This window comes from Abramis brama, assembly GCF_963993115.1.
Source record: "Abramis brama genome assembly, chromosome: 9".
In the NCBI taxonomy this organism is placed as follows: domain Eukaryota; kingdom Metazoa; phylum Chordata; class Actinopteri; order Cypriniformes; family Leuciscidae; genus Abramis; species Abramis brama.
The window spans coordinates 9,994,267-10,066,355 of record NC_139971.1 but is presented as its reverse complement, the minus strand read 5'-3'; positions in this window follow the sequence as shown (position 1 = coordinate 10,066,355).

The following is a 72,089-nucleotide window of genomic DNA, read 5'->3' as shown; positions in this document are numbered from 1 at the left end:
TGTAGCTGGTTAGTGAATAAGATGCTGGTTTGTGAATAAGATGCTGGTTTCTGCGCTTAAATGCTGAGCAAAAAAGTGGCACAAATGTTTAAGAAATTTGGCACCAAAGTACAAAAATATAAATCAATCGGATTTGTTTAAATAGTTGTATGATGTCACATTAAACCTCCTATTGCACGTTCCTCTACCCAAATAGAAAGGAAAATGAAGTGTTGCTATTAATATATTCTTTTAAGGAAACTCTGCTCAGCAGAGCATGAATCCTCTCCTTTCAGGCTATGCTATCCTCCTATTCCAGTTAAATGAGCTGAACACAATGCGCATGAGTGAAAAACACTTGGAAATGTTGGGAAATGCTCCTCCTGAGTCTGAGCGAGGTTTGCTGAGGTGACCCTAACAAATCTGCTTTTGAGAGGAGTCAAGAGCCAATTCAATGCAGATGCAAACAGAAAACTGCCTTTCAGAAGTGGCACTTCTTTTTATACAATTATCCTCCTATGTGTTTGTGCCTGGGAAGTGCAGTGTCAAATCCAGGAGGGCGGTTTCAACCCTCCAGCTGGAGGAGACTGAATTGCAGACAATCCCTGATCAGCACAGAAGAAATCTGTGCCAGAATTTATTTAATCATCCTGACAGCAAACCTATTGCAGTCTGACATAAAACTCACACGTGTGTGAGAGTATACAACAACATCATACTTATAATTTACCATTTATATATTATTTTTGCACTTTGTGTATACTACTATGTTCCTATTTAGGTATCTTTTTTTATAATTGAAATATAACTTTAACTGTTTAGAGGAAACTTGCTGTAGAAACAAGGTTGTGTTGTTGCAAAGTGCCGGACTAGCAGAAAATGAGAAAATGGCAATGTTTTGAAACCAGTGGAGATGACAGCACAGAATGAAGCCACTCATACCCAGCCTCCATATGTTTCTGCTGCTGCCTCAGAAAACGCAGTAGACCAGAGCAGTGGTTACACATTGTCATTGTAAATAAGACAACATCGGTATTGAAAATCCCTCCATGTTGCAGTTGTAGTTGTTTTTTTGCGTATACCTACCAACGCAATGCCATTGCCATAGAAACCAATGCAGATATTCTGGAAAACAAAAGAAAGGCATGGACACACAAATCGGATCTGAACAGTTGCAATACAGTGTGAACAAGTCAATTTTATATCAGATTCCAATCAGATACACAAATAACCAGATTTGGATTGACTGTGTGAACATAGCCTACATCTGTCAGTTGACCCTCTGTGTGGTGGCTCCCATGTGCTCCACACACACATCAGCAGACACAAGTAGAGGAGACCACCGAGAGGAAACGATCACAGGATGACCAACTGAATGACGAGCCCAAGTCCAGGAAGTGAGAACAGTTTTGCTACAAACTCCTCGTCTTTGGTTCCTGAGCACAATCACAAGCAGGTAAGTAACAGAAGCAAACACACATGAATGAGAGCACAGAACATGAACCATTCACACGACATGAATAGTGACCAACTGACAACAAGGTTAGTGTAGCTGGGAATATATAGGGTAAAGGGAACAAGTGACAGGTGTGGGAGATCAACACTGATTGCCCAAATCACGGGCTACAGAAAATGACAGGACCATAACAAACAACAGAGAAGAACCAGTGACACACCCTGACCCGTGACTCAGGGTACGTTTACACGACAATGATATGCTTAAAACGGAGAAGTTTTTCCTTTGAGATTTCCGCGTACAGAGGACACCACTGTCAAAAAGATCTCCATTCAGACGGATCCACAAAAACGACTAAAAACTGTGTATTCTGCTGCCAGGCCATTAGATGGCGATGAAACACTAGATTGAACACATAATACGCATGTGCATGACGTCATCGGTTTCACAGATTTGCGTTTTTGTTGTTTACACTTACGTTTTCAGAAACTTGCACTTTGAAACCCCTTTTCAAAAGTTTGCATTTTTAGGCAGCCAAAACGCTGTTGTTGTGTAAATGAATAGCCAAAACGCATAAAAAGTCTTCCGTTTTTAGTTGAAAACTGTCGTGTAAACAGCCCCAAATTCTCATTACTTTTAATGAAGATGATTGTGTGTTGACCTTCTGCGACTTACTTTTTAGTTTCATTTGCGACAGTTTTTTGTAACATTTTAGGAGGAGTAAAATTTACATATGTGGTTTGAACGACCAGATGCATTTACACTTGTCCAGTTTCATCTGGAATGAGTCTTAAACCACCTCCTGAAGTGGTTTGTGTGATCGTATTTAAATCCATCTCGAAAGCATTTCAGAGGGCATTTACACGTTGTCTTGCACCAGCTATCCGATCAGAGAAAACGCATGAAGTGACCAGGTTTAAACAGGCCCTTTGACTGATAATGTATTGTACGGGTTGAGAACTGGGTTGAATTGCATCAAAGTTTGATATATTGTTTCATTTACAGTCATTATTCAGATGGACTGAAGTGGTACATTAACTTTATTATAATACAGATTTCCGTTTTTTCCCTCTCTTGTTTTGAGCTGTTGTTTTTGTGGCCTTTGAATAAAACCTCCCCTGGCGAACACGCTGTCATGCTTGAATGAATTGACTTTAATTATGTTCACCTGAGGGCCTGGTGTTAGATTTAATTACTGTGTGGGCTACATTTCTTAATGTTGATGTTAAAAAGCATCACAAACATAAACATTCAGATCTGTCTGGAGGCAAAATGGCATAACTGATGCCTGCAGGTATACAGCCAACACCGAGAATCAATTTCAGAACAAAATTATATATAGGCTATATATATTTATATATTGACTTTATTATAATATATATTATATATCATTTTGCTTACATCAGAATATCAGCCGATTTACATTACGTTCCCATTCATCACTATTGTATTTTGAGTTAGGTAGAATAAAAAAATATAAAATTAATAAAAATACATTCTCTTAACCAAGTTTATTGTTCATTGACTACTATTAGAATGCCATTTATGGATAAATCTCCCCCAGAAGTGTAAAGGTTGAGCCTTCCAGGTACCATCAAAACATTGAGAACTTTCCGCTCAGATCCATCAAATTCTTTCTAGTTTAACCTATAGCGGGCATGACTACTGTATCAGGCAGAGCCAGCGGGTGTTTAGCCGGTGTGGAACCATGGCTGACTCGTTACATAAGAAAAAACATTCATCTTCAGGTACAGGAGTGCAAGCCAAAATTCAAAGATTAAACAGGTCATGAAGTGAACAGGGCATTGCGATGCATCATCATGCATCATGCGTCATGCACCAGTTTATAATGTTTACTTTGATGTGTGCAGTATAAACAGCTTTAAACATTTGTTTCAGTTCAAGAGACAATTTGAGTCATTCACCTGAACTATCATGTAATGTAACTACTGTAATCACCATATAGAGTATATACTTATTAAATTACCTAATTAAATTAAATACGTATTAAATTCTCACCTAATGTCGAAGCTCAGATCAGTCGTTAGTGAAGGTTTGAGACTGTGTGCATTTTCGTGATGCATCAGTCAATCAGTGATGTTATATGACAGAATTTTCCAGAGAGTAATTAGCCACATGGCATTTATTGCACAGAACAATCTGGCAGCAGACCTGAGTACCCAGTAACATGCAAGATGTGTACTTCCTCTGGGTTCTGAACCAGCCGAGCAATTGCTTTTGAAATTAATGGGAACACTAATGGATAGATTTCTATGGGCATTATAGACCTCTTTGGTTTGAACCCATGGACTGGAACTGAGATACCAAGAAACCATATCATCACTGTGTCCTTGAGTTGGACACTTAACCCCAGGCTTCTCCAGAGGGACCGTCTCTGTAATTTTTGCAAACAGGGTCTGCTAATTGACAAATTACCAAAATACTATTGGATCATTTTCCCAAATCCAATCCATTATGCCAAAAGAGGAGCAGCTGGAGGCACATTAGCACCTAGAGCTGATTGGGTTGCTGGCATTAATGTGTAGCTTTCACATGAAAGACTGCAGTGATAGTCACTCATTTTTGAGGCAGTAGGCAAGATCCAGGCTGCCAGTATGGTGGTGCCAGTTGGGATGTCAGCAACTTACAGCTTATAATGGTCTTAAAATGACTTTGTAACCAAAGGAACTAAAGTGTATCCCATAGGACTGGCATGCTACATGAATTTCAGTTGTTGCCATTTCCCTTGTGAATGCGGTGCAGAGCTAAATATAGCTCTGTTCCAACGTGAGTTGCCTTGCTGTGTAATAAATGAAAACTTCATAAGTGACTGATTTGAAGCTCTCTACTTGCAGAAACTGGGTGCAATACAAACAGCATTGCTCCTTATGTGAAGCATGTTGGAGATGTGACACTATTGTCTCTAATAAGTTTGATGTTAGCATGTTGCTAAGCTAACAACATGATACAAAAATACACAGCACGTGTATTTCCATTCATGTTTTTTTTTTACAATGAATAATCTGTATATTTATAATTAACATCCTACTTGAAGTCACATTCTCCTTTTGTTTCTTTTAGACCAAAGACCAGTGACTGAGTAGCTAGTCAGATTATTGTAATTATTTTAAATTCATTTTTTTTCTTCAGGTAGTTATCACCTGTAGTGCTCTGGAAATAGACTTTGGCCTTGTCTGAGACCATATGCTGAGACCATGACTTATGTTTGGAGATATATGCTGCATTCATGTGCAATCAGATGATTTTCTAGTAGGAAACTGGACATTAGTCGTATTTTATGACTGGGGAACTCTGAATTAATTTTGCTAAAAAAAATGTATCAAAATTTACTAAAATTTTGTTAGTTTTTTAGTTGGCCAGACCATAAACTTTAAACATCTACATTGTTTTCTCTTGTCATTACAGTATATTTAGATGTATATTTACATGTATATTTAAGTATACAAATAACCTTTTGATACATGTTGGATGAATTTTAGACAGCGAAAACAACATTAATTTGACAGAATCTAGCAAGCTGACTATGTGAAACGTAGGGTGAACTCAAAAACAAAGGAGAGCTGGATCCAAATGCAGTGAGTGCAAATGCGACAAACTCATAATTACATTTTCAAATGTGGGACAGAAATCAGACAATAATGCATAATAAAACCCAGAACAAACCAAAGCACATTTGGTCCTGAGAAGTCTGAAGACTAATCATCAAAATCAAAAAAGATGGTAGATTAACTAGCAACCTTTGAGACAGAACTTCACGAAAATCTTCACAAACAAAGAAAAAAGTATATAAATATGAAACCATTAAATAAAATCATATGAATGATTCAACAAGACTTCAAATTCTATATTATTCCATACTTAACTATGGTATTTTGGAAGAAAGCTATGTTTGAAACTGCATGGTAAGAAGCAGATGTTGAGAACAAAAGGTAGGTAATGAGAATGTGGTTAATAATTAATAATAGTAGTCAATTGCCATCATCGAAGCAGTCTATGGTATATCTAACTCAGTGGTGTGCACGGGGGGCTCAAGCCCCTGCCCCTTTTGTCTCAAAATGTATTGTGCCCCTCTCTGATAATTGAAAATAATAATAATAATTATTATTATAAATATTATAATAGATAACAATACACTTATACACTATTGCCACTAACAATAATAATACAAAAAAAATTATATATATATATATATATATTTTTTTTTTTTTTTTTTTTTTTTTTTGCGGAAGCATTTGAAGGAGGTGAAGTGGTAGGCGGAGTTTCCTTTGCAGCGCCTCGTACGCAGCAGTTCGCCGCGAGTCTTCAAACTACACAAGCAGCCAACATGTAACATTAAGCTAATATGGAAAAGTTAAATTTATCCTACCATGCTACTGTAAAAGTTGCAACAGCATGCAAGTTATGCTTAACTAAAATAAAAGTATAACTCGATTTCAGCCGCATTCTGAGTCTGACTATGTCTATCGTTCTTATCCAAGACAAGTGTTATTAGCTTGGGGAAATACATTGAAATGAAATCTTAAGTCCATGTCTAACTCCAAATTGTAAGGAATTTATATATTTGATTTCATAGTAACACTTTACAATAAGGTTCATTTGTTTATTATTCATGTATTAACTAACATGAACTAACCATGAGCAACACATTTGTTACTATATTTGTTAATAATAATACAACTGTTAATTGTTTATTTGTTTATTTAATTGTTAAAGGTCCCATTGCATGGATTATTTTATTCTTTTAGAATGTTTCCTGGGGTGCCCTTATAATGTTAGTATGTTTTTTAGATCAAAAGTTGTTATAATTTAGAAATAAAAGGCATATTTCCTAGCCTGATTTTAGCCTCTGATTTGAACGCTCTGTTTGAAGGGGCATGTCTGCTGTGAGACTTCAGTGTAAGCTGTGATTGGCTGACATGCTTGCATATGAAATATCTAGCATTACATGTGGAACTCTCTCGAATACTTTTACTATTACAGCTATTATACGTTTTTACTATTACAGCTATCGAGATTAACGAATCGTGAGAAGTTTTTTAAGTATTTAGATCTATTCCCATCACATAAAAGATTGCAGTGATGAGCATTGAGCAGATGACAGCCTGTTGATCGCGTGAATGAAGATCTTATCATTGAAACGCAGTTTCTGCACTCTCACTAATGATTTCACCAATGTAAACATGAGGTAAGTACAGTAAGAGCTTCGTTGTGCAGCGTAACAGCGTCATTGATTTCATAACGAGTTTTGGCAAGTGTCCAGATAAACTCACGCTGTGTGATTGACAGCTTGGGCGATTGGAAAGTGATTGTTCTTTGATCACTTTCTGTATATATATATTAATCACAGTTTAAGTAAGATTATTTTATTATTATTATCCTACTAAGAGAAACGACGTGAAGTTGATAGTTTAGTCACTGTCTTGATTTACTGATGCATAAGCAGTATTGAATGACTTTGAAGAAAGATTATCTGTCTGAACTTGAACAATTACACATAAGAAATTCACATAACACATTGGTTCTTCAGAGGCTCGGATGAAGGAACTAAAAAAAATACTTTTGTGGTGTTCATTTGTACATCCAAACACTGAGCAACTGCCATGCTTCGCTCGTTTGCAAGCCATCATGTCTCTCGAGGAAAAAACAATATCGCGCTCACGCAGCTCATTTTCTCATGGGCGGGCCAAATTCTTTTTGCGGGCAAAGCAGAGAAAGGGGAGGTGACCTTTCCCCTTATGACGACATAAGGGGAAGATTTCTAGATTTGCCCGTCTGAGCTTTCATTTTCTCAAAAATACCCATGGCTTGGTTTACACCCATCAAAACGTCAAGTCACTGGGGGACCATAGGCAGGCTAGGGAAACTCATATTAAGGTTAAAAAAGTGAAATTTTCATGCAGTGGGACATTTAATTGTTATGTCACAGTCAGTGCATTAACTAATGTTAACAAATTCAACTTTTAATTTAAATAATGTTTTAGTAAATGCTGAAATTAATTTAAGATTAATAAATGCTGTAGAAGTGCAGTTCATAGTTCATGTTAACAAATTTAGCTAAGTAATGAAACCTTATTGTAAAGTGTTACTGATTTCATGATAGCTGACACTTTAAAAGCATAATACATACATAAAATTAACAACATCAACAAAACTAAATATGAATTCCTCATAATTACCTTCTTGATTCTCTCTGTTTTGTTTGGTAAAGTAAATAATATTTAGTAATATTATCATAATTTCCATATTTTCGTTTGATGTGTTATGCATTCTAATTGTATCAATGTCTTTTCATAGAATGCCAAGGAAATAAAGGATAAAACCCCCCCAAAAAACAAGGAACTCTTTTTCTTTCTTTTTTTTTTTTTTGCCCTTTTTGGTCCTTCCGCCCCTGCCCCTGAGGAGGTCTGTGCACGCCACTGATCTAACTCATTGTGCTAATCAATTTCACCATGGGCCCGGTGAATTCATGTAAAGGCACTGGTTCATAATACTAGTTTAGTTCATTACAATAGTAAATTAGTCAAATAGACTATAAGGTTCAGAGCTAAAAGAAGCAAATCATTCTTGTCCGCATTTCAGCAATTCTTAAAAAGTGTGTGAGTGTGAGAGCTCATCAGACAGTGCCCTCATGTAGTGAGAAATAACACCTCTTGAAGTGAAGAAACTCTTGTAAGTGGAAGAGAGAAATTGACAGACAGAAGTACAGGATCGATTAACTCTTCACTAACAGCTTCATATATTTTAACTATATGTTTATTTAGTAGTAATGGTTACTTTTACAGAGTCAGTTTAAAATGCTGTCATTAAATTTAAAGAAGCACCAGACTTCATTTACTTTGCATTTGCATGTTAATGTGCAGATAGCCAGACTTTTGACTATCAGCATAAAGTCTGCTACACATTGCAGCTAATTAGCAGCAAAAGCTGCATTCACACAATCAGCGACTTTGTCGCTACATATCGCCAGCTGCTGGCAGTCAGGTCGCAAGTGGGTGTTCCCACTACTGGTTGCCTAGTAATGTTTGTGAATGACATTTATGGATGTTACTTAATGTTGTAGATAACCAAAAAAAAAAAAAAAAAAACTTTTTTGAAGGAAAAGACTAAATATGAATAGAATCAGTAGCTACATAAAATGCTTAATATTAATGATGAACGAGAAACAGCGAGTGCTTTTCACCATCACGGCTATTTATCTGCGGCGAAAGCGCAAGCACCAGTCTTTCCAGTTTCACAAAACCATTAAGGCTCGGAGTCAGCACGGTGAGTTCCACCATATATACACAGAGACATCATAAGTTATAGGAAAGTTGCTGACCGCTAAAATGAACTTCTCCATCTTGACTCGACACTCCACTACAAGAACATGCCTACACTCTGTCACTAACGGTCACTGTTGCTCGTGTAGCCGGGAATTCTCCAGCTATCCACTGAAATGAATGGAATTGTGTCTTTGTCACTGTGTGTTGCTGGTAGTGTGAATAGCATTATTCTTATAGCTAAGAACCACCCACTTATTGAGGAGACAATCAGACTGACGTGTAAAGGAGTTGAACATACAGCAAAAAAATTAATAAAATTAAAAAAAAAGTAGAAAGTAGACAGCAACAAATGTAATTCATTTATATTCCAAAGTAAAATATACCAAACATAATTGAGAAAATAAATATACAGTTAAGTAATATACAGTTCTGCTCATACACTTGCTACTAAGTGGCACAAACAAAACTCTTTAATTGTATCTGAATATTTTATTTGGTCAAAACTATTAACATACTTTGATTTTGGTAACCTGTAAATTTAAATAACTAAAAATAACAACAAAAACAAAAAAAACTCTTATTGTTGTCTGCATAACAGCATCTGCCATAAGCCCTCAATGTAATGTAAATGTAAATGCATCTATTCCTCTATCCATTTATCCTCTTTCTCCAAAGTTCATGTCATGGATTTATTTATTTTTTGCACTTAACTACTTATAAATTGCTTTAAAAGAATAGACCAAAGGTTCAGTGACTTTTGTCAACATGGTATGATGATAGCCTGGCTGCGCCCTCCTACGCACTTCCGCTCAATTTCATTTTCCTTCAGTACTACGTCTGGGACTGCTGTATATAGGCCTTTTTCACGGAAGTTAGAACGCACATCCGGTTCAGCGTTTGTTGTGTAAAGCGACTTCCGGTCGAAACAACAATGGCTGAAGCAACAACTCCTCTTCCAGGTATGTTTATGCATTTCTGAAAACAAATTATGAAGCTACTTTCCCGTCATATTTTATTAAATCTATTATTGAAGCCTTTACATTTATGTCCTTTCACTTTCAAGTCATAATATAATTTTAGTTAATGTTGACACAAATTAAACTACTGTTCCAGGAAGATATCACCATACTTTATTTCTCCAAATAATGCTCACTAACTATTCCACCACACAAAGGACTGTTTATAAGGTGACAATCCGTTATACATTTGAAGATTGTAGGCTATCTTGAAGATTTTTGTATTGTATCTTCTGTTATAAAGACGAAAATTGACATTGGTTAATTAAAAAAAATAAGAACACAATGTAAAAAATAAACATTGTTCTGTTAGATGTGTTTTGACTAGGCTAACTGTTACTTGTTTAATTTAACTTGTTTAATACTTTAATTATATCTCTAGGTAATGAAGATAGCCTATTAACAAAAAATAAATCTTATAGTATATTATATATTAAAAAAAACTTAGTAGGCTACTGCCAGTAGCGGCAGTGTAATTAGCATCGGCTACAAACAAACAAACGTGCTACTTCTAGCGATCTTAAACGTCAGGACCTCTACGTGTCAAATAGCATGCATCCACTTCTTTGTCAGACAGTCATCGCTTGGAAAAACATTAAAACTCAAATATGGTTGTCACTGATTATTATTTGTGCAATGAGGGATGCTACAGTGACACCTCGATGTTGCTTCAGCCATTGTTGTTTCGACCGGAAGTCGCTTTACACAACAAACGCTGAACCGGATGTGCGTTCTAACTTCCGTGAAAAAGGCATAGACTGTAAAAAATATGGACAAAGCGTCTGTGACGTCACCCATAGACTTTCTGAAGAACGGGTTGAAGCCGTTTATGGGGGGTATGGGCGGCGCCATCTTGGAAAATCTTGGGAAATCCTAACCCCGCCCACCTTCTAACGCAGCGCGCGTCACTCAGCTCGCTTTGCTATTTACTCCGGTTCTCTGTGTATATTTTAATCTCTGTGTATATTTTAGGCAACGAAATATGTTATAAAACACCACACTATTTCGTTTTCATTTAAAGAAATCTTAAACATTTTATAGCCACACAAATGTTATTCACTGCACATAACGTTTGCCTATTTATAACAAAACGAAATATAAAACACAAACCTGCCTCGTTTTAAATATAATATAAAAATATTAAACATTTTAATATGGTCCTCGGAATATATGCATTTGTACTAAACAACATTACAAATCATATTCGTTGTATTAAAATTTAAAATGACAAAACTCAACCCAGTCTCTTTTTGTTAAATTTCAGTTTTATCAATATAAGTAAAAGGTAAAGTTACAAGAAGCTATACAAATAAAGCAAACAATTCAGTCAAACATAAAAAGTCAGCGCTCGATCTAGTCTAACCATACAACGGTACAGTTAAATAGCTTATAAAGTTATGAAACTTCCCCTCAGCCAAAACGATTAACGTTACCCAGGGAACAAATTATAGATTTACGTTACGAGACCAAAGATCGCCCGTTAGATATACACAAGACGAATCATGTTTAACCACTACAGAGACGCCAGAGACCGCGGCACCTCAGAACGTCTAGCCGAGGAAAGGCTGCTCCAGGCGGGGTACATGAACACCGAGCGCCCGGTCATCGCTGGATCTCACAACTGGATACAATTTTCATAAATCTTTATAAATAAACCACAGATTTTAGCTTTAAACAACTACATTCTCGCCTGAAAAACTCTTAAAACTACATTTCATGATGCAGAAACAGTAGTATTATATGTCAACTGTATTAAAAAATGGCGGTTCTTATGTTGTCATTCTCCGTGGCGCTGCCTTGTCAGCTGTCAATCAAAGTTAACCACGCCCTTATTGTCATACATTTTATATCTAAATACGATCTAAACTAACGAGTTAGAAAAAAATTCACAGCCCTCATGGTTGTCAGGCACTCAGAAGCTATCGAAAAATACAATAAAAGTCCATGGGACCAACCTGTAAAAACATGAATTTATGCTGTGAAAACGGACATTTTAACATTGGGGCTATGGACATTTGCTCCCTTTTGGGACCTTCCCCTAGCGGATTTAAGATGTATTGCAGTTTTTCGCACTTCCGGGTAGGCTTCATTTTTCAGATCAGAATGTTGCCGCTTGGAAAAAGGCCTATTCTTAGGTTTCCAGAAATCAATTTTTTGTAGGACCAATCAGCGAACAGAGGGAGTGGCTGAGAACGATGACGTTGATGTAGTGCGTCAGTTGGAGTTGGAGTAATGGCAGCGGAGAAAGACGTGAGAAAAGCTATTCGGTCCGTTGTTGCAAAACTGCCGAATATACAGAAGTTAAAGCCGGAGCAAGAACAATGTTTGCTAAGTTTTGTTGGTGTCCATGATGTTGTGGCCCTCCTCCTGCACGGGGTTCGGGAAAAGTTTGATTTTCCAGCTCACTCTGCTAGCACTAGAAGTGCCAGAATTCCATAACTAGAACTGCCGCAAGCGGTCATTTTGATCGCTAGATTCAAAACTCTATATCTTTAATGATAAATACCCAATTGAGAGATTAATGCATTTATTGTATTAGGATGCCTTTTAAAAACAAAACGACACCAAACTGTACATTTAAACAAGTTTAATTATACATTTATAAATAAATAATATCCGTAGATGCCCTGAACAAAATGACGGAGTAGCCTATGTTTTCATGTTTCCACTGTTTGATCTCGCCCGCGCCCGCCGACACACACACACACACACACACACGCGCAATCTTGACATTGCAGCCTGTTCATTATAGCCATAATAAAATATTATAATAATAGTCAACCTAACATATAAAAATTCCACTGCTCTGTTTCTCAGTACTAGTAGGCTACAATTCGTACCATTTTATGCGTGTGAAGAGGATGATTTTTTCCGTCGATATTGGAACGTGAGTGAAGTACAAAGCCTATGATAAAGAATAGTTTACCATCCAAATACATCGCAAATGTTGAAACATTTTGATTGTAATTAGAGTTACGTGAGCCTAACGCCGCTTACTTTCACTTTCGCTTATAAAGCATTTCATTTTGGTTTTAGTTATTTTTTTCATTCTTGTTCTGTTCTGAATATCATTACATTTAAATGATTTGTTGTTGAATATGTTTAGTGTATTTTTTTACCACATTTTATTGTTGCGTATATTGGTATAATAATACCGCGAAATTCAGTGCGGTCAATATGACCGTTTATGGTCGAAATAGGTAAATACGTTCATTTGTTTTTTTGTCTTATGTGTAATTTATATGAAAAACATTTTAAATGAAAATACAGACACTTTTAGGAAAAGTCAGGTACCAGCAGGATTTATTTTTTCAACAGTTATTGCAGATATAAAATTCAAAACGGTCAAAATGACCGCCATGGCAGTTCTAGTGGTGAATGAGTTAGCTAAGGCGAACGATAGGGATGCAAAGCCGATAGTTGTTGTCGTCTCCCCTCATGTTGCACTAATTGAGGAACAAGTGGAGGCAGAAAAGTTGTTTCCGTATCGCGCAGTAGCCTGGTGATCACTGTACAGCATTTGCAGCAGATCCGAAACGACCGCAGCGGCATATTGTTAATGATTAGACCCAGCTTCGACAGTTGACTGAATACATCACTGTCCTGAGTGTCAAATATACATTTAGAATTTACAATTCGGTGCATGACATACGTCACGACCACACGTTAGCGATTGGCTATGGCAGACCCTGAGTGACTCTGGGCAGATCCAATAGTTTTGAACTTTAACAGAGAACCCGCCTACAAGGAAGTAAACGTTTCTCAATGGAGAGAGGCCAGACTCTCTGTACAAATGAAATGTACGAGAGTCTGGTAGAACCAGGCTAATGATGAGACTGGTATTGCTTAAAATAAAGGCCACAAATGTACTTTACGCAAGTACACAACTACAATTGCTTGGCCAGCACATTGCAAGTTTGGGGTTGTGCATGCTTAAAGGGATAGTTCACCCCAAAATGAATATTATTTCATTAATTACTTACCCTTATGTCATTCCAAACCCGTAAGACATTCGTTCATCTTCGGAACAGCAATTAATATCTTTTTGATGAAATCTGAGAGCTTTCTGTCCCTCCATAGACAGTCTTAAAAACAGGCTTAAAAAAGACAGGCTTAAAAAGCTACAAATGTCTATGTTAAGAGATATATTACGTATACGTGTGCAAAGGATGTTCCAGGCCTTATCATAACAGCTTAAACTATGATTGAATCTTTTGCACATCTGTGCAATCTGTTGTTTTGTCCACTAATTGTTTGCTCTAGTTCTCCTGCAGCAGGTCAAGATGATGCCAGCAAATTAGCATTTCAATCACTCATAAATGAAGATGTGCGCTGCCTTTAAACTTACTTAATCTCTTATGCGTGGCAGGTTATCCTTCGTTAGGTGAAGACAGACGCTTCTAATTAGTGAGACTCAACACATAATTACCCATCACACCACACTAAGCTTGAGATGACTGCTTAAATATTCATATGCTGATACCAAGAAAAAGAGGAAAACTTGCATATATAAACACAACCTCAAGGTGTATGAACATAATCAACACAAATCTAAATAAACAGATACAGAACCACATAAACAAACCTATAAACTAAAAATCATTTGTCATGCTTTTGTCATGCTATAAAGTACAGTTATTTGGAGGGGTTGACTAACATACTAAAGCACATATAAAATACACTCCATATTGAAAACAGTGAAAAATATATTGCGGAGCAAAGAGGACACTGACAATGCACCAACAGACAAGACAGTGCAGGCTACTTTTAGTATGAAATAAAGTCTCAGCTTTCAAATTTTGTAATTTTTATGAAATTCTAACAATAAATACTGTTTCGTGGTGCTTTAATGTGTAGGCCTCAGTTCATTTTTCAAGTTCAAGTCTACTAACTGGTTTGGTTTGTTTGTCGACAAAAATGGCAGGTATCTGCATTATGATTGGTCAGATCGCCTGTCAATCAAATTCCGGCGAAAGGTCTTAACACTGAGCTCTTAAATTAATATTTTAAACCTTACAAAATGATTGCAATGTATAGTTACAGTCATACATTTACCTATTGTACATCTTTCAGAATCTGCAAGGTAATGCTCAAGAATGCAACACGATGCATTAAGAGCCAGGGGTAAACTTTTGAGCAAGATTATGTTGATGCAGGACTAAATTAATTAACGAAATTTGTAAACAAAATAAGAACAATTTACACCAGGGGTGCCCAATCCTGCTTCTGGCGATCGACTGTCCTGCACAGTTCATCTCCAACCCTAATCAAACACACCTGCCTTTAATTTTCAAGTGATCCTGCCGTGCTCTGAAGACCTTAATTGGTTGCTTCAGGTGTGTTTGATTAGGGTTGGAGATGAACTGTGCAGGACAGTCGATCGCCAGGAGCACGATTGGGCACCCCTGATTTACACCAATGATACAGTTCAAAAGTTTACACCCCTTGGCTCCTAACGGATGCTTCCTTCTTGAGCATCACTAAATGTTTGCAGGGTTTGTAATAGTTGTGTATGAGTCCCTCACTTGTCACCAGTGTGAAAAGATGGATCTCACAATCATAGTCACTGCAAGTAAGGGCGTGTGTCCACCAAAGCGTTTTTTTTTCACACGGCTGGCGTGTTTTTTCAATTGTTTTCAATGGGACCGCCGCGTTTTTAAAACGCCATGAGCGTAACGAGGCGCTGAGCGCTCTGCATTTTTTATAGGTCGGCGAGAGTTGAAGAATGTTCAACTTTTGGTAAAACGCAGCGCTCATCACTGTCACTTTTACACAGCCGTCCAATCACAGTGGAGGAGGGGCAGGACAAATACCACAGCAACCAACTGTCACAACATTCATTCTGTACAACGACATCAACCAGCAGAGCTAACCGAACAAAATGGATGAAAAATTTATTTTTAGTATGAAACAAATTATCTGCGTACAAGTAAACTGTGCTGTGGATATTCTGTATCATAGCAACTGTATCAGTCTCAACTAAAAAAAAAAAAAAAAAAAACACTCTCAAGTGCCCACAGCTAACTTAGGCATTTTCAGCAGAGCGTTTTCAGCAGAGCTGGCTAAAAACGCTTTGGTGGACACACGGTCTAAGGAGTCAAATATGCAGAAGATGAATTTGCAGGAGCTGGAGGATTTTTCCTCATGAACAACCATTACAAAAAAAAAAAAAAAAACCCGTTGTGGATCATTCTGGTAATTACACACAATATTAAAATCAAGCCTATGTAATTGACCCTTCGCTAAGCCCCGCCCTCCTTAGTTACTGTTGCTACGCCTTACAAGCTTTCATGCCTGGCACGTCTATTACAGTATGAATGTACCGGTGTCAGACATTCCCAAGGAGATATTTAGTCATTTTTGGCCTCGTTACGCTCAGGTGAAATATCTAAGAGAGCAAGACAAAAGGGACTGCAGTATGCATTCGAGGGATATATCCACGACATAATATGCAACCGATTAGAGAATAATTTCATCAAAATTGAAGCTAAAGCCTATAGGTCCCAGCGCAAGCAGCAGCAGCAATACGCTGACCATTCAAATGGGAAACACACAAATTGAAGAACAGCTATGTTCATGCACAGCAGGGTAAGTGAAATTTGAAAATAATCTAATAATTATATATCAAACAGCTTATCCATAAGTCGTGTGGAATAAACACAAGACATTAGCCAGACCACTTTGCAATGATAACATTCTCCCGCTTATATTTTTAGCACGCCAAGCTACTGCTCACACGTCGTGGGTCTAATCTACGCCTTGGACCTGGCAAGAGCCAGAGATGTTGAGCTGAGCCATACATCATCAACAACACAAACAAAGTCCTCCTGCACAAAGTCTACCACAGCAGTGGCACAAGCCAAGGGGTAACAAAATAAGGGCAGTACCAATATCATCGGTAGTTGTTGCTAAAGCCAATGAAAACCGTATGCGGCGACCAATCGACTGACGGTATACGGAAGCAGGTAAGTTGAAAATTATGGTTATGGTTATAGTTATGGGATTTGGCAGACGCATTTGTCCAAAGTGACATACAAAAAAAACAACAACAGTTTTAAAATGTTGGTAAGACTACATTAAGGAGAATAGAAATAATAAACAATAATCTCAATTCAATCAATAGCCTAATGAATATAAAACAATACTATAATATAAAAAACATAACATTAGAGAGGCAGGTTTCCAAGTACAGCAAAGTTTTGTCATATAAAACCCCTAGCTTTGTATTGATAGGGTATTCTCTTTCAGGACCTTCTCAATTACTGAGGATAAAATTGCTTTATTAAAAAGGCAGACAGGAGCACCCATTAGCAACTTGGTAAACAGACCCCCTGTTGACATTACTGTAGGAGGAGAGAGATACTCACTAGGTAGGAAGTGGTTTGAGCCATCAGGTAAATGAATGAGATGTAGTCTAGATGGCTATAGGGGTCCACGTGCCCCACCACCTCATTTTTTTTTAAATCCTTAAAGTGTCTATTTTCAGAATCTGCCAGGTACCAAGCTGAAATAATGTCCCAAAGGCTTCATTTTTAACCCTTTGCTGCACCTGACCGGAACCCGAAAAATCTAAAAATGATGTAGAAAGTGGCATAACATTTGAAGTAAACAACATACAGAGACAAATGAACACATTTTCCCATACAATTCTGACCCCAGGAATTTAATGGAATGGTTATTGTTGACATTTGACAACGTATTGACCCTATTTCTGGACAAAAATAGCAAAAAATGGCCAAAGATGTGTAGAGGATCAACTATATTTTCGTTTTCTCAAGAGCATCGAGTGATTTTTTTTTCACAACCTGTTATTTCTTTATCATTCAAGTGTCTATTTTAAGATTAAATTGGGTACCAAGCTAAAATAATGTCCAAAATGCTTTACTTTTAACCCTTTGCACCAAACCTCGAAAAATCTAAATATGATATAAAGTGGCATAACTTTTGATGTAAACAACTCACAGAGACAAATGGACACATTTTTCTATACAATTCTGACCCAGGGAAATTGTTATTTGTTATATTTTACAACATCTTGACCATCTATGGTCAAAAACAGCAAAAAAAAGCTCATTTGACAATGTTTTTTTTATACTAATAGCAGCCTGAAATTTTAAACTTTTACTGCACCTATCCTGAACTTGAAGAAATTGAAAATAGTTTTACTTCTGAAGTAAACAAAACAAAGCAAATTAACTTAAAAAAAAAAAAAAAAAAAAATTTGGAAAGCGAGAAGCTATCATATCTACACAGTATCCAAGATATGAGACTCTGTGAAGCAGCCAGTTTACCATACCGCATGATGGATATTTGTGAACAGATTCCATTAACATTAGAGGACTTGCCTTTGGATACAATTGGCTATCACCAATACTGCTATAAAAGCTTTACAGGGAAAATAGATTGTTTACAAGTGTCAAAGGCTTCTACATCTGGTGAATCATCATCATTGAAAAAGGACTCTCTGCACCATGTCAAATCTCTGTCAATTCAATTTGAAGGAGCTCCAAGAAGGTGTTCCCTTCTTGTTTCCCAATCAGTACATTTTCTATGACAAAGCAAAATCCAAGTTCAAGGGCAAGACTGAAGAGCTTACAAAGATTCAGAGTTGGAAACACAAGGAACCAGCCTGGAAAGTTATTGAACCTAGGGCACAGGAATTAAAGAAAGAGGCTCTTTATCGCAAGGTGCAGGACAAGGACCTTTTTGCAGTGGAAGCTAAGTATCACCCATCATGCAGAAACAACTTCAACACAGAGTACCAAACCCATAAGCATGGAAGGGAGAGGGCAGAAAAGGCAACAGACAACATTGACAGCCTGCAGGCCCAGAAGATAGCAGCACATAACAAGTCGTATTGTGTGGTAAAGGATTATATTCTTAGGAATGTGATTGAATGCAAAGAGGTTGTCCAGCTAAGACCCATGTGCAACTTGTACATGAAGACATTGGAAAATCAAGGTTCCCTTTCGAGAACGGTCACTTCGTATTGCGTAGCTAATACGCAGTGGGAAACTCCTTTCCTCGAGAATATTGAAGCTAATAATTTAAAACGCAGTGCAGCTGCACAGCGAACACAGCAGAGTGTCTAGCTCGCCCATTGGCTGTGCTGCACAACCAATGGCCAAGTGCCTCTGATGCGCAACCCAATCAGATGACTTGGTGCCCAAAACATCAGAGCGCGCCTAAATGGGCATGGCCTTAGTCTATAAAGGAAGCCCATTCTGGCAAAATAGCAGATTTTCTCTCCTTCAGCGACTCTTCACGTCTCTGACCTCCTCTGAAGCTTTCGCCGTTGAAACAAGCCAGAACAGCTAGAGCAAGCCTTGCATACAGCAGACAGCTCCTTCAACTCACCTCGAAGCCACTTCTCTTCTGTCGCTGCTCTCAAATCTCAAAGTCAAATTTAGCGAATGTTGTTTCAAATGCCACGCCCCTCGTGCCCCTCGTGCGGAGCACACATACAAGAGGAAGATGGGCACTCGGAGTGCGCCACGTGCCTGGGACCCACCCACGCTGAAGCTGCACTCTCTGCTGCGGGCTGCTCTCACTGCGAGAGCCTGCCCATCTCAACGCTGTGGACGCAGATAGCTCTCTTTCGAGACGGCGACACTGCTCCTACTGCACTTCCCTTTCCGGCACTACTTCAGCCGTGGAAGAAGAAGTGCCGCAGCCAACGACAGCCCGAGCACATGGAATTAAATGAGCCCACGCCGGCTACGTCCCCGCGTGCCTCACTTTCTCCATCTCAGTCTACTTCGCTGGTCCTGATCACTCAGGCAGACCAACGCCCCTCTCCCTTCAAGTGTCAGGTCTCGTCTCCTTCGACGACGACAGCCTCTCCATTGCTGCGTCTGAGCAAGAGTGGACGGGCTCGGTTGACCCCGCCCTCTCACAGTCTGGTGCTAGCGCTGCTGCTACCGGAACTAATTCGGACGCTGAGATGCTGCATATCCTCACTGCGGCCGTTTCAGACCTCGGTCTCGAATGGGCCTCGCCTGAGGAGCCACCATAGAAGCCGGCTGGATGGATGGTTTCTGCCTGGGCGCCAGCAGGCCCCCGTCACAAGCCAGTCTTTATGACCTTATTTGTGATTGATGAACGTTCTCATAATGTTTATAGAAAACATTCTTAGAACAACGTTCTTGGAACGTCTTTATGACGTTATTTGTGCTTGATAAACATTCTCATAATGTTGATAGAAAACTTGGAACGTTCTTGGAACGTCTTTATGTTGTTATTTGTGATTGATGAATGTTCTCATAATGTTGATAGAAAACTTTCTTAGAACAACATTCTTGGAACGTCTTTATGACGTTATTTGTGCTTGATTAACGTTCTCATAATGTTGATAGAAAACTTTCTTAGAACAACATTCTCAGAACGTCCTTATAATGTTATTAGTACTTTCTGAATGTTATATTTAGGCTATCATAAAACGTTCTGGGAACATATGTTACTTGCTGAACATTCTCATAATGTTAAGTATACTTGTTAACAAATGTACACTTCTGAACATTTGTTAACAATCACTACATTTATATATTATGCATATACATCCATAAAAACATTTTAAACATCACAGTAGTTTATAACACCATAGACCCCAATAAACCAGCACTTATACAGCCTATTAATAAATTAATATTAATATAGGCTATCCACATTTGTGAAGCACTGTTAAATATATTGAAATACATTTTGAAAATATATTATTTCAAAAATACATTGAACATAAATCTTATAAATTGTTCCTCATGTTACATCTGTTAATATGTGTACATATTCAGTAGTATAAAAAATATTCATGCCTTATATCATGTATAGTTTTTAATAAATGTTTTTGCAATTTTATTTCTACACCACGTTAACCATTTCTATAAAGCTATATTATATTTAATTATATTATATTATATTATATTATATTATATAAATGACTTTGTAAACATTGTTTTACATTCTCAATGCTTCATATTCTCATTACGTTTACAGTTTGGTGTTGGCCACAAACCTACTATGCACTTAATAATGTATCAAATTTCAGGATATTTTATCTGATTATCAAATAATTCCCTCCATCAATTCTACTATTATGTAAATGCTGCGTGACATTTTAATGGGCGCGTTATGGCGTTTATTTAGTCTCAAAACTCGCGCACATAAAATCTAGGCGCGTGCACAGGATACGAGGGCAAAGAACGGCATCCGCGCGCAAAATGCCATCCTCGCGCGGGCGCGTGTCTGCACCGCGAGCGCTCAGAAAGCAACCGCGCGCGTTTCTAACCCCTAATTTACACCGCACACGTCTGCGGCGCATTACGGCTGCGACACGGCTACCGGAGCTGATCGCGCCCATTCTAGTCAATGCTTGTGTTTACACCGGCCGCGACGCGGCACGTTTCAGAAGCTTCCCAGAAGCGGCTCTCCGCGCCGCTTCGCTAAATATAGGCGCCTAGTCTATTTTTGACGGACGCGCGTCCAAGTCGCACCGGGAATACAAAATAAAAGTCAAAAAAATCCTGTCAATTTCAAAATAAACACCCTGTGCAACAACCCAAACGTATTACACACCAATATCCTTGGTAGAAACCATAGACTGTATGGTAGAAACCCAAAAATCAAGAAAAAACACGTTGGACAGGCAAATCACGTGGTCTCGCGCATCCAGTCGCTCCGCTTCTGAAATGCTCCTGGTGTGAGTTGGCACTGCGTGGAGGACGGAATAAAACCTTGTCGCAGACGTAATGCACCGCACATGTGTGCAGTGTAAATGAGGGGTGAGCCCTCGCGCGGGCGCATGTCTGCACCGCGAGCGCAGAAAGCAACCGCGCGCGGGCATGGGGCTGTGACGCACTCTCGCTCGACCATCTACGCGCTCCTTTGGAGGCGGGAACAGTGGCTGATGTCTCCGCTCTCCGCTCATTTGATTGGTCACTTTCAACACTTTCAGGTGCAGTCAAGAGACGATGAGAGGTTGAGAGAAAAAACATGTCGGAACAAGTAAGTAACAAATTTAACATCTTTCAGAGATCTATTGTAATATTATTTGATGATATTGATTTTCGTTTCCTGTATGCGCTGTAATTTTGCAAGTTAGCTACATTTTTGTCGTTAGTAAAAATAGCAGAAGTTTTCTGCTCTCCAGAAAATTGCTAAAGCTAGCTACCCTTTAGCTAAAACTGTTATGTTAAAATAACTGGATGATTAACCAATTTCTGCATTTTCTTCCAGTTATTTACATTTAGCGGTTTTACCTAAGGTGTAGCTAGCTTTAGAAATGCAGTCATTTGTTAATTGGTAAAATTATTAGCGTACAAACCTGCGAATGCTAATTTGGAAAAATACATACATTATTTTCGTGATTAAATTTTTTTTGGACAAGTTTTAAATGGTGGTTTGTGTGTGTGAGACCATGAGACATTATTAACTATACTTTGTTATGTCTTGCAACAGCTAAGAAATCACATTTATCAAAGGATTTTGCATAAAATTGAACAGGGATTCAACACAACCCCACTGAATTTGGATTACTTCGAATTCATTTGTCGTCAGGAGCTGTATCTTCTACAGGCCCTATCCAATCATGTAGAGGTACATCCTGCTATCATCCAGGCTTTGCAAGATCTCTTCGACCTTGTGAAGGCACAACTGGAACGTCCAGACCCATGTTTCACGGTGGAAGTTGCTGCTGGTACCACAGGGCGACCCAAAATTTTGATTGGAGAACAGCGTCTGAAAGAAATGCTCCATACTCAACTTCCTGTGTCTTGCAAAGAAATGCTCCATACTCAACTTCCTGTGTCTTGCATAGCTAGACTGATGGGTGTTTCAAGAAGCACAGTCTTCAAACGAATGGAAGAGAACGAGCTCTCTGTCAGGAACATGTATAGTTCCATCAGTGATGATGAACTTGACGGTTTGGTTGCTTCAATCAAGAATCCTTTACCAAATGCTGGCTACAGGATGGTCAGAGGGAGACTGGAGTCAATAGGCCATAGGGTTCAGTGGAGAAGAATTGCAGCCTCCATGCATAGGGTTGATTCTGTGGGCATCATCTCAAGGCTGTCAAGTCTTGGCTGTGTTGTACGCAGAGTTTACTCTGTACCAGGATGGCATTTTGTGCACGGATGCTGTTCTTTGCCCTCGTATCCTGTGCACGCGCCTAGATTTTATGTGCGTGAGTTTTGAGACTAAATAAACGCCATAGCGCGTGCACTGAACATTCGAGTTGCATTTGAACTGGAGCGGAGGGCGTTACCATGGAAACGGGGCGCTGCTCAACTGACGACAAGAAGCAACTCCGTCTCTCACTGTTGTTTTCACTACTTTCCCCAAAATTACACAAATAGTAAATACACATGTTTCTGACACATTCTCTCATGTAAATGACATGCTTCCATTGAAAAGTTACTTTATAGAAATGGTTTAGTGTCTTCGGGGAAAAGTATGTTAGCATCTCAACCGTTAGGCTAACTAACTTAGAGGTAAGGTTAGGTTGACTAGACTTTAGCTGTAAGTTTAGGCTTTTAATCACATCTTATGTGTAGATGAGAGATTTTGATACCTCCCTGAAATGACTTTTTGCAGGTTGGGATGTCTGGGATTGGAACATTCAGAATATTACATTACATTTACACTACATTTAGTCATTTAGCAGACGCTTTTATTCAAAGCGACTTACAAATTAGGACTAAATTAAGCGAGTCATCGTGAAGAGGCAAAAACAATGCAAGAAGTGCTCAAAATACAAAGTGCAGGCATTGCTCAAAATAAGGGAAAATAATCTGTGCTCACTGGACCATTCAGAAGCAATTAGGTTGCGAAGGTCTTGAGACAGCTCTTTGCTTTTACCCATCATGAGATGTGTCTTGTGTGACACCTTGGCAATGAGACCTTTTTGTAGGCCATCATTTGGGACTGAACCAGCTGTTATTAATTTCCACTGACAGGGGGCTGGATTGCTTTTTAATTACTGTAAGTTTTCAGCAGTTGTCTTGGCTTTCCATGCCTTTTTGCACCTCCCTTTCTTCATGTGTTCAATACTTTTTCCCTGTGTCATTTCACATTATTACACATAACTTAATTTCTGAACTTATTTTTGTTTGTTTCTTTGTATGGCTTACTTGGGTTGTTACCAACATCTGGTGAAAATTGCATGTCAATAGCACCTTTGGAATACTTATTCAATACTTATTTGCCCCGCTGTATGTAATCGGCCTAAAGTTCACACATGAACTGTCATTCAGACTGACTATAACAACTGGAGAACAGAGAACAACAGAGATATGAAAATACATACTCTTCTGAGTTTTATGATGTAGGCCTAGGCCTTGTGTTTTATTAAAATTTATTAGCCTATAATTTATATCTAAAGGATGCGCGCTTGTGTGCACCGGGTCATGTAGAGAGTAAAACACGCGCGCGTCACATCGTTGTAAAAAACTCATTTTATTATTAGCCTATTCAGAAATAGTGTAAAAGACCGGTAAATAAAATACAAAATGAACATTATAAACACTATTAATAATATATAGGCTATGCGTATTTTACTTCCCCTTACTGTAGCCTATGTCAAACCCTTAAATGAATGGTATTTAGAAAACAAGAATGAAAAATAAGTAGCCATGTATAATAAAAATATACAGAGTAGCCTATAAAAATAGCCTATAGTGCCCTTTATTACAAACAACATTTAGCCTATTTTAAACGCCAAGCCTAAACAAATTTATTTGAATCGAAACAAACTGTACGGACGTTGGGTTCGCACATCTCTCATTCGGTCCAAAGTTTCCATATTTGCAATGTAACATTTGGATGCTAACTATTAATGTAAAGAAGGCTTCATACTTCAGTCGAGTCCTAATATAGGCTACACAAAGGCTAAATCAGCATCTTCAAGTGAAATGAGTTTGGAATAACAGCAAGTTGACTGACCGGCACAGCCTTTATATACAAAAGACGAATTCAATTAAGCAGAAAAACTTTATATGTTTGGTTAACTGTTTTATTTTAATAATGAACAGGCTGCGATGTCAAGTTAGCAATGCCAGAAGTGAACTGATAATATGTGTAAGCGCGATGCACCGGCGCCATCACTTGGATTTGTTCCTTAGCTGGAGAAATAACTTAATACTCTGTCGTTTAATACTCTGTCATTCAAAACAGTAAAATGTAGCCTATATTTTTATTTGTGTACTTTCAAAATGACTACAAAATGTCATGTCTTTGAAAAATAAAGAAAACAACATGATACGCTGCTTTAGCGCGTCTCGGTCTCCTTGAACATCTTTCTGGCGCACACCAAAAATTAACCAAAATACAGCGAATAGCCTTCTTGGCGCGCCTACTTTTGAAAGTCAACATTTAGATTATTTGAAGTAAAATGCATTATATAGGCCTAAGTCACTTAGGGGTAAATCACAGTGTGCTTCATGATAAAAAACGTGACTTTACTGTCTGGAAAATAGCTAATTATTTCACAGACCCCCTGGCACTTGAGAACTGCTGATCTACACATAAGAAAGCCCTGTCTTGGCTCTTCCACGGTACGGGTTGTACCGAGCCATTCGTTAGTCTGGTTGTTTGATGAGAAAAATATGAAATGTAGTTGCAATAAACGAGTTAAGAATCCACACAACTGCAGCAGCAGCGGAGGACTTTTATTCTGCTGTGTAGAACTGAGGTAGAACTTCGGCTGACAAATCAGAGGAAAGGGGCGTTTCATTCCCGCCCACGTGTAGAAATCGAATTTTCTAGCTGTTTATTCATTTTTCTACCTCAGAACGAAAAACGAAAAATCAAGCTGAATTCTTGTTTTTCGTTTTTTTGGAAATAATGAAAAAAACGAAAAAGGAACTAATCCATGTATCATTCGTTCAGTCGTTTTTTTTAAATTTAATATTGAAAGTAGAAAAATGAGAAAACAGTTCCTATTTCGTTTTTTCATTTTTTTCAAAAAAACGAAAAACAAGAATTCAGCTTTAGTTTTCGTTTTTCGTTCTGAGGTAGCAAAATTAATAAACAGCTTGAATATTCGATTTCTACACGTGGGCGGGAATGAAACGCCCCTTTCCTCTGATTTGTCAGCCGAAGATCAAACTGTCCCATCATCAGTTCTTCCTCAGTTCTGCACTGCAGAATAAGAGTCCTCCGTTGTGTGGATTCTTAACGAGTTTATTGCAACTTTTTCATATTTTTTCCATCAACCAGACTAACGAATGGCTCGACACAACCCGTACTGGGGAATAGACTAGACAGGGCTTTCTTCTTTGTAGATATAAATTCACCTACGCTTTGCATCAGCTGGGTATGCAGGGTAAATGACGGCTGTTAGCCTACCATGGTCGCCCTCGCCCAGTATTTTTTTTTAAATAATAAATGAAGATATAAATCAATATAATTAATTGTAAATTAAATATTTTTAACACTAATACAAAAAGAAAAGAATAATGCATTGACTATATAATAGGCCTATATTAACGTAAACGCATGAACTGTCATTCAGACTGACTATCTAACAACCGGAGAACAGAGAACAACAGAGATATTAAAATACATACTCTTCTGAGTTTTATGATGTAGGCCTTGTGTTTTATTAAAATGTATTAATTTATATCTCAAAGATGGGCGCTTATGCGCAGCGCACCGGTCATGTTGAGAGGGAAACAAACGCATTTTATTATTAGCCTATTCAGAAATAGTGTAAAAGACCGGTAAATAAAATACAACATTAACATTATAAACACTATTAATAACATATAGGCTATGTCTATGCGTATTTTACTTCCCCTTACTGTAACCTATGTCAAATCCTTAAATTAATGGTATTCAGAAAACAACAAGAATGAAAAATAAGTAGCCACGTATAATAAAAATATAACCTAATAGCTTATAATAATAGCCTATTGTGTCCTTTATTATAAATAACATTTAGCCCATTTTAAACGCCAAGCCTAAACAAATTTATTTGAATCGAAACTGAAACTGTATGACGTTGGTTTCGCGCATCTCTCATTCGGTCCAAAGTTTCCATATTTGCAATGTAACATTTGGATGCCAACTAGTAATGTAAAGAAGGCTTCATACTTCAGTCGAGTCCCAATATAGGCCTACACGTATGGGCTAAATCATCATCTTCACAGCAAGGGAAATGAGTTTGAAATAACAGCAAGTGGGACTGTGCGGCACAGCCTTTATATTGCACAACATACCAATTAAATTAAGCAGAATAACTTTTTATATATTTGGTTGACTGTGTTTTATTTTAATAATGAACAGGCTGCGATGTCAAGTTAGCAATGCCAGAAGTGAACTGATAAAGGCCTAGATGTTGTGTGAGCAAGCGATTCGCCAGCGCCATCACTTGGATTTGTTGCTCAGCAGGGGAAATAACTATTCTGTCGTTTAATACTCTGTCATTTGAAACAGTAAAATTTATATTTTTATTTGTGTACATTCAAAATGACTACAAAATGTCATGCCTTTGAAAAATAAAGAAAACAACATGATGCGCTGCTTTAGCGCGTCTCAGTCTCATTGAACATCTTTCTGGCGCACACCAAAAATTAACCAAAATAGAGTGAATAGCCTTCTGACGCGCCTACTTTTGAAAGTCAACATTTAGATTATTTGAAGTAAAATGCTAAAACGTGGTTCATGATAAAAAAATAAAAAAATAAAAAAAAAGTGACTTTACAGATCGGAAAATAGGAAAATAGCAAACCCCTGGCACTTGAGAACTCTGGTCTACAAAGAAGAAAGCCCTGTCTAGTCTATTCCCCAGTATGGGTTGTGTCGAGCCATTCGTTAGTCTGGTTGATGGAAATTTTTTTGAAAAAGTTGCAATAAACGCATTAAGAATCCACACAACGGAGGACTCTTATTCTGCAGTGCAGAACTGAGGAAGAACTGATGACGGGACAGTTTGATCTTCGGCTGACAAATCAGAGGAAAGGGGCGTTTCATTCCCGCCCACGTGTAGAAATCGAATATTCAAGCTGTTTATTCATTTTTCTACCTCAGAACGAAAAACGAAAAATCAAGCTGAATTCTTTTTTTTCGTTTGTTTGGAAAAAATAAAAAATCGAAAAAGGAACCGTTTTCTCATTTTTCTACTTTCAATATTAAATCAAAAAATTACTGAACGAATGATACACGGATTGAAAAGGAAAATATATATATATATATTTTTTCTTTTTTTAACCCTCTGGGGTCTAATGCCTCGTTTCCACTGAGCAGTACGGTACGGTACGGGACAGTACGGTACGATTCGGGTCTGTTAACCATGATCTGGCTAGCGTTTCCACTGCCAACAGTACCCTTACTTGATAGGCATGGTGTTTCGATCGACGTCATTTTCGCACGAAGAAGAACATAGTAAACTACAATGGATGACATACAGCAGATCTTGTTCTTGCTCCTCGACATGTTTGTCACAAGAAGACAAGCGTCGACATTAGGCTTTTCTCAATATCAAGTACGCAAAGTTTGTAGGCTACTTGCCATGTGCGACTCCTACATGCAAATGGTAGCAGCTACAGCGCGTTCTTAACCATCATTTGTGCTTTGGGGTCTATATGACCCCAAGCAACTTTTCTTTCATTAAAAAAAATGGTTCCCTTCATCTCAGTGGAATAAAATTTGGTGACTTTTTCTACATTATCTATCTATACACACACACAAAAAAAACTGGGCTTGATTTGGTTGTTCTAAAGGTATGTAAAAAAAAAGTCACACTCATGACCTTTGGGGTCAATATGACCCCACATTGAAATGAATGGGAAAATCGATTTTTTTTTCTATTTTTTTTTTTTCATTTGTCAAAAAAAAATCGATAAATCCAGAATAAATCTGAAAATTTCAATACCACAATGAAGTCCTGGTACTCGAGCACAAATGCAATGTGGAACGAACATGATCACTTGCACACACACATGCTCGCGCACACAAACACACACACAGGTGTGACTCCAATAGAAAGCATTTTTATAGAAATTGACAAATAAAATCAATAATTCCAGCATAAATCTGAAAATTCTCACACATAAATGAAGGCCTGGTACTAGAGCAATAATGCAATGTAGAATGAACATTATCACACACACATATGTGCCCACACACACACAGACACAAATACACACACAGACAGAGAGAGGTGTGACTGCAATATAGAGCATTTTTATAGAAATTGGGAAATAAAATCAATAATTTCTGCATAAATCTAAAAAATTTCACACATAAATGAAGGGATGTTATGAGAGTACAAATGCAACGTGGAAAGAACATGACTACACACAGATCACATACACAGAGAGACAAACACAAACAAACAGGTGTGACTGCAAAAGAGAGCATTTTTATTGAAATTGGCAAATAAAATGAAGGCTTGGTACTAGAGAAAAAAAACAATGTGGAATGAGCATGATTACACACACACACACATGCACGTGCATGCACACAAACACACACACACAGACACACAGTGTGTTTACTCTTCACTCCTATTCCTATATCCGCCTATAGCTATTTATTTTATTTATTTTTTTACTTTTTTTTTTTTACTTTTTAAAAATTAATTTCTTATTCTAAAGTTAATCATTTTATATATTTTGATTATTGAAATAATATGCAATTGCAATCAAGTAGTTTCTTTTAGTGGCAACTTTATGGGACATTATTGCAAATTTATATAGCATTATTGCAATAACAAGACACTTCAAAAGACCTCAAAAAACAACAAAAAATTTCTAAACTTTGACAAAATACTGATTTAATGTATTTTAAAATGTTTAAATATATAATTCATAAAAAAAGCTGTTATAAGAGCAAAAAGTCACATCCAGAAAAATGAATGGATCTCTATGGGGCCTCTGCTGGAAGTATATGGTAATTACACTTTGTGGCTAAAACTATATTATCTACAAAAAAACATCTAACCACCAGATGGCCGAATTCTGCATCTACAGGGTGTCCGCGCGGTAGTAAAAAGTAGTAAAAATAATCTACCAAAATGAAGGCCCTTGAAAGGTAGTAAAAGGTAACAAACGCAATTTGACTTGGTAGTACATTTTTCATCACCACCTCAATATATGAGTTTACATTTTTTTGCTTAATATTTGTGTCTCCATATTTTAACTTTATCTAGCATAATTTAAAAATATTTACGGTGCTAACAACAGGACCTGATCATTAAAATGAGAGAATGATTCTGATTGTATTATATTTATTGTAAGTTGCGATCGATAGTGGATAAGTATTACTGACGGTAACAAGGTTGCGCTGTTGAGGCTCGCGCAGCCTCTCAAGGAGAAGTCCAAACAAATGTAAACTCAGTTTAAACTCAGTTAACAACATACTGCCAGTACCAAAATTCAAAATGAGTTTTAATATTTTTAACATATGATACAGTTTAGCAACCTCACACGACGAGTGCTGTTTTCTTGAGTACCATCACGATTGAAAATGTGACATTTCTTTTGATACAACAGTTCAATAAACAGTTCAAATTAAGTCACTTACATTTTAAACACAATATTGACTGTTTTTGTCATATCATGTGCAGATATGACAATATGCAGATTTAAATATATCTGATTGAACACAGATGAGGATATTTCTTCAGAATAAATGATATTTACAGCACGCACACACCAAAAAAATTCCGGACAAGCAACTTTTTTACTCGGACAAGTGAATGACAGATTTACTTTTCCAAAGGACAAGCACATGAAAAGGCTTAATGTCGAGCCCTGAGTGAGTCGGAGTTGATAGCAATGACAAAGTGCCAAGGTTATTATTCACCTTATTAGGGCTAAGGGCTATGGTTAGGATAACTCAAGGGCTAGGGTTAAGATAAGGACAACTGAAACTCAACTCGACACTACAAAAAAAAAACATAATTGACAATGACAATACTTAATGATCACAATTAAACATTAGTGTACCTAATATGTATGATGGGTGTTACCTTATCACACTCATACCTTATAGTAAGTAGTAAGTGGTGCTTTGCATACCCCTCCCACCCCACACCCCCCAAAAAAGGGCTGCTGCTTGATGTCGTGTTGGTAGTAAAAAATATTGTGGAGGTGGTAAAAAAGGTAGTAAAAGGTAGTAAATTCATCTCTATGATTCCTGCATATACCCTGATCTAACACCTAGATCAATATCCAGAAACAACTCATATTTACAGTGAGGAAAATAAGTATTTGAACACCCTGCTATTTTGCAAGTTCTCCCACTTAGAAATCATGGAGGGGTCTGAAATTGTCATCGTAGGTGCATGTCCACTGTGAGAGACATAATCTAAAAAAAAAAAATCCAGAAATCACAATGTATGATTTTTTAACTATTTATTTGTATGATACAGCTGCAAATAAGTATTTGAACACCTGAGAAAATCCATGTTAATATTTGGTACAGTAGCCTTTGTTTGCAATTACAGAGGTCAAACGTTTCCTGTAGTTTTTCACCAGGTTTGCACACACTGCAGGAGGGATTTTGGCCCACTCCTCCACACAGATCTTCTCTAGATCAGTCAGGTTTCTGGGCTGTCGCTGAGAAACACGGAGTTTGAGCTCCCTCCAAAGATTCTCTATTGGGTTTAGGTCTGGAGACTGGCTAGGCCACGCCAGAACCTTGATATGCTTCTTACAGAGCCACTCCTTGGTTATCCTGGCTGTGTGCTTCGGGTCATTGTCATGTTGGAAGACCCAGCCTCGACCCATCTTCAGTGCTCTAACTGAGGGAAGGAGGTTGTTCCCCAAAATCTCGCAATACATGGCCCCGGTCATCCTCTCCTTAATTCAGTGCAGTCGCCCTGTCCCATGTGCAGAAAAACACCCCCAAAGCATGATGCTACCACCCCCATGCTTCACAGTAGGGATGGTGTTCTTGGGATGGTACTCATCATTCTTCTTCCTCCAAACACGTTTAGTGGAATTATGACCAAAACGTTCTATTTTGGTCTCATCTGACCACATGACTTTCTCCCATGACTCCTCTGGATCATCCAAATGGTCATTGGCAAACTTAAGACGGGCCTTGACATGTGCTGGTTTAAGCAGGGGAACCTTCTGTGCCATGCATGATTTCAAACCATGACGTCTTAGTGTATTACCGACAGTAACCTTGGAAACGGTGGTCCCAGCTCTTTTCAGGTCATTGACCAGCTCCTCCCGTGTAGTTCTGGGCTGATTTCTCACCTTTCTTAGGATCATTGAGACCCCACGAGGTGAGATCTTGCCTGGAGCCCCAGTCCGAGGGAGATTGACAGTCATGTTTACCTTCTTCCATTTTCTAATGATTGCTCCAACAGTGGACCTTTTTTCACCAAGCTGCTTGGCAATTTCCCCGTAGCCCTTTCCAGCCTTGTGGAGGTGTACAATTTTGTCTCTAGTGTCTTTGGACAGCTCTTTGGTCTTGGCCATGTTAGTAGTTGGATTCTTACTGATTGTATGGGGTGGACAGGTGTCTTTATGCAGCTAACGACCTCAAACAGGTGCATCTAATTTAGGATAATAAATGGAGTGGAGGTGGACATTTTAAAGGCAGACTAACAGGTCTTTGAGGGTCAGAATTCTAGCTGATAGACAGGTGTTCAAATACTTATTTGCAGCTGTACCATACAAATAAATAGTTAAAAAATCATATATTGTGATTTCTGGATTTTTTTTTTAGATTATGTCTCTCACAGTGGACATGCACCTACGATGACAATTTCAGACCCCTCCATGATTTCCAAGTGGGAGAACTTGCAAAATAGCAGGGTGTTCAAATACTTATTTTCCTCACTGTAAATTTGATCATCATAAATGTGTTTTTTTCTTAAAAATTTTATATTTCATATGTATGCCAATGGTGTAGTTGAGGAATTTTGCAGTAAATAGGTAAAATAGTACTTCATATCCCCCAAAACACAGCATAAAAATATAGATGAGAAGTAAACAAAAAAAATGATATAGGCCTATAATTTGTATTATTAAAATTTATATTTCTTGTACAAAAGCTCTGTGCATCTTTGGGGTCATATAGACCCCAAATGCACTGAGTGTAAACAGGAAACTAAGGTCATACAAGGGTTAAAAGCGTCACTCAGCTCGCTCTGCTACTCCGGTTATCTCTGTTACTCTGTATGTACATTTTAAGCAACAATAAAATGAAATATGTTATAAAACATCACTCTGCCTCTTTTCGTTTTCATTTAAATAAATTAAACATTATAGGGACACAAATGTGGTTCATGCGCAACGCATATTGATTATTCACTGCACGTTATACGTTATTCTATTTATAACAAAACGAAATTTAAAACACAACCCTAACGTTACCTCTTTTCGTTTAAATAAAAAAACATATTCCAGGCAATATATGCATTTGTACAAATGTTGCAATAAACATCAGTGATAATCTTGTAATAAAAAAATGACAAGAAACCATATTTCTTTTTGTAAAAAATTTTATCAAAAGTTTTATCAATATTAGCCAATATAAAAGTTTAAGTAAAAGGTACAAGAAGCTATACAATAAGAAATAAAGCAAACAATTCAGTCAAATATCCAAATGCAGCGCTCTAGTCTAACATTACAACAGTAAAGTTAAATACAAATAGCCTATAATATGAAACGGCATTTCGGTTCGGCATTTTGGTACCATTCACAACTTTTGATAGTGGAAACGCAAATAAATGCGTACCGTTCCCTACCGTACCGCTCAGTGGAAACGAGCCATAAGGTGTTTTTGGGGTCCTTGAGATGTTCTGACATGCCCTGACATTTGTGCTTTTTTCAGTTGCTTATAAACATATTAATGGCAAAAAAAAACAAACACTCTATTTAGCACAAACAGGGTTACCATAATATGTGAGCAACAAGAATGTACATGTTTGCATTTTTGAGAGAATAATGTTTATGCATGGTTATTGAAAAAACTAAAAACTAAAGTTTCTGAAATAAGGCCACAAAACACATACTAAATATGTGTCAATAAGACTTTGTGTCAATAAGATATGTGTTGTCGCCTAGAGTTTTTTCTTCAAAATGATGTGAAAATCACCCTGCCTTATCATTCACATAACAAAATACATTGATTTAAATTTTGCAAAGCACTTTCTGTTTGGAAAGGCAATATTCGAGTGGGCGTCAACGATCCAATGACACCATCATGCATATTTAGTGATTCGCACCTGAGGAGACAATGGGGCCCGCATACTTAATGAGCCATTCATTCAGGTGTGTCACCTATAGCCACAAGAAAGAATGCAAGAGCAACAGTTGGAAGCATCTCAATTTTTTTTTATTTTTCCACAAATTGTGCTTGCAAATTGGCCTATAATATCCAAGGAAAACATGTCTAGTAATTGTGCAGTTAATTCTCATACTGTATTTTCAGTTTTGGAATATTTATTCTCTCCCCAAATTTGTCACTAATAAAACACAATAAAAATTATTTAAAGAAAATGCTTATATTTACCTTTTAATAGTTTGTTTACATCTACCTTGTAAATATATTTATTTATTAAAAAGGTTACAATTACAACAACAATTCAAGTGTAATCTTTCTTTGTAAAAACTAAAGTATACATTTTATCATACATATTTCAAAGTTAAGGATTTGATTGATTATTTGATTACTTTATTTTTGACAAAACATACTATATTTAAAATATGAGCAAAAATTGGCAAACAAAAGCTTATTTGAGGTGGCAGATATTTTACAGTAAAAATGTAATCTATCCAAAACTAATCAACGAAATGTTATCTTTCATATGTCTGTAACATAGGTCTTTCGTTTTTATTATAAGAAATATGTTAATTTGCAGTTTAATACGTTGCTTTTACAAATGCATTTTATTTCAACATATTTCAGTCGATTTTTACTCAGTATAGCAATACAGTTTGCTAAAAGCGAAACATTCATTCACACACAGAAACACCTGACTGTAACGTTGTTTTTATGAAATATTAGGGCATATAAATGTTAATTTGCAGTTTAATACGTTGCTTATACAAATAGCCTACATTTTATTTCAACATATTTCAGTCGATTTTTACTCATCTCAGTATAGCAATACAGTTTGCTAAAACATCATCATTCATTCACACACAGAAACGCGATTTAAATTTAAACTGTCTTTTTGCAAGCTGTGGTAAACAGCGCGCATCTCTGCCGTTCATTCATTCACAAACAGAAACGCGATTCACTTGAGAAGGAAAAAAAACTTACTTCAGTATTCCTCAGCTCAGTCGGATCCTTGCTCCTCGAAATACCCGCACTTCTGAGGTACATTTTCCATTATTATTCCTCACAGCGCTGCGAGACGGTGTAAACAAGTACAACGATCTGATTAAACTTGTGTTTTCTCAAGCTGATATGGGGGCGTTCACAGGTTTGCGTGGATTGCCTCGGTAATTTGCGTTTGAATAGCGCGCGCTCTCCGTGGGCGGGGTCACATTAAAAATAATTAGATGAGATGAAAACGACTGACATCTCGCTCTTTTCTTACAGATTACATGAACTGAGAATATTTGTTTTTTATATAAATTACTTCATTTAAAAGAAGAGAATTCAAGCTTCATGCCTGTGTGTCTGTATGTCTGTTTGACTGAGTATTCGCTGAGTTATTGTTCATTTTCGGACGCGTTTCAGAATGGACTTAACTGACAGAGAGAAGGCAGAACTCGCTTCGTGTTTATTTTTCTTTATTTGGCAAAAAGCACAACACTTTGTTTTTATTGTGAGTATACACAAAAATAATACACATTTAACAGGATCGATTGATGTATGAAACTGGTTTGTAAGATCAAAGTCAACAAAGTATTTGGACTCTCGTTTGAACTTATAGGAAAAAAAACGAGCAAATCACGCCGGCGTGATTGCCGACCTCAGAGGGTTAAGAGGTTAAGTGCTCACGGAAGAGATGAGTTTTAAGTTGTCTTTTGAATGTTTGAATGTCAGTAGAGCCCGACCGATATATCGGCGGGCCGATATTATCGGCCGATATTAGGCATTTTCCAAACTATCGGTATCGGCATTTATAACGGCCGATAAATGAATATTTTAAAAAAAATAATAAAAGGGGACGAAACACCCTGCAACCATGTTATGAGTGTTGGCGCTGCATAGTTTGTCCACCAGAGCGCACTCTACAAGGAAGACTGCTAACATCAATGAGCTTGGAAATCACAACAAACTTATTCTGCCTAAATAAAGTAATGATTACTGTATTTATAACTAGCATAGTTCCAGTCCCTGCATTGTAAAACGTAAGTTAGGCACGCGAGGAGTGAACATTTAGACATAGAGAAAAAGTATCAAACATAGCAGCTAGCCTGTGCATAAAAGTTAGCTTTTCTTTTACACGTGTGTGAAATCCAAGTGTGCGTTACTGTAGGGGTAATTAACACATGGTTACCGAGTCGATCGTTCCCTGGGATGCGTTTTCTTGAAAATCAAATGTAAAGAGTTTTATCTCTTAAAACAGATGATCTTATAACGCTAGTATATGGGGCACAGAGTAAGTAAAAGTAAATCGCTAGTTAATACCACTAACAAGGCTCAAAATAGCCTCACACTAACACGGTAGCATAATGAGGGTCCCTACATGCAAACCGAAGCATTGAGAACTTTGTAAGTGTACAGACAGTTTAATAAGAAGATACTTTATAAAGACAGTACATTACGTGTTTACAGCCATTCGTCATCTTGGAAAACAGTCTCGAGTCACGAACGCCGTGCTAAGTGAGCTGGTCGATAGGAATTACGTTTGTGAAATCTAACGTAGCACGGCGTTCGTGACTCGACTAGTCGAGACTGTTTTCTAGATGATGCCTGTAAACGCGTAATGTACTGTCTTTATAAAGTATCTTCTTATTAAACTGTCTGTACACTTACAAAGTTCTCAATGCTTCGGTTTGCATGTAGGGACCCTCATTATGCTACCGTGTTAGTGTGAGGCTATTTTGAGCCTTGTTAGTGGTATTAACTAGCGATTTACTTTTACTTACTCTGTGCCCCATATACTAGCGTTATAAGCTAACGTTAATCTGTTTTTAGAGATAAAACTATTTACATTCGATTTTCATGAAAACGCATCCCAGGGAACGATCGACTCGGTAACCATGTGTTAATTACCTCACATAATGTATTTAGTGCATCACTAAGTAGTAGATTTTAGAAGGCAGGCAGCAAATGATGATTGAAAATGGTTTGTTGTAGCTTGATGGAATAGATGGATAGAATTAGGAGTGACCTTTGTCTTGTTTAATAATAATACAAATGATGATGATAATAATATCATCATCATTGATTTTTAGGGCCCAAGCCCTGAAAGGGTGAAGGCCCTATTGTTTTCGTAAGGATTATTTTTTTAATTTTATTTTTATTTTTTTATTATACGTTGTTTGGAAAACGCATACAATGGAATGTGAAATACTCCTCCTAGGGAATTCATCCGATCGCCACCAAACTCGGTGTGAATGAAGTCAAGACATTGAGGATGAATTCTTGCGAACAGATTTTTGATATCTCGAACGGTTTGGCCGTGGCGAGGAAACGAATTTATGGCGAATAATGGGACACAGGAAGTGTGTTATAACTTCTGCATACATTATCTGATCTTGCTGAAACTTCAGCAGTGTGTTCGTTGTAAGAGGCCGATCACATGGATGTGACCTTTGTGAGTCAAAGTTATAGCGCCACCAACTGGCAACAGGAAGTGTGTCACTTTCAAAATGCTTTGAAATCACCCTCTTATTTTTACCCAATTTGCTTAAAACTTTATGTGTATAATGAAGACACATGGCAGATGTAGACCTGTGAAAGGATTATTGATATCTTAGATACTGTTGCCGTGGCAACGCATCAAACTTTAATATTCTTTTCGGATGCTTTTGAGACTCTTCACATGCTTGAAAATGCATGAAACTCGACAGACACATCACATTTATTATACAGTAGACATGTGCAAAGTTTCAGAAACGGGCGTGGTGGAATGGCTCAGTAGCGCCACCTTTAGTCAAAAATGGGGGCTTAGTTTTTCCTAGAATCACAAAACTTGGTAGGTGTATTGTTCTCATCAAGCAGGACACCTTTCTAATTTACAGTCATTACCTCAGACCCACAGGAAGTCAGATATTTTGGTTTGAATGTGGATTTTCTGGAGAATTTTCTCTCTCTCTCTGTGTGTCTGTGTGTGTGTGGGGGGGGGGGGGGGGATTTGTCTATTCCATTTAATCTTTGTTCTTCAAGGTTTCAGGGGCTTTTGGGGCCCTTAACGTGCTCAAAAACTCTTGAAACTTTGCACACAGGTCAGAACCCGCGGCCGGACTGAAGCTGGTACCTGGGCGTGGCAGGGGGGCTCGACAGCGCCCCCTGGAATGGGGTCCGAAAACTTGGTCCATAAATCAAACACGCTTGCATGTAATAATATGAAACTCGGTACACATAAAGATCTCATCGGGCCGAACAACTTTCATGCTCTAAGTTTTACGCCAGCCCAAAAGGAAGTCGACTATTTAGGGTTGTTTGGAAACGCATGCTTAGGAATTTAAAACACTTCTCCTAGGGAATTCACCCGGTCGGCACCAAACTCGGTGTGCATGAAGTCAAGACATTGAGGATGAAAAATTGCCAGGGGATTTTTGATATCTCGAACGGTTTGGCCGTGGCGAGGAAACGAATTTATGGCGAATAATGAGAAACACGAAGTGGAATAACTTCTGCATACATTAATTGATCTTGATGAAACTTCAGCAGTGTGTTCGTGGTAAGAGGCCGATCAGATGGATGTAACTATTGTGAGTCAAAGTTATAGCGCCACCAACTGGCAGCAGGAAGTGTGTCACTTTCAACATGCTTTTGACAAAAGTGGGGGGGTTAGTTTTAACTACAGTAAAAAAAAAATAGTATATTGTTCTCATGAAGCCGGACAACTTTCTAATTTACATTCATTAGCTCCGGCTATCAGGAAGTCAGATATTTTGGTCTGAATGTGGATTTTTTTGCAAAATCAGCCTCTGAATTTTTAGCCACTCCTCTTAAACTATTTATTTTATTCCCACCAAACTTTTTCAACATGATGAAAATATATTAAATATGCTAAATTGTGAATGGATAATAAATATCTTAAACGGTTTTGCTATGGCGAGGGATTAAAGTAATGTCCAAAAAGGAAACACTAAAAGCCTCAAATTTTCTAAAAATGTAATTATATACCATTTATTTCTATATAAAAGTATACAAATATCACAACTAAACCCATTTTACTCTGTTTTTGCAATTCAAGAAGAATGAAAAAGTTAAAAACAGGCTATTTAGTGCTATTTGGTTAAACAAAAAAGCAAACATAGGGCTATACTGCCCTCTTGTGTCCAAAAGGACATCAAAATAGTATATAAAACTTTTTACCAGGTAGGCCAATATTGTATTTAAATATACATTTATTAGGTATGTGTCTGAGGATATTTTCCCACCGGTTAATCGACGTGTGACACGAGCGGGTGCTTTTAAATCGCTAATATAAAAGTGAAAGAAAAATACAGACGTCCACACTGACATTGATAATGTTGCACACACAAATCACACACACGTTGGAAAGAATGATGCTTTTAAACAACACTAAACCGCCAATAGGTGTCGCCAGGCATCCATCTTAATAAGCGAGTCATTGATTCATTCGTTCAAACAATTCGTTCGAATGAGTCGATCATGATTAAGACAGATGTTTATGGATTGATCATTTAATCTTTGAGTCAACCGATTCGATTTAGGTCCCCACTGTGACACGAGTCCCCATGAGTCTGTGTGCATTCAGGTTGAAGTCCCCACCGGGATAGAAAAACATGAACACACATGCACACACACACACACACACACACACACACACACACACATTCCAGCATTGCAATCTTGACATCGCAGCCTGTTCATTATAGCCATACTTATATATATATATATATATATATATATATATAAATATAGCTGCGAGCAGCGATTACGGGCCCAAGCCGGTGGCACCGCAACCCCGGTGCCTTAAAGGCACCGGGGTTGCGGTGCCACCGGCTTGGGCCCGTAATCGCTGCTCGCAGCTATATTTAATCTTTGTTTTTCAAGGTTTCAGGGGCTTTTGGGGCCCTTAACATGCTCAAAAACTCTTGAAACTTTGCACACAGGTCAGAACCCACGGTCATCAGAGCCGGGCTGAAGCTGGTACCCGGGCGTGGCAGGGGGGCTCAACAGCGCCCCCTTGAACACGGTCTGAAAACTTGGTCCATATATCAAACACGCTTGCATGTAATAATATGAAACTCAGTACACATATAGATCTCATCGGGCCGAACAACTTTCGTGCTCTAAGTTTTACAAAAGCCCAACAGGAAGTTGGTTATCATACGTCGTTGTTTGGAAAACGCATACAATGGAATGTGAAATACTCCTCCTAGGGAATTCATCCGATCGCCGCCAAACTCGGTGTGAATGAAGTCAAGACATTGAGGATGAATTCTTGCGAACAGATTTTTGATATCTCGAACGGTTTGGCCGTGGCGAGGAAACGAATTTATGGCGAATAATGGGACACAGGAAGTGTGTTATAACTTCTGCATACATTATCTGATCTTGCTGAAACTTCAGCAGTGTATTCGTTGTAAGAGGCCGATCACATGGATGTGACCTTTGTGAGTCAAAGTTATAGCGCCACCAACTGGCAACAGGAAGTGTGTCACTTTCAAAATGCTTTGAAATCACTCTCTTATTTTTACCCGATTTGCTTAAAACTTTATGTGTATAATGTAGACACACGGCAGATGTAGACCTGTGAAAGGATTATTGATATCTTAGATACTGTTGCCGTGGCAACGCATCAAACTTTAATATTCTTTTCGGATGCTTTTGAGACTCTTCACATGCTTGAAAATGCATGAAACTCGACAGACACATCACATTTATTATCCAGTAGACATGTGCAAAGTTTCAGAAACGGGCGTGGTGGAATGGCTCAGTAGCGCCACCTTTAGTCAAAAATGGGGGCTTAGTTTTAAGTAGAGTCACAAAACTTGGTAGGTGTATTTTTCTCATCATGCAGGACACCTTTCTAATTTACAGTCATTACCTCAGACCCACAGGAAGTCAGATATTTTGGTTTGAATGTGGATTTTCTGGAGAATTTTCTCTCTCTCTCTGTGTGTCTGTGTGTGTGTGTGTGGGGGGGGGGGGATTTGTCTATTCCATTTAATCTTTGTTTTTCAAGGTTTCAGGGGCTTTTGGGGCCCTTAACGTGCTCAAAAACTCTTGAAACTTTCCACACAGGTCAGAACCCACGGTCATCAGAGCCGGGCTGAAGCTGGTACCCGGGCGTGGCAGGGGGGCTCAACAGCGCCCCCTTGGACACGGTCTGAAAACTTGGTCCATATATCAAACACGCTTGCATGAATTAATATGAAACTCGGTACACATATAGATCTCATCGGGCCGAACAACTTCCGCACTCTAAGTTATTAGCTCCGCCCAACAGGAAGTCGGCTATTATGGGTTGTTTGAAAAACGCATGCTGTGGAATTTAATGTACTCATCCTAGAGAATTCATCCAATCGCCTCCAAACTCGGTCAGCATGAAGTCAAGACATTGAGGATGATAAATTCCGGACGGATTTTTGATATCTCGAACGGTTTGGCCGTGGCGAGGAAACAATGGCGAGAAAAGAGAAACACGAAGTAATATAACTTCTGCATACGTTAACTGATCTTGATGAAACTTCAGCAGTGTGTTCGTGGTAAGAGGCCGATCAGATGGATGTAACTATTGTGAGTCAAAGTTATAGCGCCACCAACTGGCAATATATATATATATATATAAATATAGCTGCGAGCAGCGATGGAGGGCCCAAGCCGGTGACACCGCCACCCCGGTGGCTTTAGTGTAACTAAAGGCACCAGGGTGGCGGTGCCACCGGCTTGGGCCCGCAATCGCTGCTTGCAGCTATATTTATATATATATTTTTTAAATTATTACTGTCAATATTAATAATAATAGTTGATTTTTTTTTGTTCAAAGGACTTTAAGTTTCATATCTTAAGTTTGTATTTTTAATATACATTATATTGATCAGAACTTTAATATATTCTGTTCTGTTGTGACAATAAAGTTAATTTAAAAAATATATATATATATTTTTAAACTGCATTATATTATTTTAGTAAGGCTGAGGACTCTTAAATAACTACAAATAACTAATGTTAGGGAAAATCTGTTCATGTTTTGTTACACGTTTCTGGATTTTAAATATATATATATATCGGCCGATATATCGGAATATCGGATTTTTAAATCACCAAATATTTGTATCGGCCTTAAAAATCCTTTATCGGTCGGGCTCTAGTTGTCAGGGATTCTGCATTCCTGATGAGGGTGAGGAGATCATTCCACCAGCATGGAGCCGAACCGTGAATGAGAATGTTCTGGAGATTGATTTTTTGGCTCTCTGTGATGGTACCACGAGACGTCGCTCATTGACTGATCGTAGGCTTCTAGTAGGGACGTAGACTCGTAGGAGCGAGTAAAGGTAGGAGGGAGCTGAGCCTGTGATAGACCTGTAAGCAAGCGTCAATGCCTTGAACTTGATGCGAGCAGCGAGTGGTAGCCAGTGCAGAGAGATGAACAGAGGAGTGATGTGGGCTCGTTGAAGACGAGATGAGCTGCAGCGTTCTGAATCATTTGTAGAGGTTTAGTTGCACATGATGGAAGTCCAGCCAGAAGAGCATTGCAGTAGTCAAGCCTAAATATGACCAGGGCCTGGACGAGAAGTTGTGTTGCATGCTCAGTTAGGAAAGGCCTGATCTTCCTGATGTTGTGCAGTGCAAACCGGCATGATCGAGTTGTCTTTGTGATTTGGTCTGTAATATTACAGGGCTCTACACTTACTTTTTGAACAAGGAGCACTGGTGCGCCTAAATAAAAAAATTTAGGAGCACAGACAAATATTTGGGGGCACAGTCATTTTTGTTGTATAAGTTTATCATTATAGTTTTATTATTAGAATTATTCAACAATTAAATTTACAATGCTCATTGTAAGGTTAAGAACATCAGACCAAAACTTTCAAACAAAAGATTTTCATTTAATTCTATTTTATCGTCATGTAGATTTAATTTATCATTGTATGTAGGCCCTATGTATGTTTCACATTTTATCTGAAATGAAGATCATGTCTGAGTCACTTGGCCAAGCTTTGTAGCCTGGTCGCCTTCACCTCTTTCCAGCAGACAGCCAATTTTCAGCACATTTTGTAAGATTAAACAGTTCCAGGGTGCTGATCCGAATTATTAGGGCCCTATAAAATCCGTTTTATTTTTTCCCAAATTCCGTTTTATTTTTTCCCAAATTCTGTTTTTTCCGTTTTAATTTTTGCAAATTCCGTTTTTTCCATTTTAATTTTTGCAAATTCCGTTTTTTTTTTACCCTTTACTGTAATTTTAGTCGTAAAAAGAGTGTTTTTAATGTTAATGATTAAAATGTACACAAATAAAATAGGAATGACCCTAAATTTATTGAGGTAACAAACAAAATTCTCATTTTAAGAGATGTTAAATGTGGTTTGGTTTGTTTACATTAGTAAATGTGTTAGGCTAACTAACATGAACCACGAGCAATACATTTGTTACTGTATTTATTAATCTTTGTTAATCTTAGTTAACCCTAACCCTGTATTTTTACTTCACACAGTGCATTAAGCTAACTAATGTTAACAAATACAACTTTTCATTTAAATAATGTAGGCTACTAAATGGTGAAATTAACATTAATAAAGATTAATAAATGCTGTAGAAGTGCAGTTTATTAACAGTTAATGTTAACTGATCTAGTTAACTAGAGTTTAATAAATGGAACCTTATTGTAAAGTGTTACCGATTTTGTTATACACCGAACCGATTCAGTGTTAGACAGATCAGTTGTTTTAACCATTCATTAAAGTGAATCGGTTCAAAGGAGTCATAGTTCGCGAATCGGACGTATCATTAGCAGACTTGTACGCGTTGTGTGATTATCCCGGCAGTTTTAGGACATCGCACAAGATTTGTCAACACAGAAAACATTTCATCATTGGATAGGATTTGTTTAGTTTATTGAAAGTGTTTTTTATGTCAGCTGAATGGGCGGGAACGCTTTTCAGAGAAGAAGGAAAGGTAAAAAAGTTTTTTTTTGCACAATTCACACACAGCGGTAGCCTAATTCAGGAAAAAAAATATCCGAATGCTCCACGTGAAACCTCGTTCTTCCGATCTTTTACCATTGTGTCAATTCTCAATTGATTTAGATTAATAAGCGCGAGGGAGTGAGAGAGAGCAAGAGTTTGAAGACGCGCGCGCGACCGGGCCTCGTTCTTTCAGTAATATGCGATTTTCCTCAGACATACGTTTTTCTCCAACACAAAAACAGAATTTTATTCCAAATATGTAAAATTCCGCGTTGACACTAGATTCCGCGTTAATTTGCCAATTCCGCGATCGCGGAAATTATAGGGCCCTAAAATAGTTTGTGTGTGGGCACCACTGTAGTTTTTTTTATGAGGCTACAGACTAGCTACTGAGATTTAGGCCTAAATAACTGATCTCCCGGTAATCTAGTGTCCTACGCCCCTCCTCATGATGATGTATTTGCAGCTGTTTCTATAGAAAAATGCTGTGTCACTCGCACGAGTGCGCCCAAATATTTTTTCACGTTCGCACGCCGAAATATTTACTCGCATGTGCGAGTGAAATGGGCGCACTGTAGAGCCCTGTATTATCCAGTTCCATCTGGTATTAGCAAATTATTATTAACCTGAGCATGATTAACACTAGGGCTGGGACAACGCGTCGACGTCAAAAATACGCCGACGCAAAATGTGCACGTCGATTCGTCAGACCCAAAACAAAGATGGCGGCGTCGGAGAGTAGTAGCAACACGAGTGGCTCCTCAGACTTTCAGAAGTGCAAGGCGGCACGCACTCGTTCCTCTAAAGTATGGGAATTCTTTAATTTAAAAGGAAACAATTCCGTGATATGTCGTCTTTGCAAAATGGAGATGGCCTTCCATTCTAGCACCACGGCAATGCACCAGCACCTGAAGAGGCGCCACCCGGGAGCAGCTGCAGATGACAGAGCACCGTAAGTTTTTTTTCAACTCCCCACTTTGCACTCGATGTTGGAGTAGGCTATAATACGTTGTCGAAACCTAAAGTTTTAGGCTACAGTGTATGTTTTCTGTGTAATTAATTACTAATTAACTGTGTGTGTGAGAGAGAGAGAGGCGCGGGCAGGATTGAAAAGTCGCAGAGTGTTTAATTATATTTATGTGTTTGTGTGTGTGTGTGTGTGTGAGAGAGAGAGAGAGAGAGAGAGACGCGGGCGCAATTGAAAAGTCGCAGAGTGTTTAATTATATTTGTGTGTGTGTGTGTGTGTGAGAGAGAGAGAGAGAGAGAGAGAGAGAGAGAGAGAGAGAGACGAGAGAGAGAGAGAGAGGCGCGGGCGCGATCGAAAAGTCGCAGTGTGTTTAATTATATTTGTGTGCGTGTGTGTGTGAGGCGCAGGTGCGATCGAACAGTGGAAACATAAAAACATACTCCGTCATTTTGTTTATACAGGACATCATTCAAACTGCAAAGTGTTTAAGTTACTGTTAATTCAAATTTTAAGGAAAACTAATATATTAATCTGAAATCTTTGTTACACACATAGGATTTGATTAGCCTACTTGTTGATATTTAATTATATTTTTATTATTATATTTATTTTAATGTGTGTGTACTTTATGTTTTCAGGGATAAGAAGAATAGTGTGGAAAATTACTTTCGCAAGAGAAATACAACCCCCTGCACCCCCCAGGAGGCTGCCATACTTACTGAGAGCATCTTATCAATGATTGTTAAAGACATGAGGCCGATTTCTGTGGTTGAGGGCGAGGGATTCAAAGAAATGCTGACCACCTTTGAATCAGATTACACTCTGCCCTGTAGGCGCCATTTCACTACTATGATGGAGAACAAGTACGAAACTTCAGTGGAGAAACTTAAAAACAAACTTAAAATGGCCACATCCAAAATCTCCCTTAGCACTGATGCCTGGACAAGTCTGGTCACAGAAGCCTACTTGTCATTTTATTGATGACAGTTGGGATCTTGTCTCCTTCAATTTGACAACACTTCCACTTGAAGAACGCCACACAGCAGAAAACATTGCCTCCTGGCTGGAGAATGTGGCACAAAAATTCGACATTTCGTTTGAGAATGTCCTTGCTATTGTCCATGACAATGCACGTAACATTGTGGCAGCTCTCAGAATCTTGGAAGAGAGATTTGGGGTTGTATCCCATCGGTGTGCTGGGCATACACTACAACTGGTAGTCAACCATGCAATGGACAACCCTGTGATTAACAAGGCACTCTCAGCTACACGGTGTCTCGTAAAACACAAAGAAAAGTGAGCCAGCTACCACTAAGCTGAAGCTAAAACAAAAACAGATGGGCACAGTTGAACATAAACTGATACAGGATGTAGCAGTCCGTTGGAACAGTTCATACTATATGATTGAACGTCTTTTAGAGCAGCGATGGCCAGTGGTTGCGACGCTATCAGATCCAGAAATCACACAGCACAGAAAGCACTATCTTGATCTGAAAAACGATCAATGGATTCTTATGGAGGAACTGGAAGAGGTGCTCAAGCCCTATGAGCAAGCCACGGTTTTCCTTAGTGGTCAATCTTATGTCACAGCCTCTGTTCTCCCCCCCTGCTGAAGGGTCTCCTGAAATCCACCTGAAATAAATCATTTGATTCTGCTGCCATGACCTTTTTCCAGACCAAAGCAGAAGAGGAGATATTGTCAAGGTGGCAGGAGGTGTTTGTATTTCAAGAGGATGGGAAAAATGTGTCTCTCATTGCTCATCATCATCTCACTTGATCCCCGTTTTTGGAAATTGAAGTTCCTTCCAGCAGATGATGCACTCAAACTACAAGTACAAATACAGACTGTTGCTCTTGATATCAGAAGGAAGCAGAGATTGTTACAGGCAGCTGTGGGGCAGGAAGCCTCAGCAAGCTCCCCACCAAAGAAGAGGTCCTGCTCCTGCTCTTTGTTGGACACTTTGTTGGGCACAGATTCTGAAGGGGAAGATGGCAATGAAGAAAACATGGACCAGGAGGATGGTGATGGGGACAGTGAGACAGTCAGGAAAGAGGTGCTTTTGTATTTTGGGGAAAACCCTATCCCAAGGGATAACAACATGGTGGAAGGATAATGCCATAATGTTCCCCGCCCTGGCTGCAGTAGCCAAATCCTATTTGTCTACTGCCACATCAACGTCACCTGAAAGGCTTTTCTCAGTTGCTGGGAACATTGTTACTAAAAAAAGGGCAAGCCTGACTCCTGAGCATGTTGAAATGCTCACATTCCTCCACTCCAATATATGACTGTATTTTGTCTTGAATGACACACACACACACACACACACACACAGTATTCTTACACACACACACACACACACACACACACACACAGTATTCTTGAGGTGAAAGGAAAGTGTCAGAGTGTAAGTTGTTATTTGCATGTGAATGAAGATGCTTTTTTTCAGTAAGCTAGGCCTATGTTCAACATAAATGTTAAATTCTGAATGTTTATTTTCATTATTTATTTTTTGTTGGAAAAGCACTTTCTGCTTAAAGCCCCCAAGTTTACAATAGTTACTGTATTCTTTCAATAGCTCTAAGAAAGGGTGGCTGCCTGGGTGACCTTTTTATTTATTTTTATTGAATGCTAGACATCAGAATGCATTGTTTTGCTCTTGTACACTCTTACTTGAATTTTATTTTTGAATTTTGAGTTTAAGAAAAAGGTGAGTGGCAGAGTGTATTACTATATGTTGTTGTTATTTTTATGTGAATGAAGAATTAAAAGATGCACTTTTTTCAGTAAGCTAGGACTATGTTTTTTCAACATAAATGTTCAATTCTGTTGGTTCAGGAAGGACGCCATGACAGGCTGCTGGCTCCCACTGTCGCTGTTAATTTTTATTTATTTTTTGTTGTAAAAGCACTCTCTGTATTAGCTTAAAGCCCTCAAGTTTACATTGGTTACTGTATTCTTTCAATTGCTCTAAACAAGTATTTTGGGTGACCTTTTTATTTTTTTATTGAATGCTAGACATCAAGTTGTTGTTATTTTCATCTGAAAGAAGAATTACAAGATGCACTTTTTTTCAGTAAGCTAGGCCTATGTGTTATTAAGGCTTCAAGGTTTTATTGAATGCTACCTCTGACTAAGAAATGCATTACTTTGCACTTGTATAGTCTTTTATTTTGGAATTTTAAGAGCAATAAACATGTATTGCAATGTTAAGGAATTCATGTTTTTTTCATTCAGATATGTAAATCAACATGTATAAATTGCTATTAGTCAATAAATGGGGAAATAATCGATAATCGAATCGAAATCGAATCGGACTAAAAAAAAAAAAAAAAAAAAAAAAAAAAAAAATCGTTAGATTAATCGATGCATCCAAAAAATAATCGCTAGATTAATCGTTTAAAAAACAATCGTTTATCCCAGCCCTAATTAACACACATCTTCAGTAACGCAATAAAGCAAGCATAACCATTGTAAAACTAAAAACATCTACGCACAAATGTGTGCTTGATGCTATGAGTGTCATCATTAATTGTGTCTGTTGCCAGGGGAAAGCAGAAGGTGAGAGACAGAGAGTGAGACAGTGTGAAAGAGATCCGTGTGTAATTCCTTTCGATCTGCCCTTCTGTCCTTGCCTGGAGCCGAGACACCGCCAGTATCCAGTAGCAACCGTCCGGCCGTCCTGAGGGACCTGCATTTAGCCATCAATCACTGACCTCACTTTTGAACCCCATCTCCCATAATCCCTTGCCATGCAGAGCTGTCACTAACCCCAGCTGCCACTGCTGTCACTATGGTGACCCACACCCTCCTCAAACCACACAACATGTGGAGTTAATTACTGATTGACGTGTCAGCAGGCAAACATTGAATGCATACACACATTTTGACTGCAAAAAATTCCTTACCTCCTACTTCTTTAATTTTTTCACTCTCTATCTCTTCCATTACACAATTATATTTTAACATACTATATAGAATAGCATGATTGATCAATCACAATCAAATATTCCAGAGATCTGTGTAAAAAGAGAATATAAATACATTTAAATGTGTATTAAAAGGCACAACAATTAGCTTTTAGAATGCATAATAAATACACACTTCAATGAAATGAATTAAATAAAATTAAGCTTGCAATGCTAATTATACTGAGGACATTTAAAAACAGGCCTCAGTTCACAACGCTGGCGCACACACACACACTCGTAGCAGAAGGACATGATGATCTTGATCATGTCTAGCTGCCAAATAATAAAGTGCTGACCATGCACTCAAGAGCAGAGAGCAAAGGTGTGTGTTTGTGTGTGTGTGTGTGTGTGTGTGTGTATGGCTCACGGCAGAGCAGGATGGACAGAATGTGGGAGGAAAGGCGGAGGGTCCCGTGGAGAGGTGTCAGGCATGGACACAGGTGAGATCTGGCCCAGGTAGCATTCTCATTTCCTCGGCCCTGTCTGCGGCCCACACCCCTATAGAGAGACATCCTGAAACACAGCTGTTCACAGAGTGATCATTTCAAATGAGGCAAATTCCTTATTCTGCATTTAGATATTTACTGTGAAGTAAATGTATGTTACATTTCATAATGTGAAAAAAAAATAGTGCCTTTGGACACAGGTTACACATCATTCAATCCAAGTGACACTGGTTTTCGACAGCCACATGGGCTACTGCAGTGCGGCACGTTTGAAAAACCGCAACCACAAATGAGATTTGAGACCTACAGCTGGACCTACAGTTTTGTCATTGACAGCAAAACACTATTGGTTTTCACAGAAAGCTGTTGTATGGTCTAATAAGACTGGAACAAAGTGCATATGGACCGCTTTTTTCATTAATTTTTAGTGTGTGTGTGTGTGTGTGTGTGTGTGTATGTATAGACTTCAGATGCAAAAGCCTCTTAAGTGCCATCTGAAATTTTCATCTAGAATGATTCTTCAAGCTTGTATGTTTATGTTCAGTTATTTCACTTTAATGGCAATGAAAATTCTCTATTAATTGTCATTAAAGTGAAATTACTGAACCTAAATATACGAGCTTGATAAAAATGCTCATTTTAGAAGAAAATTTCAGATGGCACACATATATATATATATATATATATATATATATATATATATAATTATTATTCTTGGAACTTGTCAGTATAAATCAGCATCCACTTTAGTTGTATGAAAAAAAAAAAGCAGCTTATGCCTAACATGTGACTGACAATTTTCATTTTTGGGTGACCTATTCCTTTAAAGCCAAGTCATATGGAAATTGTATTTTATATATATATATATATATATTATAAATTCAGACTAATTCACTACTTTAGTTACTTAAATTCAACATATAACAAATAAGAATAAGTCTAAAATGTAGAAACATACAATTTACACCACTTTCCCACAATGCTGCAAACCTGCAGCTTTAAAGAGCCACTCTAGTCACTTTGGACTACTTTAACAATGTTTTTACTAACTTTTCTGGACCGGCAGAATGAAATTGCCTAGAAGCCTATGAAGGAGTCAGACAGCTCTCAGATTCCATCAAAAATATCTTAATTTGTGTTCCGAAGATGAACGAAAGTCTTACGGGGTTGGAACAACATGAGAGTGAGTAATTACTGACATAATTTAAATGTTTGGGTGAACTAACCCTTTAAAGTTGGCATTAAACGGAAGTTGTGATAGTCTTTTTTTCCCATATTTGACATACAGTGGGGAGAACAAGTATTTGATACACTGCCGATTTTGCAGGTTTTCCTACTTACTGTTACGAACTGCTCCGAGACACGAAGGTTGAGATCCAAATGCAGCTTTAATTATCACCATTCCAGGTGCAAATCCAAGTACGTGCAGGCCTCAGCCTCATGTACCACGGAGAAGACGAAACAAGAATCTCTCCTCAGAGATAACCCAGCACAGAAACATTCATTGCAGAAATCAAGCACTGTACCATAGGGCAGATAGCAAGATTCAGAAGGCGTTCTCCGCACCAGGCAGAGAACAGTTTCCATTTCAATGCATATTCAGTCTTCTCGTGGAGGGAGCTCTAGACTGTCTCCACGTATGGTCTCCACGACCTCAGTCGAGAGACCTGAATCTATGAGCTGGGCCCCCTCAGAGGCCGAGCCCATAGTATCCATAACTCTGGATGAGATTAACTCCCGGGAGCAAAGATATCGGGAAATGCGTACAGGTGTAGCCTCAACCACACCTAATACGTTGCATCCAGTTCAAGCAGAGCTGGATGCGTCAGGGAGAACCACATAGGGCAATGCGTTGTATAAAACGATGCGAAAGGGAGACTTGAGTTTTGACCGAAGTTCTCCCGAAGGAGCTCCACCACCTCGGGGTGAAGTCTCCATTCCCCGGGCCTCAGCCCCTGCCTCAACAGGATATCTGCTCTGATATACGAGACCATCAGTGTGTTGTCCGGAGGACAAGCACATGGTGGCCTCTCAGGTCTGGCAGGAAGTATTTGAGAGCAGGGCTCTACACTTACTTTTTGAACAAGGAGCACTGGTGCGCCTAAATAAAAAAAATTAGGAGCACAGACAAATATTTGGGGGCACAGTCATTTTTGTTGTATAAGTTTATCATTATAGTTTTATTATTAGAATTATTCAACAATTAAATTTACAATGCTCACTGTAAGGTTAAGAACATCAGACCAAAACTTTCAAACAAAAGATTTTCATTTAATTCTATTTTATCGTCATGTAGATTTAATTTATCATTGTATGTAGGCCCTATGTATGTTTCACATTTTATCTGAAATGAAGATCATGTCTGAGTCACTTGGCCAAGCTTTGTAGCCTAGTCGCCTTGACCTCTTTCCAGCAGACAGCCAATTTTCAGCACATTTTGTAGGATCAAACAGTTCCAGGGAGGGCCCCTCTGTGCTGATCCGAATTAGTAGGGGCCTATAAAATCCGTTTTATTTTTTCCCAAATTCCGTTTTTTCCGTTTTAATTTTTGGGAATTCAGTTTTTTTTTTTACCCTTTATGTAAAAAGAGTGTTTTTAATGTTAATGATTAAAATGTATACAAATAAAATAGGAATGACCCTAAATTTATTGAGGTAACAAACAAAATTCTCATTTTAAGAGATGTTAAATGTGGTTTGGTTTGTTTACATTAGTGAATGTATTAGGCTAACTAACATGAACCACGAGCAATACATTTGTTACTGTATTTATTAATCTTTGCTAATCTTAGTTAACCCTAACCCTGTATTTTTAATGTTACTTCACACAGTGCATTAAGCTAACTAATGTTAACAAATACAACTTTTCATTTAAATAATATAGGCTACTAAATGGTGAAATTAACATTAATAAAGATTAATAAATGCTGTAGAAGTGCAGTTTATTAATAGTTAATGTTAACTGATCTAGTTAACTAGAGTTTAATAAATGGAACCTTATTGTAAAGTGTTACCGATTTTGTTATACACCGAACCGATTCAGTGTTGGACAGATCAGTTGTTTTAACCATTCATTAAAGTGAATCGGTTCAAATGAGTCATTAGTTCGCGAATCGGACGTATCATTAGTAGACTTGTACGCGTTGTGTGATTATCCCGGCAGTTTTAGGACATCGCACAAGATTTGTCAACACAGAAAACATTTCATCATTGGATAGGATTTGTTTAGTTTATTGAAAGTGTTTTTTATGTCAGCTGAATGGGCGGAACGATTTTCAGAGAAGAAGGAAAGGTAAAAAAGTTTTTTTTTTTTTGCACAATTCACACACAGCGGTAGCCTAATTCAGGAAAAAAAAATATCCGAATGCTCCACGTGAAATCTCGTTCTTCCGATCTTTTACCATTGTGTCAATTCTCAATTGATTTAGATTAATAAGCGCGAGGGAGTGATAGCGAGCAAGACAGTTTGAAGACGCGCGCGCGACCGGGCCTCTCTTTCTGCTCGTTCTTTCAGTAATATGCGATTTTCCTCAGACATACGTTTTTCTCCCACACAAAAACAGAATTTTATTCCAAATAAAAAAATTCCGCGTTGACACTAGATTCCGCGTTAATTTGCCAATTCCGCGATTCCGTGATCGCGGAAATTATAGGGCCCTAAAATAGTTCGTGTGTGGGCACTGTAGTTTTTTGTATGAGGCTACAGACTAGCTACTGAAGATTTAGGCCTAAATAATTGATCTCCCGGTAATATAGTTTCCTACTCTGCCCCTCCTCATGATGATGTATTTGCAGCTGTTTCTATAGAAAAATGCTGTGTCACTCGCACGAGTGCGCCCAAATATTTTTTCACGTTCGCACGCTGAAATATTTACTCGCATGTGCGAGTGAAATGGGCGCACTGTAGAGCCCTGTGAGAGCTTGAAATACCACCATCATTTCCAGCCAATTTATGTACCAAGAACGTTGATGGTCCTGCCAAAGACCTTTCACCAAGCGGCCACTCATGACCGCCCCCCATCCCGTGAGGGCGGCATCCGTCGAAAGCATTACGCGTCGACAAGAAGCCCCCAGCACTGGACCCTGGGCGAGGAACCAAGGGTTCTTCCACATGACCAAGTCACGAAGGCATCGCCGCGTGACCTTGATCGTGTGAAATGGATTTCCCCTCAGAGAAACCCCTTGGTCCTGAGCCACCACTGCAGAGGTCTCATGTACAGAAGACCAAAAGTGATTACGTTGGACGCATCTGCCATGAGCCCCAACAGTCTGGCCTAGAGTGACTGGCCTAGTTTTATCCCCATTTACGGCTGTGAGAATCGCATAAATACATGCAGGCGACAGACGTGCTTGTATTAATGTCGAATCCCATAAAACACCCAGAAAAATAGTCCTCTGAGCTGGGAGGAGCACACTTTTCTTGGCGTTGAGCCGCAACCCCAACCTCTGTGAGACAGAACGACATCTAGATGCCGAACTGCCATCTGCTCGGACTGAGCTAAAATCAACCAATCATCGAGATAATTTAATATGCGAATGCCCTGGAGTCTCAGAGGAGCCAGAGCTGCGGGGTGATAAACCTAGGCTGAAGGGAAAAACCCGAAACGGGTATGCTTCGTCCCCGAAAGCAAACCTCAGGAACTTCCTGTGATGAGGATGGATAGATATATGGAAGTACACACTCCTTCAAGTCTATTGTGACAAACCAGTCCTCGGACTGAATCTGTGACATATTAGCGTAAGCATACTTTGAACTTGAGATTCTAAAACCTTTTGTTTAATTGACGCAGGTCTAGAATAGGATGCAACCCCTCATCCTCTTTCGGAACAATGAAGTAACAGCTATAAAACCCTGGCTGTCTGCTGGGAGGAGGAACCCCTTCTATAGCTCCTTTTGCAGAAGTGTCAGTACTTCCTGCTCCATAATCAGAGCCTGCTCGGGGTCCACCACTGTGGGGAGGACCCCTAGAAATCTGGGCGGATGAGAACCGAACTGAATTCTGAAACCCTTTTCTATAGTGTGCAGGACCCACTGAGAAATATGTGGCAGTAGTATCCACGCTGCCAGAAATTCTACTAGGGGAACCAGTCTCTCGAGACTGGCCTCTGGATTTGGTTGAACAGTCACTTTGGTGCCCTGAAACGGCGAACCGGCAGGGAACAACCAAACTGACCATTCTACGCCCCTCCTCGGAGGATCGTATGGGGACGCTGACACCTCGGTGCCCTGAACGGAGAACCGGCAGGGAACAACCTAACTGGCAGCGCTGCAACCCTCCTCAGAGAGTCGCACCCCAGAGGGTGCCGAGGAGAAACGATTCCTCAAAACCGTCCCTGGAACCTTCAGAAGCCTGATAGCATCAGCGTCACGACTTCTTGTCTAAGTTTTATTAGAGATAACGACTCTAAATAGCTTTGTTCCTACGACCCTCCTCAGAGGATCGTTGGAAAAAGCAGGCACCTCAGTGCCCTGAAACGGCGAACCGGCAGGGAAACCGAACTGACTGCTCTACGACCCTCCTCGGAGGATCGTTTGGGGACGCTGACACCTCGGTGTCCTGAAACGGCGAACCGGCAGGAAAACTGAACTGGCAGCGTTGCGACCCTCCTCAGAGAGTCGCACCCCAGAGGGCGCCGAGGAGAAACAATTTCTCAAAACTGTCCTTACCCCGGAGGGGACCGCCCTCAGAAGCCTGCAGCCTCGGCGTCAGGGCTTCTTCTTCCAGCGATTTTAGAGAAAAACAGTCCTCAAATCTTGCATATCTCTAACTGGCTAGACTGCGACCGCCACCCAGGTCCCCCTCGATTGTGGATGAGCCCGAATGGCGACGCTCTGTATTGCTGCATTTTATTTATGCTGCGAGGAGCTTTAGTAGGCTGAGACTGCTCCCGCCCAGCAGTCTCAGGAACATTAGATCGGTGAGGAAGAAACCTCTGGAACGCCGCTGATGAGTTTATTTTTCTTCGTTTTTTTGAAAGCGGAGCGTCCAGAAGAACAGACATATTTTATCTTAATTTTTCTTTACATCAGAAAAACGATATATATATATATATATATATATATATATATATATATATATATATATATATATATATATATCACTCCGTGGCCACCAGCAGGAAACAACCGAACTGGCAGCGCTGCGACCCTCCTCAGAGAGTCGCCACCCAGAAGACGCCGAGGAGAAACGATTTCTCGAAACCGTCCCTCCCCGGTATAGTTTATCTGTTGCGCGACGCAATTCTCGAATAGCGTCAGTGCTGTTACATCCTCACATCCATCCATGTCCTTATATACTTTACCTACCAGTGCTGCCTAATAATATTTATCTATTATTTATGATGGCTGGTGGGTAACGTCGGGGTTATGATGACGCCGACCCAGGAGAGAGATAGCTCACAAGCGTCTCTTTAACCCGAGGCACTGTCATACCATGATACTTAATACCCATAACATTACTATAGTAGAGGTTTAGGGATAGAACACATAAATAGAAAACCGGTTTATTCCACGATCTAGACACCTCAGTGTGGAGATAGGAAAAACACGGCACTCCCCGACGAGGAGGCTGAGATATAGAGTTTTCCTTATATTTTCACTCTCATATGTTCGGCTGGCCAGTAATATTTAACTTAGCAACAGCACTAGATAAAACCTCCTTTTATAAGCTCCTCTTTATTCAACAGAGTTATGAGCTGACTTATTTATTTATTGAAAACTCATAAACATCTGCCTTATTTATTTTTAAACAACAAACACTAATACCAATTCCTCGGAACTGGAAATCACAGCATGAGTGCCTCATCCTGGGGAGGAGAAACCGCAGAGCGTGCTTCTCCCCGAGATAAAGCACTGGATCTAACAGGTGTTTGCTAGAACCATTTGCGATCCCCAAGATGCGCGTCGACGCCGTGCCTCGGCAGCAGCAGGACCCGCGCCTCGGGGCGCGCGCACCGAACCGTCCTCCTCGAAGAACGGCGGGCGGGAGCGGAGCGTCCTCACGGACAGCTTCTCGCAATGCTCACAGTCAGCCCCCTCGAGAACTGACTGTTGGCATGCTCCACTCCCAAACAAGCAACACAAAGCTGAAGTGTATGTCCCCACCCGTGATATAACGTGGGCAGGGAACAACATAGCGCTTGCTTGCTCTCTTTTGCCATAATATATATATATATTGTAACTTTGACAGACAACAATAAATATAAATTTTGACAGACAACAATAAATACGACAAATACACAGATCGCTTGCTGAAGGCACAGAAGCTAATGCGATCTGTGTCAGCGGGGCTGCCTTATAGTTTCCTGGTCGATGATGTCACCCGCCTATGACGTCTCGTCTTTCCATTGGACTGATTACACATGTGCTTCACGACGCGTTCACGCAGCGCTTGACGCAGCGCGAGTTCCCTTGAAAGGGAACTTCGCAGTGAGTGAATGAGTGAACATGGTATAAATAGGCTGAGACTAACAGGGTGATGAGACACAGGTGAATGCAATCAGTGATGATGAGTCCGGGCAGTGAGTTATGGGAAATGTAGTTTGTGAGGGAGTGATAATAGTCTGGTGTGGAGTGCCCTCTGGTGGCTCTCAAGGGCACTTCAGCTGGTGACCGTTACACTTACAAAGCATGTAGAGGTCTGTAATTTTTATCATAGGTACACTTCAACTGTGATAGACGGAATCTAAAACAAAAATCCAGAAAATCACATTGTATGGTTTTTAAATAATTAATTTGCATTTTATTGCATGACATAAGTATTTGATCACCTACCAACCAGTAAGAATTCCGGCTCTCACAGACCTGTTAGTTTTTCTTTAAAGGCATACTATGTCGAAATTTTGCTTTTGTCAAACAGCGACCCCTAGAGTCGCTGTGGAATACTTTCACTGTCGTAAATACCCACCCCCACCCTGTACACCGGTACCTGTTCGGATAGAAGCGTTGGGCATGGAACAGGCACAGATAGACTCCGAAGATATTGAAGATCGCCAGGTCAGCATCGCTGTTGCATACAGTGCTGCTTTGTAGCTCACGCCAACAAGTGAAAGCCTGACCGAGTCTTGTCCGGTTCTTCACGCAGTCAGATTCTCTTTTCCTTTTCCTACACTCTTCCAACTGCGCTTTCTTTGTTTTTTTCCATCGTCGGGTCTTCCAAGAATCACGTCTGAAATGCGCGCAAGTGTCTTCGTGCTTCATATGTTGTTGATGTGTGTGACGTCGTTGCCGTAAAGCAAGTCGTGATTCTCGCGAGATTTGTCGGGGGCGCTCAATGTCAATGATCATGAGGAAGGTGAGGGATCAGCCCAGAACTACACGGCAGGACCTGGTCAATGACCTGAAGAGAGCTGGGACCACAGTCTCAAAGAAATCCATTAGTAACACACTACGCCGTCATGGATTAAAATCCTGCAGCACACGCAAGGTCCCCCTGCTCAAGCCAGAGCATGTCCAGGCCCGTCTGAAGTTTGCCAATGACCATCTGGATGATCCAGAGGAGGAATAGGAGAAGGTCATGTGGTCTGATGAGACAAAAATAGTGCTTTTTGGTCTAAACTCCACTCCGTGTTTGGAGGAAGAAGAAGGATGAGTACAACCCCAAGAACACCATCCCAACCGTGAAGCATGGAGGTGGAAACATCATTCTTTGGGGATGTTTTTCTGCAAAGGGGACAGGACGACTGCACCGTATTGAGGGGAGGATGGATGCGGCCATATATTGCGAGATCTTGGCCAACAACCTCCTTCCCTCAGTAAGAGCATTGAAGATGGGTCGTGGCTGGGTCTTCCAGCATGACAACGACCCGAAACACACAGCCAGGGCAACTAAGGAGTGGCTCCGTAAGAAGCATCTCAAGGTCCTGGAGTGGCCTAGCCAGTCTCCAGACCTGAACCCAATAGAAAATCTTTGGAGGGAGCTGAAAGTCCGTATTGCCCAGCGACAGCCCCAAAACCTGAAGGATCTGGAGACGGAGGAGGAGGAGTGGGCCAAAATCCCTGCTGCAGTGTGTGCAAACCTGGTCAAGAACTACAGGAAACGTATGATCTCTGTAATTGCAAACAAAGGTTTCTGTACCAAATATTAAGTTCTGCTTTTCTGATGAATCAAATACTTATGTCATGCAATAAAATGCAAATTAATTACTTAAAAATCATACAATGTGATTTTCTGGATTTTTGTTTTAGATTCCGTCACTCACAGTTGAAGAGTACCTATGATAAAAATTACAGGCTTCTACATGCTTTGTAAGTGGGAAAACCTGCAAAATCGGCAGTGTATCAAATACCAAATACCATCAAATAATCCAACTTTGCTTCTTGAACAAGAAAAAAATTAGGACGGGACTTTATTTGGTCCAGTGGGAATTGATTGAATCATTGTGGTTTGCTATTGTGATCTCATGTGAATGGCAGTTGCCCTGCCCTTTTGCCGAAAAGCACGTCAAGGCAGAGAAGTTATTTTGATATCTTTTGAAAAGATTGAGGGCACATGAATAAAAAATAATAATAATAATAATAATAATAATATATATATATACACACTCACCTAAAGGATTATTAGGAACACCTGTTCAATTTCTCATTAATGCAATTATCTAATCAACCAATCACATGGCAGTTGCTTCAATGCATTTAGGGGTGTGGTCCTGGTCAAGACAATCTCCTGAAATCCAAACTGAATGTCAGAATGGGAAAGAAAGGTGATTTAAGCAATTTTGAGTGTGGCATGGTTGTTGGTGCCAGGCGGGCCGGTCTGAGTATTTCACAATCTGCTCAGTTACTGGGATTTTCACGCACAACCATTTCTAGGGTTTACAAAGAATGGTGTGAAAAGGGAAAAACATCCAGTATGCGGCAGTCCTGTGGGCGAAAATGCCTTGTTGATGCTAGAGGTCAGAGGAGAATGGGCCGACTGATTCAAGCTGATAGAAGAGCAACTTTGACTGAAATAACCACTCGTTACAACCGAGGTATGCAGCAAAGCATTTGTGAAGCCACAACACGCACAACCTTGAGGCGGATGGGCTACAACAGCAGAAGACCCCACCGGGTACCATTCATCTCCACTACAAATAGGAAAAAGAGGCTACAATTTGCACGAGCTCACCAAAATTGGACAGTTGAAGACTGGAAAAATTTTGCCTGGTCTGATGAGTCTCGATTTCTGTTGAGACATTCAGATGGTAGAGTCAGAATTTGGCGTAAACAGAATGAGAACATGGATCCATCATGCCTTGTTACCACAGTGCAGGCTGGTGGTGGTGGTGTAATGGTGTGGGTGATGTTTCTTGGCACACTTTAGGCCCCTTAGTGCCAATTGGGCATCGTTTAAATGCCACGGCCTACCTGAGCATTGTTTCTGACCATGTCCATCCCTTTATGACCACCATGTACCCATCCTCTGATGGCTACTTCCAGCAGGATAATGCACCATGTCACAAAGCTCGAATCATTTCAAATTGGTTTCTTGAACATGACAATGAGTTCACTGTACTAAAATGGCCCCCACAGTCACCAGATCTCAACCCAATAGAGCATCTTTGGAATGTGGTGGAACGGGAGCTTCGTGCCCTGGATGTGCATCCCACAAATCTCCATCAACTGCAAGACGCTATCCTATCAATATGGGCCAACATTTCTAAAGAATTCTTTCAGCACCTTGTTGAATCAATGCCACGTAGAATTAAGGCAGTTCTGAAGGCGAAAGGGGGTCAAACACAGTATTAGTATGGTGTTCCTAATAATCCTTTAGGTGAGTGTATATGCACGGATAAATCATTTATAATAAATACGGCAATATTCCTTTAAAAAAAAAAAAAAAAAAATGTCCAAGAATTGTCCATTTTGATTTCATGATGACTTTATCAATTAGTGCGCCCTGCAGTTACGTTATCTGCCTCTCTAAATGGCCAAACTCTTTAAAGTCAGGTGGATTCTGATTGGTTGTCAATGTTTATAGCTGGGGAAAAAAATATTCTGAAAGTGAACAGTATCGTTCCTCTGTGTCATTATCGTTATAGTTTTGGTGTGAACTTCTCTATTCTCACAGAATTAGAATGATTATTGAAACTTTATAGTTTTAGTTATCATTATAGTTACAATCCTTAGTGTGGTCAGGCTTTTATACTTGTAGCAACATCATCATTTGAATCATCATCATTTGGTTGTCAAGTGATTTGAAAAAAGGATTGGATCTGAGAACGATTCCCAGACCTTCAGTTTGAGGAATACCACTATTTTGGTGGAAAAGGGGTCAGTGCAAATGCAATGAGCTCAAGAAAGGGAAAAGAGACGTTGCCTCTCCCTGAACCTATATTCACTGGTGTCTTTCACTGGTGTATTTCTTATGCTTTTTTTGCTTTATTGTCAGATTTTTCTTTTCAGACACTGTCTCTTCAAAGAAAGTGCCCCAGATACACTCATATTTTAGTCCTGTCATAGATAGCTCATAGATCAGGAGGAAATATGAAAAACCTCAAAGAGATCCAAAAAGTGAGGCTTTAGTGATATTTTTTCATATGGAGTTCATAAATGTGGATGAATTTAATCCAGTGAGCCTGTGTCATTCATAGGCCTGCGCGGCTGAGATAAATTTATTATCGTACATACCTCAAAAATCCAACCAATCACACATACAGACGCACATGCCTGTCCAAGCCGGGGTCACCCTCTGGAGAGAAAAAAACAGTGTGATGAAAAAAAAGAGAGAATGAGAGAGGAAGAAATCTGTGTGGGTCACAAAGGCATTAAAGGACAACTAAATAATTCAGGGCACATTTTCCAGGCTGGTGGTGGAGTCCTGTGAGTGGCGAATGAAGCTTTATATCAGCCAGCCCTGCGGCTTTGTGTATCGGAAACATCTGAAGGTGAAGAGCTCAAACCTGACTCCGAGCTCATCTGGAGACGAGAGCGAGTGTGCAGACAGGAGAGCAGACGCTTACTGTGGTGTTTAATGTGCTGAGTGGCACTCAGAGATCATCTAGAGCTCTCACTGTCCCAGATAACTGCTCCACACACACCATTTACATCCTCACGCTGAATTCTCTCACTGTCACACACATACGTCTCACACCTCACCTAATCTCACATTCCTATTCACACGCACACATAAAAGACCTACACACCTGCATACTTATGATGAATGATCAGTCACCTGATTTATGAATTCAAGACTATAGCTATTATAACTCTTTTTGCTCAAATGTACAGTACACTACAAAACACTCTAAATAGAATGCTGTAGCACGCAATGCATTTACTTTACCTTCAATTTTCAATAGATTAAAGAACTGCCAGCTACAAATTTAACCCTCTCTGAGTCATTATTTTGGCAAGGCATTTGACTTTTTATTTTACACAAAACTGTATTCAAAATAACCATTTTATTTCTGAGATGATGACTGGACACCCGTCACATCATGCACAGTGATGAGGTAGGTGTGACAACGGAATTCATGCATGCCGTCTGCTGTCTTTGCATTTACATTTATCATTTAGCAGCTGCTTTTATCCAAAGCGACTTACAAATAAGGAGAACAATAGAAGAAATCAAATCAATAACAGGGCAACAATATGCAAGTGCTGTCCCAGTTAGTCACAGTACACAGCAAAGTTTTTAAATAAATAAATAAATAGAATAGAATAGAAATAGAATAGTAAGTGTTAGTATAAACAGGTCAAGTGTTGACGAAAAAAGATCAAAAAGCCATTTCTTGAGTTACAGGTCATTCCACCAGCAGAGAACAGTCCAGTTAAAGGTCTGTGAAAGTGATTTTGTGCCTCTTTGCAATGGCACCACAATGCGCACTTTCACCTGCAGAACACAAGCTTCTGGAGGACACATAAGTCTGAAGCAGTCAGTTTAGGTATGGGGTGCAGAGTGTCAGGACTATGTTGTGTTTTGTATTATTTTCATTCCTGTGTGTTTGTTAAATGTGCTTCCATTCAGTTTAGTCTTAATTACCTCCTTGTTAGTCTCCTCATTCAGCCATCTGTCATTAGGTTTCCCTGTGCATTTATACACTGTCTCATTCAGTTCATTGTCGGTACTCATCTGTAGTGTGAGCAGTTTATGTGATCACTCTCTGTGCATTCATCTATGTATTATCTTCATGTTTATTAAAGAAAGGTAGCATTGATCTTCATCGTCTTCATTCTGTGAACTACCACATCTGTTGCTGACAGAAGAACCGACCTACAAAATGGATAACGAGGACTGCTTTTCACAAAACGCCCGGTCGTTGGAGGATTATGTGGAGGATTACCAGGAACTCAAGGCACGCTGGGACGATGAAACTCTGAAACATCCCTCCAGCTCCACCTTGGTCTCTCGTCACCCAGGTTTTGCTGCAGACTTCTGGGCCTCCGGCTGCATTTCCACCCTCCACCGGGATCCGCCTTCCCTCCGGTTCCACTGTGGTCTTCGCTCCCTCTGGTGTTGCCCTGGGGTGCGTTTCCCGAAAGCATCGTTGGCCAACTATGGTCGCAAGTTCCATCGTTACCAATAGAGTTCAATGGACATTGCGATGAACTTGCGACCATAGTTGGCCAACGATGCTTTCGGGAAACGCACCCCTGGGCTGTTGTCCTTGTGGCTTCACTAGGGTCTCCATCTCTTCCTGCTCCACCGCCGTCAGTCGACGCCCAGTAAGACATTTAATACTCCGCCTTGGCTCCTCCCTTTGCCAGTTCCGCTGTGGTTTTCCTCTCTGCTGACTCCTGTCCATCTCTAGCCTCTCCTCGCCCTCCTCCTAAACCACCTTTCTCCCTCCACAGCTGGACTTTTGTATTCGGCGCGAGGATGCACCTTGCTTCAGGATTATGTTGTGTTTTGTGTTAGTTTAATTCCTGTGTGTTTGTTTCATGTGCTTCAGTTCAGTTTATTCTTAATTACCTCATAGTTAGTCTCCTTGTTTACTGATTATGTTCAGCTGTCTTTCATTAAGTTTCCCTGTATATTTATACTCCATGTCTCATTCAGTTCATTGTCGGTTTTTGTCTGTAGTGTGAGTAGTTTATGTGATCATTCTCTGTGCCTTCATCTATGTATTATCTTCATATTTATTAAATAAATTTAGCATTGGTCTTCATAGTCTTCATTCTGTGAACTACCACATCTGTGATGTATAATACAAAAATGCATGTTATTAGGTTTTATTAAATGTGTCTTTCATATTTGCCTATAATCATGATAGTTGCAATGTAACTGTTCCATCATGCTCACTGTTTTTAATTAGGAAATAAATAATGAGTCTTTGTTAGGCTTGTATTTGTCGCTATTTTTTAACTTCTAAATCCAAAAGTGCAAAGTGGAATATTAGCACTAAAAAGTACAAAATGTACAGATGCATAAATGAAAACACCACCAGAATTAGTAGACTATCTCAACATACTATTTTTAATGTACTGCGATTTAGGACACACTAATCCTAGGATGGACAGTATGATAATTAGGTTGCAACTCATCCTTAAAACTAATCAAGCACGAGGAAACAACTAAACTCCCAAGAGTGCTAATGAATATGGGCAGACTGCTTATCCAACTTCAGACGATTAAAAACACATCTGGACGTGAATGTTTGTGCTTTCTGTTTATTCATCTATCATTTCACATTCTAAATTACCCTAAAATATGCTAATGGGGCATATGTTTAATGCATGTTTTAATTTATAACTTTTACTGTGGTAAATGTCGCTGCACTGAATCACTGATGTATTAGCATCATAAAAGAAGTATTATCCTTCAGCCCACACTGACGTCACTAATTATCACAGAATTACCAAGCATCTGAACAAGAAAAAATAAAACAATTCTGTCAGGACATTTATGCAGCGCCTGCTCGATCTGATTAGTATAAATGTGAACAGAGTGTCGTAGATAGATAGATAGATAGATAGATAGATATATAGATAGATAGATCATGGCTCAATTCATCATGCCTCTATGTCCACACTGATCTTTTCAGCTGACACTGACATACATTGCTTGAATGAATGTATATTGAGCGTGATATACCTCTGTCAGCACTCTGTGATATTGGCTGGGTATATACGGTGAAAGGAGGACCATGTTACAGTACTGTGACATTTCTCTCCATGACAGTCACCCAGGGTCACCAGAACAATATGCTCAGGCACTATAATGTATTCAGTAACCTGTAAAATCTGTCCCCAGCAGGACAGAATGAAACACAGGATGAAAGACTGAAAGAGAGAGTATTATAACTATTATAGATATAGAAAGTGAAAATCCTTTGATCAATAAAACGTAAAAAGAAAAATATATTGTTCAACATTCTGTCATGACAAGCTACCTGTGTCACGATACAGATAGAAGCAGACAGGTAATCAGTTCAAATAGAGTTTTATTGAACAGAGGCATGGAGTGGAACAGCAGAGGAGACTGGTGAGTATGTTTTGGAAAATCAGAACTGGATGATGAACTTAACTGAACGTTAATCTTGATATTTTGATTGCAGGTGATGGAAGAGGATTCGGCAGGCTGAAGGCAGGAGACGGATGACGGATGATGGATGATCGGAGACGAAGTCCAGATGAAGAATCGTTGAGGTAGGTTGGAATCGGTAATTATATGAGTAGAGTCTGTAAGTGCACGTAAGGACGAAACCAGACAAGGAAGTGAAGGAGAAGTGCCTTTTTATAGTGTGTGTTGATGATGTGCAGGTGCGGTGAATCAGAATTCCAGGGAGAGTGAACGAGTGGGCGGAGCATGCTGATCTGGTGACTCCGTGACAGTACCCCCTCCTCCACGGGCGGCTCCTGATGGCTGGATGGGATGACGGCGACGGGGCCTACCTCAACCCCTGGGAGCCGGTCAATCTGGGTGTTCTGTATGGTATTGTGTGAGGAGTGTAGGATCGAGGATATCATGACGAGTTACCCAGGAGCGCTCCTCGGGACCGTTATCCTCCCAGTCGATGAGGTACTCCAGCCTGGGACCCCGTCGTCGCGAGTCTAGGATAGCTCGGACCCGATAGATAGGCTCCTCTTCTGCGATGTTGAGAGGAGGAGGTACTTCATCGCCACCAGATTTTGTGGGAGGAGAAAACTTGGGTTCAGAGTGAGGTTTAAGGAGTGACACATGGAAAGATGGTGAGATTCTGTAGTGAGGTGAAAGGTTTAGCCTTTAGGTGACCTCATTGAGCGGCTTCTGCACAGTGAATGGACCTATGTACCGAGGACTCAGCTTACGGCAAGGCAGGCGGAGACGGATGTCCCGCGTCGAGAGCCATACCTTCTGGCCTGGTTAGTAACGAGGGGTAGATATTCTATGGGTATCCGCTTGACTCTTGTGTCTCCGCACTGCCTGTTAGAGATGCACATGAGCTGAGTCCCATACCCTCTCGCTCTGCTTGAACCAGTGGTTGACAGCTGGAACCTCCGAGGGCTCACCCGACCAAGGGAATAGAGGAGGCTGGTATCCCAGGATACATTGGAAAGGGGTGAGCTCTGTGGTGGATTGTCGTAGGGCAGGGGTGCCCAACCCTGCTCCTGCCGATTGACTGTCCTGCACAGTTTATCTCCAACCCTAATCAAACACACCTGAAGCAACCAATTAACGTCTTCAGGATGGCTTGAAAATTAAAGGCAGGTGTGTTTGATTAGGGTTGGAGATGAACTGTGCAGGACAGTCGATCGGCAGGAGCAGGGTTGGGCACCCCTGTCGTAGGGAGTTCTAGGTGTATTCAACCCACGGGAGGAATTGGCTCCAGCTGTCCTGGTTCTGGTGGCAGTAGGACCTCAGTTATCTCCCGATTTCCTGGATCTTTCGCTCAGTCTGGCAGTTAGTTTAACCCTCTGAGGTCGACAAACGTGTGGGCGCGTTTTGCTGGATTTTCTCCACATTGTAGCACTATAAACTTAAATTACTCCGTCATTTATGGTCATACAGAAAAAAGAAATATAAAAAAAGAATCTGTGATATTTCTACTTTTGTATGTGTCCCCTTACAATCAAATCAAAACATTGTGCTTTTGTAAAATAAAGAAAATAAACAGGGTGTGCGTTCTGCCTCTCCGTCACGGTGAACTTTTTTTTCTTGAGCACGTCTATAAACTGAAACAAAACTCAGTGAATACTTGTCACACATTTATGAGCCATATACCTTTATAAACATTTAAGTGTGTACTTTTAAATGATCAGATTCAAACTGAAAACAAATATTCTCTGTTTAAGTAATTTGTATAAAACCAACAAGATGTCCAGCTTCTCAAACGCTTGCTCATTATTTTTTTAATTTACCACGCCCACTCGCGCAAAAGATATTCACATGCAAATCTCCACATGGAACGCGATCGCGCTCATTAGGCCTACCTCAAAAACAAAACACCAAAACACTTTACAAGTCTCTGCTTTTAGACGCGCCTGAGCTTACATTGGATTTACATCAGAAGAAGAAGAACGCGATTTGAAGACAAGAAAGATGTAAGGTAAGAAATTCTTACATATTAGTTTGCTATTGTTGCATAAATTTCACATTGCAGTTGAACTGTTGCTAGATATATGGTGAATATTATAATATTTAGACCCGTGTTTACTGTTACTGTGTTTGTGGATATCTGCTCAAACGTAGATATGTATATGGTAACCATAATGTTTTATATTTGAGCGCGATCGCGTTTGAATGTATCATATTTTGCAGCGCGATCGCGTTTGAATGTATCATATTTTGCAGCGCCATCGCGTTTGAATGTATCATATTTTGCAGCGCGATCGCGTTTGAATGTATCATATTTTGCAGCGCGATCGCGTTTGAATGTATCATATTTTGCAGCGCAATCGCGTTTGAAAAGCAAACGGCTTCATGTTTTTACTATTATCTCATTTCATATCATCATAACGAATGGAAACATTTGAAGTAACATGATAATCAAAATTTTTCTCTAGCTTAGTTGTTACTGAAATCTTTTGGAAGATTTATATTGCTACAGGTTATTGTTATTTTATCCAGCACTGCGCATAGCTTATGCCTACAAGGCACAACAAACATGGTGTTCATGATATTATATATTGTTGGAAACATTTGTGTGTGTGTGTGTGTGTGTGTGTATTCTGTGAATTTTAAAAAGCAATTTTAACCAGAAAAATCTAAAATTTATTCCCAAAATCGTGCAGGCCTTTCTCTTGATATCAGTATGTTCACTTTTTTTTTTTCAGGGCCCAGATGCCACTGAGGACTTCAGTGAACATGAACATGGTAAAGTGAAAATCAAACACCTTGGAAATGAAAGGTATGTACAATGTTTTTAGGAATGGCACAAAGGTCTCTGTCTTTGGATCATTGTTTTCAATAAGTGCTTTTTTGGCATTTGTTGTGTGTATTTTTGGACTATGTTGTGTTGTAAATAAATCCAAACAATTTAAAAGCCATTCTTTTTTAAAGGGGTCATATAATGTCATTTTTGTACAAGCTAATATGATTCTTTAGGGTCTAAATTAAAAGTTTGTAATATACTTTAATTAAAAATTCTCATTAGTATTGTAAGAAAACACTAATTTTACCTGGTCAAAAACAGCTCTGTTTTCAGCACGCCGTTTCAGTGCATGTGTCTTTAAATGATAATGAGCTTTGCTCACCCCGCCCCTCTGTTCTGTGCGTACACTGTTTGTTATAATAACACAATAACCTAACGCGTTGTTCATTATAAACGTGGGATTATGAATTATATTGATAACGTCGTACATAGAAAACATGCCATAATGTACCCTGAGTGTAAAAATAGCCACATTCATCGTGAAGCGTGCAAGCTATTTGCAAAGATTAATATAAAGATTAATATAAAGGTCAATAAAACGTTACACTCACTTGTTCTTCTGGAGGTTCAGCAGGAACACGAATAGTTGGTACTGATCCTTTTTTCAAGAGCAGCTTCTTAGCAAATCCAGCTTTATACTGACCCTCGTTTGTAAAGCAGTCTCGAGTCTGGTGAAATGATTCGCGCAAACATGAAAGCATTGACGTTGATCGTGGGGAATATTCCCTTCGAAAACAAACTCAGCCACTGCGTCTTCAGCTGTACGGATTTAGAAACATCATCAAAATGACTGCTGTGTTCGTTATTACACCCAAGAACAGAACACCACAAACGTTAGACGCCATTCTACTCAGCACTCCAGCTATCAACAATGAACGCGCGTCGGCGCGTACTATGATTGACAGCTCGCTCACGAGGGCGGGTCTATGTTTGAAACGCTGCTGTCAATCAGACATCGTGGGAGGGGCGTCGATATTGTGACGTCACAATATCGAACAGCTTGATTTGAGACAGGAGGAAACATATAAGAAGATTTAAAAAAAACCACTGGATGGATTTTTATCATTTTATGATGGTTGTGTACAAGCACTGCCAACACACATTTCAGTACAATCAACTTGTAAAAGTGCATGTACCATTATATGACCCCTTTAAATCTCCTCATTTACAGTATTGTGCAAGGTTGCTCAGAATGACAGGGCCTGATAGCTCCTAATAGGGCCGTTAGGGGAGGGTCTCTGTCTTTCTCAGGTGTGAAAACAATACATATTAATGACCTCCACATAAAGCTTTTTCACACAAAACACGTCGTAAAAATTTTAAATCAATATATTGTCTTATCTGAATGAGCAGTCAGGGTGATTTTCACATAGTTTTAGAGCAAATATTCTAGGCTACGTGATACAATTTCCAAAAGTATTGTGAAGAAATAATCAGTATGGGTTTCATGGCCTTATTTCAGTGAGATTTTTTTTTGTATTTTCACAAACCACGCATAAATGTCATTATCTCAAAACTACAAACTTTTACATACATGCTGCTGATATATTATCGTAGCAGAGTTTGTGCTGAATACAATGTAATTAGACTTTAGCCATGAAAATGTCACAAGTAACAGAAATAACCAGAAATGTCAGAGCATGTCAGAACACCTCCAGGGCCCAGATAACAGCTCAGACCTCAGAGGGTTAACCCCCTGAGGTCGACAATCGCGCCGGCGCTATAGGCTCGCTTTTTTTCAGTTCAGTTCAAAAGAAATGAATTTTGCTCTGTTGACTTTGATATTACAAGCAAGTTTCATACATCAATCGATTCTGTTAAATGTGTATTATTTTTGTGTATACTCACAATAAAAACAAAGTGTTGTGCTTTTTGCCAAATAAAGAAAAATAAACGTGATGCGAGTTCTGCCTTCTCTCTGTCAGTTAAATCCATTCTGAAACGCGTCCGAAAATGAACTGTAACTCAGCGAATACTCAGTCAAACAGGCATACAGACACACAGGCATGAAGCTTGAATTCTCTTCTTTTAAATTAGGTAATTTATATAAAAAACAAATATTCTCATCTTGTGAAATCTGTATTAAAAGAGAGCGATTCCAGTTGAGCTCATTAGAGCTAATTCAAATGTAATGTGAACCCGCCCACGGAGAGCGCGTGCTATTCAAACGCAAATTACTGAGGCAAACCTGTGAACGCCCCCCATATCAGCTCGAGAAAACACAAGTTTAATCATATCATTGTAGCCTACGTGTTTACACCATCTGGCAGCGCTGTGAGGAATAATAATAATGGAGAATCTACCTCAGAGTGCGGGTATTGCGAGGAGCGAGGATCCTGTAGTAAGTTTTTTTTTCCTTCTCAAGTTAATCGCGTTTCCGTGTGAATGAATGAACGGCAGCCGCAGAGATGCGCGCTGTTTACCACAGCTCGCAAAAAGACAGTTTAAATTTAAATCGCCTTTCTGTGTGTGTGTGAATGAATGATGATGTTTTAGCAAAATGTATTGCTATACTGAGATGAGTAAAAATCGACTGAAATATGTTGAAATAAAATGTAGGCTATTTGGATCAGCAACATATTAAACTGCAAATTAACATTTATATGCCCTAATATTTCATAAAAACAACGTTACAGTCAGGCGTTTCTGTGTGTGAATGAATGTTTCGGTTTTAGCAAACTGTATTGCTATACTGAGTAAAAATTGACTGAAATATGTTGAAATAAAATGTATTTGTATAAGCAACGTATTAAACTGCAAATTAACATTTATATTTCTTATAATAAAAATGAAAGACCTATGTTACAGACATATGAAAGACAACATTTCGTTGATTAGTTTTGGATAGATTATACATTTTTACTGTAAAATATCTGCCTCCTCAAATAAGCTTTTGTTTGCCAATTTTTGCTCATATGTTAAATATAGTATGTTTTGTCAAAAATATAGTAATCAAATAATCAATCAAATCCTTAACTTTGAAATATGTATGATAAAATGTACACTTTAGTTTTTACAAAGAAAGATTACACTTGAATTTTTGTTGTAATTGTAATCTTTTTAATAAAAAAAAAAGATATTTACAAGGTAGATGTAAACAAACTATTAAAAGGTAAATATAAGCCTTTTCTTTAAATAATTTTTATTGTGTTTTATTAGTGACAAATTTGGGGAGAGGATAAATATTCCAAAACTGAAAATACAGTATGAGAATTAACTGCACAATTACTAGACATGTTTTCCTTGGATATTATAGGCCAATTTGCAAGCACAATTTGTAGAAAAACAAAAAAGAATTGAGATGCTTCCAACTGTTGCTCTTGCATTCTTGTGGTTCAGTGACTCACCTGAATGAATGGCTCATTAAGTATGCGGGCCCCATTGTCTCCTCAGGTGTGAACCACTAAATATGCATGATCGTTGACGCCCACTCGAATATTGCCTTTCCAAACAGAAAGTGCTTTGCAAAATTCAAATCAATGTATTGTGTTATGTGAATGATTAGGCAGAGTGATTTTCACATCATTTTGAAGAAAAAACACTAGGCGATGACATCCATTAGACAAAAGTCTTATTGGCACATATTTAGTATGTGTTTTGTGGTCTTATTTCAGAAACTTTAGTTTTTAGTTTTTTCAATAACCACGCATAAACATTATTCTCTCAAAAATGCAGACATGTACATTCTTGTTGCTCACATATTATGGTAGCCCTGTTTGTGCTAAATAGTGTGCTTTTTTTTTTTTGCCATAAATATGTTTATAAGCAACTGAAAAAAGCACAAATGTCAGGGCATGTCAGAACATCTCAAGGACCCCAAAAACACCTTAGACCCCAGAGGGTTAAGGAGGGTAACCGGAGGAGCGACTTACAAATACTCCGAGGAGTTTGAAGAATGCTTGCCAGACTCAAGAGATCAATTGGGGACCCCGGTCCGATACAATGTCTTTGGGGATGCCGAAATGACAGAAAATGTTCTGGAATAATGCTTTGGCCGCTTCGAAGGCAGTTGGCAATCCCTTGATGGGAATTAACTTACAGGCCTTTGAGAAGCGATCTACGATGACAAATACACAGGTGTGGTTGTTTGAAGATGGTAAGTCCGTCATAAAGTCGATGCCCAGATGATGGACGATGTGGAATTGGCAGGGGAACCAGCTTTCCTTCAGGGAGTTTCCGGGGAGTGTTGGTAACGGCACAGACTGAGCATCCCTTTATGTACCAGGAGATATCCTGAGTCATGGTGGGCCACCAGTAGAGTTGATGTAGGATCGAGAGGGTACGTTGGCTACCTGGGTGTCCAGAGCCCGGAGATGTATGAGCTGAGTCCAGAAGGGGCAGACAAAAGGTGGGTAGAACATAGAGGAGCCCTTCTGGACCTCCCGGCAGAGCAGGGTTGGAGAGAGTGGCTTGGGTAATTTGTTCATCGATGGCCTATATTATAGGACTGACGATCATGGCTGCAGGGAGAATAGGTTCAGGAGAAGAATCATCAGGAACAGATTGATGA